Here is a 60,484-nt window from a genome sequence, read left to right as displayed (position 1 = left end):
ATACACCGAGGAAACCAGAATTGAAAGAGACACGTGTACCCCAATGTTCATGGTAGCACTGTTTACAATAGCCAGGACATGGAAGCAATCTAGATGTCCATCGGCAGACAAGTGGATAGGAAACCTGTGGTACATATACACAATGGAATATTACTCAGCCATTAAAAAGAATGCATTTGAATCAGTTCTAATGAGATGGATGAAACTGGAGCCTATTATACAGAGTGGAGTAAGTCAGCCCTAGGAAATTTCAAAAGACATGAAAAATAAAGGAAGTCTTAGATTAGTCCATTAGAGAGCCACTAGGTAGGTGAAAAAAAAAAACAGTTATGATTTTTTTTAGCATAAGGTTCATATGGCTCCTTCTGGTACTAGTAACCTGTGTGAAGAAAGTGGGGTGTTGTTTAATAGGTCTCTTTTGGGAAGGAAAGTAACAAATGGTACCTGCTTAAATTAAAACATCATGAAGCTTTATAACAAAATTCAGCTCTATCTTTTTACTCTTCATTAAGAATTCCACATGTTGGAAAAATAGAGTTTGGATACCAAGATCCCAGCATGTTTCTTTTAAATTTATATTAAAAGCTATTAAAAAATAGATACTTTATTTGATCTGATTATTTGATTTGATTTAATCAACAACTTGACAATATGTATTTGCTTCTTGTGTTTGAGGACAGAAATTTCTAAATATATTCTGAAATGGATTTGTAGATTCACAAAAGCCTGCATTAATTCACTTCTAAACCATGTAACTTATTTTGAGTTTATAATTATCATCAGTGTTCTCACATTTTAAATTGTTTGCAGATTTCACAGGAATAGTTATATCTAAAAATAGTTCATTTTCCAGGGTCTGTAGAATATCAGGGAGACCTCATTTCTCTTTGTTACAACAATCATTTCAATGAACATTTGGATAACGGTATATACACAACTATAGATGAAAGCGTTGGATTCTGTTATGGTAATTATGTCGATACTTTGTGACATTAAGTACACTCCTAGGAAATGTTTAGATTTTTACAGTTTTATGGTTTTCATGTTTTGTTAAGTCTCCTCTGGATATTTCACTATATTACACTCTAAACTAGGACAATTTTTCCAGCATGCATTCTAATACAAATAATTAGTAAGTAGAGACACTCCCCCATGGTGAAAGTCCCTCAGTCGTGTCTGACTCTTGCAACCCCATGGGCTATACAGTCCATGGAATTCTCCAGGCCAGAATGTTGAAGTGGGTAGCCATTCTCTTCTCCAGGGAATCTTCCCAATCCAGAGATCAAACCCAGGTCTCCCACATTGCAGGCAGATTCTTTACCATCTGAGCCACAAGGGAAGCCCTAAAACATGGACTTTATCTAATTGTGTGGCATGCGTATCTCTGGTTGAGTTAGTGTAACTGACCCTGATAGAGGTCAAATAATTAGTAGCTTCCACCAAACTAGAAAATGTGCGCACCTGAAATATTTCCATCAAACACTCCATTTCATATTTTGGTAAAAGAAGCAGAAGCAAATCATGAGAAAAAGAAACGTGAAATGAGACAGCTGGAAGGGACAAAGATTTGGCAGAGGTCCTCAAACAGAAGACTAGAAACAGGATTGACATTCTCCCCTCAAATCAGCAACTCTCCAGTAGAAGGGCAGCTGCCAACAGAATTAGTGTTGAAAAAATTCCAGACATAACTAATAAGGAAACAAGGTGCACAAGTTCGAACTACATCTTCCACTTCTGAGGACATGGGCATGTTGATAAACATTGCAGATCCATTAGAAACTCTATGAACCAGCAAAACATGAACAGAAAACAGACTGCTTGATGCAAACCCATTGTTAAGCTCTGCTACAGAAACTCAACTAGAGACATTCATGCCACAGTTAAAGTCCATGTTTTAGGGCAGAATTTATCATTTTCCCCAGAGAAACTAATGATATAGATAAAAATGAAGGGCTTTACTGTCTTCTGACATAGTATCTACTTTTTTTCTTTTGCTTCCAGAATATTGGGCTGAATACCTCACTCTTGGTGTGGGTGAATTAATATTTGATGGGACTCATTTTTTTAGGGTGGAAAATCCAGGTCACTTCGGGTCTCTCCATGGAGGCACATTTCAGCAATACCTTTGTCAGCAGTCAACATTCAGGCTTAGCCACTTTCTCTAAGAGTGGCCTCAGGCCAGGGGACCAGTGTTTCAAAGGGATTATGTGCCTCAGTCTAAGGGTTCTAGCAGCAGGAGGGGCTAGGATTCAGCAGTCTCACTAATTTTAAGACCTCCAGGAACAGAGCTTGCAAATCCTGCTGGTGAATAGAGAAGGAAAGATGCATAATTCTCTCCTCTCTTGAAAGGAGTGAAGAGGGAAAATTTTTCAGATAATAGAAGGACATAGAAGGATAGAATATTCAGAATTCTTTGGTCTACATCTCTGCCACTTCTGTGCACATCTCAGATCGTTTTCAAGGAGATGAAACACACATATATGCAAATGCAAACAAGAACTTACTCATAAGGTATTATCAGTTGCTTTGGCCTTCTCAGGAAGGAGATCTGGAATACACCTGCTTGTAGTTTTAATGTATGGATGGGGGGGGAACCCACCACCACATCTCCATCTTTATACACTCTGTGCTTCAGGCAATCTGCCTAAACTTCAAACTGTATCCCACATACAGTGTGGAAAGACTGCAGGAGCAAGAAAAGATAAATCGGAGAGAATGACGTTGCAGGAGATGCCCAACCGAGAGACCAAGCCCGGTATCTAGGCTCAGCTCATGAGAAGAGGGATAGGCATCTGATCCCTGCTCTGCTCTCAAAAAGGAAAATGCCCCTCACGTCAGCCCAGCCTATGCCCACAACCCCTCTGTCTCTCAGCTTGTGGAAAACTTGCAGGGCGTGTGCCAGACTGGTGTGCCAGACCAGGGCACACTTAGAATCAGAGAGCAGGTGAGGAGAGACCTCACCGGTGTCCCCGTGACGCGAGCAGCCTGCCTTCCCCTTCTTTTTACTGCTTCATGTTAGTTCCATGGAGGAGCTCTGGGGAGGCTCCTGTCCTGGGGCTCTGCACCTGCCTGCCTCAGTCCTGGTGAAAAGCAATGACCATGAACATGTTTTTCCCCTTCCCTCTGTGATTGCATCATAGTCTGTGACTCTCAAACTTCAGGGCTTGGGAGCAGAGAGGGAGGTGTGGGGGAGACAAGTCCATCCTGACACTGAGGGCTCTGCCCTCCTATGTCTATGATTGATGTCCCTGCACAGAACTCATGGTGGCTGTGTCAGACATACCAAAGGGAAACTTTTCTGCACTCTTGGTGAGAACGTCAATCGGTGCAGCTATTAAAAAAAAAAAAACAGTACGGAGGTTCATCAAAAAATTAAAATTAGAACTGCTGTAGGAAGGCAATGGCATCCCACTCCAGTACTCTTGCCTGGAAAATCCCATGGATGGAGGAGCCTGGTAGGCTGCAGTCCATGGGGTCGCTGAGGGTCGGACACGACTGAGGGACTTCACTTTCACTTTCTTGCATTGGAGAAGGAAATGGCAACCCACTCCAGTGTTCTTGCCTAGAGAATCCCAGGGACAGGGGAGCCTGGTGGGCTGCCGTCTGTGGGGTCACACAGAGTCAGACATGACTGAAGTGACTTAGTAGCAGCAGCAGCAGCAGGAACCAGCAATTCCACTTCTGGGTATGTATCAGGAAAAAAATGAAGCCAGTATCCTAAATAATCATCTACCTTCACATGATCATTGCAGGATCATTTCCAATAGTCCAGACATGGGAAAATGACCTAAATATCAAAAGATGAGTATATTTAAAAAGAGTGATTTTATATTTTATGCATAGGTATGTACAAACCACTACCATTTCAGCTTTTAAATTATTTTATTAAATCTTCAATGTACAATAGCTTCTTTACACATGACCTAAATTTTTTTAGAAGACTGATGTTAGTTCTTATTACATGGTGATTCTAGCTAGCAGTTTTAAAAATGTTGGGAAAAATCTTGAAAAAGGATTTTCACATGTCACTCAAAATTTTAAAATTTAACATTATCAAAGAAAGAGATGCTTCTACACTCTTGAACAGTGGCCACTGGAAAGACATTTCAAAAAGAAAGAATTACGTCTCAAAATCATTTTTTATATGATTTTTTCCTCCAAGGACGGTAATTTTTTTTACATAATTAAATCAACTCACAAAATGGCTTTCTGCACATGCTCTCATGCCTTGGACCATATCACCAAATATTTATGCATGACTGAAATGAGAGTTTCCTTGACATCATTATTTCCATAGCCTGAAGCTGTTCTGTTACCTCGGGGCTCTCATTCTCCCTGATTTATACAGTCAAGCCCCTGCCAAATAACAAGCTCAACATTGCTGTCTCTCCATAACCTCCACTTCCTCCATGGCCTCCTGGACAATAGTTTGCTCCACCATATGGTCTTCCCATATTCCTCCTACCACTCAGTTTCCCACTCTTCAGTAACTCGTACTTTGAAGGTTTCTGCTTATAATTTCCCAAATTATTGCAATTCTGATTTCCATCGTTCCTTCCTCCGTAGTTGATATAACCAGCTCTGCAACCCCTATCCTGGTAGCCATGTCCAGGTCCTTCTCCATCACAACCTCCTCGTCCTTCTCCATAACCAGGACTAACCCTCAAACTACCACCTCCTGGTCCTCCTCCATACCCATGGTCACCATCCCCAGATTCACCACTGCTTCCACTTCCATCAGATGCTTCTCTAAAGTCCCTTCCTCGTCCAGCTCCAAAATTTCCACCACCACCATGCAAGTATAGGAAATCAGCCTTACCTCCTCCCCTTCCTATTCTAGAATGCTGGAGTTTCTGCATTTCTGGTCTAGACAGGGCCTTTCTTACTTCTGCATGATGACCATTGATGGTATGGTATTTCTGCAATACAAGCTTATCCACGGGATCGTGGTCATCAAAAGTCACAAACCCAAAGCCTCTTTTCCTTCCAGACTCCCTATCACTAATGATCTCAATGGCATTGATTTTTCCATATTTCCCAAAGTAATCTCTAAGATGATGCTTCTCCGTATCTTCTCCAATTTTACAAACAAACAGCTTCTTCACAGTGACAAGAGCCCCTGGTATTCCATAGTCCTCTCTTGGGACAGCGCGTTTGGGGGCAACCCTTTTCCCATCGATGGAATGAGGTCTGGCCGCCATGGCAGCATCCACCTCAGCCATGGAGGAAAACGTGACAAAAGCAAATCTTCTTGATGTCTGGCTGGCGGGGTCTCTTATGACCACACAGTCTGTAAGATATCCCCACTGCCGGTAGTAGTTCCATAGAGTTTCTTCTGTGGTTTCAGAGCTCAAGCCACCAACAAAGAGTTTGCGGAATTTTTCATTATCTCTCTTATTCCTCTCCGACGGATCAGATGTTGACGTTTCCTTCTCCGCGCGCTTGGTCGCTTGAGCCATTTTTCTGAAGCTGAGGAGGATGAGGGAGATCTCAGCGACTAACAGGAACCTGACCGGTCCCAGCTCCCGCTGCTCCGGAAACAGAGCCTCCAGGAGAACCTCCACGTCCTGGCCTCGGGGATGCTATTACTGCCTCTGGAGCCTCTGCCGCCCTTTTATCAGTCTTGAGCAACTTTCAATTTTTCTGCAAAACATTATTTAACAGAGTGACCTTTCCTGATGCATATTATCTTCTCTATGTTGATTTCTTCCCATTTTTAATTCTATCTGCATTATTATCTATTAATTTTACAGTTTTTCTCACAAATGGTATATTCAGTGAATAGATGACTAATATGGACTTTAAGGTTTTATGCTGAGCTATTTACCTTTTGCTTTGCCCTTACAGGGGCTTGCCTGGTGGCTTCAATGGTAAAGAATATGCCTGCAGTGCGGGAGACCCACATTCCATCCCTGGGTGGGAAGATACCCTTGAGAAGGGAATGGTTACCCACTCCAGTATTCAGAGGAGCCTGGCAGACTGTAGTCCATGGGGTCACAAAGAGTTAAACACAACTGAGTGACTAACATACACACACATGGGGAAAGTGAAGCCGGAAAGGATAAAGGGAGGAAGAAATTAAAATTACTGACGATGAAAAGATTGGTGGTGTGGTGGTTTAGTCACTAAGTTGTGTCCAACTCTTTTCAACCCTGTAGATGGGCCATAGCCCGCCAGGCTCCTCTGTCCATGGAGTTCTCCAGGCAAGAATACTGGAGTGGGTTGCCATTTCCTACTCCAGGGGAAAGCCTAACTGAAGACATACTTGAGCAGAAAACTTAATTGCAAAAAAAAAAAAGAGAGAGAGAGAAAGAAAGAAAGAAAGGGACTCAACCACAGCGTGGGTAAAGAATTTTCCACAGAGGACAACAATTTAAACAAAGCAGAGCCAAGTATTGCTTCCATTTCTTGGTGATGTCGATTTTTTTTTTTTTATCTGTCCTGTTATTCCAAGAAAGTTTCAAATGCAAAACTATACAAAACTTTGAATATTTGGTAACATTAACACTTAGGATATACCTTTCAATAACATATCTTTTTCTTGTAAGAGCTAACTCTAGGAAATTTCACCAAGAAAAGATGCAAGTGGACACTGTTCCCATCAATACGGATGCCCCACTTACCAGAACAGGCTGATCTGTGAAAGGGGCTGATGCTGGTTCCCCCTGATTCGAGAGCTGTCCTGTGACCCGATCCTGAGATGCAGACCGCCTATAGCTTGCCAGAGAAAGCAGTGACTTTCTGCCTCAGATTCCCCTTTTATGGAGGGAGTGGGTAACCCAATCAGTGGATTTTTCAAAGACACACCCTATCTCAGATCAAAGGGATTTAAGAGATTCTTCAGTCTTTATACACAAATGCAAAAATAGGAGGCTGTTAACACTGTCAGAAACTACCCTAGGTGAAAAAAAATGGGATTTCGTTGTTGGCACCATGGATGAGAATCTGCCTGCTAAAGCAAGGGACACAGATTCGATCCCCAGTCTGGGAAGATTCCGCATGCTGTGAAGCAACTAAGCCAGTGTGCCAGCTCAACTACTGAGCCCACACTCTAGAGCCTGTGGTCTGCAACAATAGAAGCCCCTGCTGCTGCTGCTGCTAAGTCGCTTCAGTCATGTCCGACTCTGTGCGACCCCATAGACGGCGGCCCACCAGGCTCCCCCGTCCCTGGGATTCTCCAGGCAAGAACACTGGAGTGGGTTGCCATTTCTTCTCCAATGCATGAAAGTGAAAAGTGAAAGTGAAGTCGCTCAGCCATGTCCGACTCTTCGCGACCCCATGGTCTTCAGCCTACCAGGCTCCTCCGTCCATGGGATTTTCCAGGCAAGAGTACTGGAGTGGGGTGCCATTGCCTTCTCCAATAGAAGCCCCAGTTCACTGCAATTAGAGAAAGCCCACATAGAGCAGGGAAAACCCAGCACAGCCAAAAAAGAAAAAAATGTTTAAAAAATGTAATACATCTATGTATGGAGTGGTATTTGCAGTTCCTATCAACAAGTTCATCTTTCGTTTTTCTCCCACTATGGATACAGTCAACAAAAATAGGAATAGAAATTTCTATCTATATACAAAGATTTCTAGAAACTGATGTTATAATAGCAAAAAGGAAAAATAGAGACCTTTTGAATGTTTATCATTAATTGTTGAGGTTGTTTATTCTCTAAGTCCTGTCTGTGACTCTTTGTGAACCCCTGGACTATAGCCTGCCAAACTCCCCTGTTCATGGGATTTTCCAGACGAGAATACTAGAGTGAACTGCCATGTCTTTCCCATGGGATCTTCTCAACCCAGGGATCGAACCGAGGTATTTTGCTCCAAAATGTTAGTTGACAGGTCTGTAATGTCTATATCACACAGCCATTCTTTTAAAACGTTAGTATTTTGTACTTTTACCCTTCAACTAATTCCTGGTTAATGTTTGATGATTTCAATCACCTTACTCTTTTCTGATCCTTTGGCGTAATTAGTCTCTCTACTCCCTTTACCTCCCTAGACTAGGGTTTAACACGTTTATTAATCCACTTTTTGTCTGGAAACTTGTCAGTCACAATCATACACACATCAGTGTCTAGTTACACTAGTGATTACACTATAAATCCTTCACTTAATAGTCTAATACAGATAATTTTTTTTAGCACCTTTTCCAAATGCTAATAATATCTTAGAACACTTTCAATTCCATTTTAACTTCCTTGACTCTTCTATTACTGTTGTCATTGTTTTAATGCTACAGATATTTTAATGTCCCTGAGATAAACCTGGGGGCAGAAAGAGAAGGGGACGACAGAGGATGAGATGGCTGGATGGCATCGCTGACTTGATGGATGTGAGTCTCAGTGAACTCCGGGAGTTGGTGATGGACAGGGAGGCCTGACATGCTGGGATTCATGGGGTCGCAAAGAGTCAGACACGACTGAGTGACTGATCTGATCTGAGATAAACCTAGAAGTGCTTTATGAAGAAAATTTATTCATAATTATTTTGAAATTATCCTTTCTTTTCATATTCATGCTTTTTGCATTCCTGGTTTTTAATATAGAATTATTTTACTTTGGACTTAACAACTCACTCTAGTATTTTGTCTAATTCAATGTAGTTCATAACGAAGTGTTTCACTTAAGTTTTGGCAGACATCTTTACTTGGGGCAATGTTGATTCTGGGTATAAAACTCTAGTTGGATTTGATTCTTCTTAGCTTATTAAAATGGAGAAGGCGATGGCACCCCACTCCAGTACTCTTGCCTGGAAAATCCTATGGACAGAGGAGCCTGGTAGGCTGCAGTCCATGGGGTCGCAAAGAGTCGGACATGACTGAGCAACTTCACTTTCATTTTTCAGTTTCATGCATTGGAGAAGGAAATGGCAACCCACTCCAGTGTTCTTGCCTGGAGAATCCCAGGGACGGGGGAGCCTGGTGGGCTGCCATCTGTGGCGTCACACAGAGTCAGACACGACTGAAGTGACTTAGCAGCAGCAGCAGCTTATTAAAAATGGTGCTCAAGGGATTTCCCTGGTGATCCATTGGTTAAGACTCTGAACTCCCAACTCAGGGGGCACGGGTTCAAGTCCTGGTTGGGAAACCAAGATCCTGCATGCCTCTTGGCCCTATCCCACCCCCCACCCCGGCAAAAAAGTATAAAAATACTACTCTCTTGTTATCCATCTTATTTTATTTTTCCTTAGACATCACCAGTTAGCCTTTTTCTTGCTTGTTTGGTCTCTGTATTCTCTAAAAGTGCATTACATTAACTTTGGCTTCTAGACCATATTTTAGCTCATTATTTTATCCTGTGTATATACAATATTTGACTCAGGATATTAAGTTATTGCAACCATTGGGTGATGTATTTTTAAACCATGCTTGTGTATTTTCACTTCTAATTTCAATTTCTCCCCACTTTCTCTCTACTCTCCTTTTCATCACATCTCACTTCTCTTCTAACTGTGTTCTGAGTTTTCCAAGATAATTCCCCTTGGATTCTATTGGGATATTTGCTCTTGAATTGTCTTGCTGTTTAGTAATCTGGTCTGTGCTGGGATCAATATATTCTTAGCTACTTAAGTTCTTCATTTCAGCTCTAACATAAACAATATGCAACTTTAAGCTTTGAAAGAAAATAGTTGCTCAATGATGAGAAAATGGATTCCATTTAGTACAATAAATCTCAAGTAGATAAGGGAAATTTGTAACTTAGATCATATTAAAATATTTTAGGCATCTGTAGTCATCAAAATTCATCTGAAAACTTGAGCAGAGGAAGAAATTTGCATTACACATCTTAGTCAAGTACATAAAACTGAATACTGTAAATATAATAATTCTGTCTGATGAAGCAAAATACTGAAAAAACACTGGAAAATGGGTCAAACTGTAGAACAGACATGCCATAAGAAAGGATAAGTTAATACTTGGTGTGAGTCTTCTCTTAGAACTGTCAGTCTTGTGAAATCTCAATGTAGGTCAAGAATAATGGATCAGATTTCAAATTTAACTTTTGACTTAACAAGGCTTGTAATCATAAGACACCAATTTTCAAGGCTCAGAATGAAGAAAAGGATATAATGTTTTCTGATGTGGATGACATTTTGAAATATTTCTTTTTGTTTCTTTAAGGACAAATATTATCAAAACCAGTGTTCTCTTTCAATTTACTTTCTTTAGAATGCTTTCTACAAAATTTAAAATTACATAGGTCATATTGTCATTTTGTATTTGTGTTGGCTGGATAGAGCTATGTTTGGTGGTCACTTTTTGTGTATCCACTTGATCGGGCTAACAGATACCAGTATAGCTGGTTAAGCTTTATTCCTGGGTGTGTTCTTGAGAGTATTTCTGGAAGAGATTAGCATTTGATTCTAAGGCTGAGTAAAATACTGAGTAAAAGACACCCAACCTCATCAGTGTGGGTGTTATCTAATCTCCTGAGGACCAAAAGAAATGGAACAAAAAGATGAAGGAAGGGTGATTCATACCCCCTCTTCCTGAGCTGCAACGCCCATCTTTTCCTGCCCTTGGACATCAGAGCTCCTGGTTCCCAGGCTTTCACACTTGGACTCAATTATGCCACCAGCTTTTCTGCTTCTTCAGCTTGGAGATGATCATTCATGGGACTTCTCCATCTCAAACCTATAAAACAATTCCTATAATAAATTTCCAGATACATATGAAAAATTAAGGTTGACTCAGGTTTTTAAAATATTTATTTGGCTGCTCCAGGTCTTAGTTGTGTCATGTGGGCTCTTCAATTGTGACACGTGTGATCTGGTTCCCTGACTGGGGATGGAACCCAGGCCCCTTGCATTGTAAACAGAGTCTTAGTCACTGGGAAGTAAATCCCTAACCCAGGTTTGTATTTCAGCTAGATAATTGTGTCTAGATCTCATGACTAGATAACAGGGAGAAAGGATTTGGAATCTTAAGCTATAGTGGCTAAGTTATTGCATGAATTATTGGTTAAACGAATCAGGTTATCTTTCAAACTTCACTATAATTGAGGTTTTGATCATTGACACTGCAAGGGATCATTTACCTTCACCCTCTGCATCTAACATTCCAAAAGAGTCATAGTTGGGCTTAGAGGTACATGTTTTCTTTGGGGTTTAGGGCAAGAAACACTCATATGTGGTATTGTAGCCGTTCACCAGAAGACAATACAATGTCTTCACTGCAGTTTTAAAATTTAACTATTATCTGACAATTGCACAAATCTACTCATTTCTTGAGAAGGAAATGGCAACCCACTTGAGCATTCTTGCCTGGAGAATCCCATGGACAGAGGAGCCTGGTAGGCTACAGTCCACGGGGTCGCAAAGAGTTGGACACAACTGAGCAACTTCACTTTCATTCATTCCTTACTGTCTATGCATAGAGGCATTCAAAATATATTATACTATCTTCATTTTTAAAATTAATTTACTTATTTTAATTGGAGGCTAATTACTTTACAATATTGTAGTGGTTTTTGTCATACACTGACATGAATCACCCATGGGTGTACATATATCCCCCATCTTGAATCCCCCTCCCACCTCCCTCCCCATCACATCCCTCAGGGTCATCTCAGTGCACCAGCCCTAAGCACCCTGTCTGATGCATTGAAGCTGGACTGGTCATCTATTTCACATATGATAATATACATGTTTCAATGCTATTCTCTCATCATCCCACCCTCGCCTTCTCCCACAGAGTCCAAAAGTCTGTTCTTTACATCTATGTCTCTTCTGTCCCACATATAGGGTCATCATTACCATCTTTCTGAATTCCATATATATGCATTAATATGCTGTATTGATGTTTTTCTTTCTGACTTGCTTCACTCTGTATAAAAGGCTCCAGTTTCATCCACCTCATTAGAACTGATTCAAATGCATTCTTTTTCATAGCTGAGTAATATTCCATTGTGTATATGTACCACAGCTTTCCTATCCATTCCTCTGCCGATGGACATCTAAGTTGCTACCGTGTCCTGGCTATTGTAAACAATGCTGCAATGAACATTAGGGTACATATATCTCTTTCAATTCTGGTTTCCTCGGTGTGTTTGCCCAGCAGTGGGTTTGCTGTGTCATATGGCAGTTCTATTTCCAGTTTTTTAAGGAATCTCCACACTGTTCTCCATAATGGCTGTACTAGTTTGCATTCCCACCAACAGTGTAAGAGGGTTCCCTTTTCTATTTTCTGGTTTGTGTATTTTATTTATCTTCTCAAAAAAACAGCTTTTAGTTTTCTTGGTTTTTGCTATACTCTCCTTTGTTTCTTTTTCATTTATTTCTGCCCTAATTTTTTATGATTTCTGTCCTTCTACTAACCCTGGGGTTCTTCATTTCTTCTTTTGCTAGTTGCTTTAGGTGTAAAGTTAGGTTATTTATTTGATTTTTCTCTTGTTTCTTGAGGTAAACATGTATTGCTATGAACCTTCCCCTTTAGCACTGCTTTTATTGAATCCCATAGGTTTTGGGTTGTCGTGTTTTCATTTTCATTCGTTTCTATGCATGTTTTTATTTCTTTTTTTTTAAATTTCTTCTGTGATTTGTTGGCTATTCAGAAGTGTGTTGTTTAGCCTCCATATGTTTGCATTTTTAATAGTTTTTTTTCCTGTAGTTGACATCTAATCTTACCACATTGTGATTAGAAAAGGTGCTTGAAATGATTTCAATTTTTGTGAATTTACCAAGACTAGATTTATGACCCAGGATGTGATCTTTCCTACAGAAGGTTCCATGTGCACTTGAGAAAAAGGTGAAATTCATTGTTTTGGGGTCAAATGTCCTATAGATATCAATTAGGTCTAATTGGTCTATTGTATCATTTAAAGTTTGTGTTTCCTTGCTAATTTTCTGTTTAGTTGATCTATCCATAGGTGTGAGTGGGATATTAAAGTCTCCCACTGTTATCATGTTACTGGGTTAATTTCCCTGTCTATACTTGTTAGCATTTGGCTTACATTTTGTGGTGCCCCTATGTTGGGTGCATATATATTTGTAATTGTTATATCTTCTTCTTGAATTGATCCTTTGATTATTATGTAGCGTCCTTCTTTGTCTCTTTTCACAGTCTTTATTTCAAAGTCTATTTTTTCTGATATGAGTATAGATACTCCTGCTTTCTTTTGGTCTCCATTTGGGTGAAATATCATTTTCCAGCCCTTCACTCTCAGTCTGTATGTGTCCCTTGGTTTGCAGTGGGTCTTTTGTAGATAGCATATATAGGGGTCTTGTTTTTGTATCCATTCAGCCAATCTTTGTCTTTTGGTTGGGAGCATTCAGTCCATTTACATTTAAGGTAATTGTTGATAAGCATGATCCCATTGCCATTTACTTTGTTGTTTTGGGTTCGAGTTTATACACCTTTTCTGTGTTTCCTGTCTAGAGAAGATCCTATAGCATTTGTTGAAGAGCTGGTTTGGTGGTGCTGAATTCTCTCAGCTTTTGCTTGTCTGTAAAGCTTTTGATTTCTCTTTCATATTTGAATGAGATCCTTGCTGGGGTATAATAATCTGGGTTGTAGGTTTTTCTCTTTCATCACTTTAAGTATGTCCTGCCATTCCCTTCTGGCCTGAAGAGTTTGTACTGAAAGATCAGCTGTTATCCTTATGGGGATCCCCTTGTGTGTTATTTGTTGCCTTTCCCTTGCTGCTTTTAATATTTGCTCTTTTGTGTTTGATCTTCGTTAATTTGATTAATATGTCTTCGAGTGTTTCACCTTGGGTTTATCCTGTTTTGGACTCTCTAGATTTCTTGGACTTGAGTGGCTATTTCCTTCCCCATTTTAGGGAAGTTTTCAACTATTATCTCCTCAAGTATTTTCTCATGGCCTTTCTTTTTGTCTTCTTCTTCTGGGACTCCTATGATTCAAATGTTGGGGCGTTTGACATTGTCCCAGAGGTCTCTGAGGTTGTCCTCATTTCTTTTATTTCTTTTTCTTTTTTGCTCTTTGCTTCATTTATTTCCACCATTCTGTCTTCCACCTCACTGAATCTATCTTCTGCCTTAGTTATTCTACTGTTTGATCTCAGTTATTGCATTATTCATTATCGATTGACCCTTTTAAAATTCTTCTAGGTCCTTGTTTAACATTTCTTGCATCTTCTCAATCCTTGTCTCTAATCTATTTATCTGTAACTCCATTTTGTTTTCTGATTTTGGATCATCTTTACTATCATTATTCTGAATTCTTTTTCAGGTAGACTCCCTATCTCCTCCTCTTTTGTTTGGTTTGGTGGGCATTTATCATGTTCCTTTACCTGCTGAATATTTCTCTGCCTTTTCATCTTGTTTAGATTGCTCTGTTTGGGGTGGCCTTTCTGTATGCTGGAAGTCTGTGGTTCCTCTTTATTGTGGAGGTTGCTCTCTGTGGGTGGGGTTGGACTAGTGGCTTGTCAAGGTTTCCTGGTTAGGGAAGTTTGCATCAGTGTTCCGGTGGGTGGAGCTGGATCTCTTCTCTCTGGAGTGCAATGAAGTGTCCAGTAGTGAGTTTTGAGGTGTCTGTGGGTTTGGTGTGACTTTGGGCAGCCTGTATTTTAATGCTCAGGGCTATGTTCCTGTGTTGCTGGAGAATTAGCTTGGTATGTCTTGCTCTGCAGCTTGTTAGCTCTTGGGTGGGGTTTGGTTTCAGTGTAGGTATGGAGGCTTTGGATGAGCTCTTGTTGATTAATGTTCCCTGGAGTCAGGAGTTTTCTGGTATTCTCAAGTTTTGGATTTAAGTCTCCTGCCTCTGGCTTTCAGTCTTATTCTTACAGTAGCCTCAAGGCTTCTCCATCCATACAGCACCGATGATAAAACATCTAGGTTAATGGTGAAAAGATTCTCCACAGTGAGGGACACCCAGAGAGGTTCACAGAGTTACATGGAGAACAGAAGAGGGAGGAGGGTGATAGAGGTGACCAAGAGGAGAAAGGGGGAAATCAAAGGGAGAGACCAGCGTGGCTAGTAATCAATTCCCTATGTGCTCTCCACAGTCTGGAACACCCAGAGAGGTTCACAGAGTTATATAGAGAAGAGAAGAGGGAGGAAGGAGATAGAGGTGACCAGGAGGAGAAGAGGGGCAGTCAAAAGGGGAGAGACCAATCTAGCCAATAAGAAGTTCCCTAAGTAACAGACTGGTTCCAAATAGGAAAAGGAGTTCGTCAAGGCTGTATATTGTCACCCTGTTTATTTAACTTACATGCAGAGTACATCATGAGAAACTCTGGACTGGAAGAAACACAAACTGGAATCAAGATTGCCAGGAGAAATATCAATAACCTCAGATATGCAGATGACACCACCCTTATGGCAGAAAGTGAAGAGGAACTCAAAAGCCTCTTGATGAAAGTGAAAGTGGAGAGTGAAAAAGTTGGCTTAAAGCTCAACATTCAGAAAACGAAGATCATGGCATCCGGTCCCACCACTTCATGGGAAATAGATGGGGAAACAGTGGAAACAGTGTCAGACTTTATTTTCTGGGCTCCAAAATCACTGCAGATGGTGACTGCAGCCATGAAATTAAAAGACCCTTACTCCTTGGAAGGAAAGTTATGACCAACCTAGATAGCATGTTCAAAAGCAGAGACATTACTTTGCCAACAAAGGTTCATCTAGTCAAGGCTATAGTTTTTCCTGTGGTCATGTATGGATGTGAGAGTTGGACTGTGAAGAAGGCTGAGTGCTGAAGAATTGATGCTTTTGAACTGTGGTGTTGGAGAAGATTCTTGAGAGTCCCTTGGACTGCAAGGAGATCCAACCAGTCCATTCTGAAGGAGATCAGCCCTGGGATTTCTTTGGAAGGAATGATGCTAAAGCTGAAACTCCAGTATTTTGGCCACCTCATGCGAAGAGTTGACTCTGGAAAAGACTCTGATGCTGGGAGGGATTGGGGGCAGGAGGAGAAGGGGACAACAGAGGATGAGATGGCTGGATGGCACCACTGACTCGATGGACGTGAGTCTGAGTGGACTCCGGGAGTTGGTGATGGACAGGGAGGCCTGGAGTGCTGCGATTCATGGGGTCGCAACGAGTCAGACACGACTGAGCGACTGATCTGATCTGAAGTGTTCTCCACAGCCCGGCACACCCAGAGAGATTCACAAAGTTAAGTAGAGAAGAGAAGGGGGAGGGAGGAGACAGAGGTGACCTGGGGGAGAAAAGGGAGAGTCAAAAGGTGAAATAGCAATCAAGGCAGTAATCACACCCCTAAGTAAAAATGGGTACTGAAGGTTAGATTCTTAAAGGTACAAAATTGACAACAAATATCAAAAAGCAAAGATTAAAAATCTAGAGTAGAGGTTGCTAACGCTAAGTCACTTCAGTCTTGTCTGACTCTGTGCGACCCCATAGACGGCAGCCCACCAGGCTCGGTCGTCCCTGGGATTCTCCAGGCAAGAATGCTGAAGTGGGTTGCCATTTCCTTCTCCAATGCATGAAAGTGAAAAGTGAAAGTGAAGTCGCTCAGTCATGACCGACTCTTAGCGACCCCTTGGACCGTAGCCCACCAGGCTCCTCCGTCCGTGGGATTTTCCAGGCAAAAGTACTGGAGTGGGGTGCCATTGCCTTCTCCAGCCTTTCCTAGCACTGGCAATAAATCCCTGAATTTCCAGATCTTTCCTCACATTCCCAAATGCCATCTTCCCCTCTGCAGTTCATAGTATCATTTTAACGTATTTTTCTTCTTGGTACATTTCAAAATGATGTGGTATTTTAATTATTTATTATTTATCCACAGAGCCATGGATGGCTCTTTTCAAAGATTTGTTTTTATGGCTGTTTACTTGAGAGGAAAAGAAAAAAAAAAACCACCTGGAATACGCTATGAAATATTTGAAATTGAAATCTTTGTGCCTCTCCTCTCAAAATCTGTCTTGCTCACAGACATGAGGACTTTTGGCTCAAGGATCCTTTTGAATAACTTTCCTAGATGATCTGCCTTTTCAGCACTGCCTCTGTTCCTGAGTTTCTCACTTTGAAAAGAGGTATTCACTTATTTGAGACTCAGTTTTTCAATAAATCTGAATTTTATTTACTCAATAGACCTGGGGAGACAGTGTAAAGCTTTTCCAAAGAGGCAAAAAAGGTGAATCTCAGAAAAAAGAATCTCATTATTACATTCTACATGTCAAATTTTTGTTTAATATTTTTTAAACTCTGAGTGGATGTCGTTACAGTCTGAGGCCTTTTGGGTGATTTCAAATGGCATATCAGGACTTAGACTTGCAGTATCTAAAAGCGATCCCCGTGATCATTTACAGTTCGGTTTCTTTTTTTGGAAATAAGTGACCTCTTCATTTTCTGATAGGAATAGATATTTTGGAGTTTGCCTGTTTAACAAATAAAATTGTGTCACAATTTTCTACCTTCCTTATGCATAAACACTGGGTTGAGTGCTTTTGCTGGATTTCTTGTGAAGTTTGGAGAAGGAAATGGCAGCCCACTCCAGTATTCTTGCCTGGAGAATCCCAGGGACGGCAGAGCCTGGTGGGCTGCTGTCTATGGGGTCACACAGAGTTGGACATGACTGAAGCGACTTAGCATCATTTTGTCAATTCAATGGTAATTCAAAGTATTGTGGCTGTAGAGCAGAGCCTGAGGACAGTGACTCCAAACTAAAGCTCCCCGCTCTTTGAAGCAGAGCAGACAGTGGGGTTTTCTTTGGCATAGATGTCTTTACATGTTATGTTTGAGTTCTGCGTCTATGATGTAAGTGCACTCAGAGTGTATTTTGTGTATTGAAAAAGTCTGTGGTCAGGAGTTCTGTCTCCTGGACAAAGAGCCTATGAATTGGGGAGTTATTTTGAGTTTGATGTTAAACTGAATCTTCCTTGAGAGTCTCCTTATTTGTGAGGAGGTGAGGAGAGTTCACTCCAGTGATGGCTCAGGTGTCCCTATCTTCCTTCACCAGGGACTGATCCACCTTAGGGATTATATCTCAACCTGGGGCAGGGCTTCCCAGATGGCAGAGTGGTAAAGAATCCTCCTGCTGATGAAGGAGATACAAAGACACAGGTTCAATCCCTGGGTCAGGAAGATCCCTGGAGAAGGAAATGGCAACCCACTCTATTATTCTTGCCTGGGAAATCCCATGGACAGAGGAGCCTGGCAGGCTACAGTCCATGGAGTTGCAAAGGGTCAGACACAACTTTAGCAAGTAAACAACAACAAGCAAATGTCCAGTGATATCTATTTTTATTTTTTATTAATTTGTATTGGAGTGTAGTTGCTTTACAATGTTCTTAGTTTCTGCTGTATAGCAAAGTGAGTCAGTTATGCATGTATGCATATATTCCCTCTTTTTCAGATTCTCTTCCCATTTAGGTCACCACAGAGCACTGAGTAGAGTTCCCTGTGCTGTACAGTAGGTTCTCATCAGTTATCTATTTTATACATCATATCAATAGTGTATATGTCAATCCCAGCCCATCCCATCCTGCCAGCCTGCTTGGTATCCATACGTTTTCTCTCTACATCTGTGTCTCTATTCTGCTTTGTAAATGACATTTGATATTTGTTTTATTTGCAATCTCCTAATGACATTTGATGTTGAGTGTCTATTCGTGTCCTTATTTAACATCTGTATATCTTTTTTGGTGATGTGTGTTCAAATCTTTGGCCCATTTTTTTAGCCATGTTTGGGACTTTATTTTTTCCCCCAAGGATTCTTGCTTTATTTTCAATTTTGCCATTTTTAACTGGATTGTTTATCATCTTACTGTTGTATTTTAAAAGTTCTTTGGACATTTTGGATACCAGTCCCTTGTCAGATATGCAGTAGGAAATGGCAACCCACTATAGTATTCTTGCATGGAAAATTCCATTCACAGAGGAGCCTGGGGGGCTACAGTCCATGGGGTTACAAAAGTCGGACATAACTGAGCAAAAAAAAAAAATGTTCTGCAAAGATTTTTTTCGCAATCTGTGACTGTCTTTATATTCTCTTACCATTGTCTTTTATAGAACAAGGGATATTAATGAAATGAAGCTTATTTTTTTCTTTCTTGGATCTTGCTTTTGGTGTTGTATCTTAAAATTCATCAATTAACACAAGATCCCCTGGATTTTTTTCCTGTTATCTTTTAGAATTTTTTTACTTTTGCATTTTACATTTAGAACTATGGTCTACTTTAAGTTTTCTGTAAGTTCTGTGCGTAGATTCACTTACTTGTTTTTGCATGTGAATATCTACTATTTATGGCACTATTTGTTGAAAAGTCTTTCTTTTCTCCATTGAATTGCCTTTTAGTCCTTTATCAAAGGTCTGCTGCTGCTGCTAAGTTGCTCCAGTCATGTCTGACTCTGTGCGACCCCATAGACGGCAGCCCACCAGGCTCCCCCGTCCCTGGGATTCTCCAGGCAAGAACACTGGAGTGGGTTGCCATTTCCTTCTCCAATGCGTGAAAGTGAAAAGTGAAAGTGAAGTCGCTCAGTCTTGTCTAGCAACCCCTTGGACTGCAGCCTACCAGGCTCCTCCATCCATGGGATTTTCCAGGCAAGAGTACTGGAGTGGGGTGCCATTGCCTTCTCCTGTCAAAGGTCAGATAACTGTATTTCTCTGGATCTATAAGAAAACAGTTGACTTCTGTATCCTCAGTCTTTCCATACTCTCTTATTAATTGCGGGAGTGATTTCTGGTGTTATGGATCCTTTCAGATATTTTACATAGAAAATCATGGCATACACAACAGAGTCAGTTTCATTTCTCCCTTCCTAATCTGTATACATTTTATTTCCATGTCTTATTGCATGACCTGGGCCTTCCAGTATAGTGTGGAACAAGAGTGGTGAGAGGACACTTTACCTAGTGTCTTAGTATCTTAACAACAACAAAAAAAGCCTCTTGTTTCTCACCAGTAAGTGTGATGTTGCCTACAGGTTTCATGCAAATGTTCTATCTTAAGAGGCAGAACTCCCCTCTATTCCTAGTGCATTATCATAAGTGGATGTTAGGTTTTATCAAATGTTCTTGTCTTACATTCCTTTCATCCCTGATTTTAATAATATCTGTCTTCCCTCTCTTCTCATTTAGCCTGCCTAGACCTTTATCAATTTTACTGATTATTTCAAATCACCAGCTTTTGATTTTTTTGATAGTCTATATTCCTGCAATTTTTATGTCTTCCCTAGTTTGCGGGGGGGGTCCATTTTATTTTAGTGTTATTGTGATATAACTGACATATAACATTTTTAAATATACAACATGATTTGATATTTGTATAGATTATGAAGTATTACAATAAGTCTAGTTAATTAACTAGACTAATATTATCATACATGGTTACAGTTTTTCTTATGATGAAAAATTTTAAATTTCCTCTTTTAGCAACTTTCCAATATGCAATAAAATATTATTAACTATAGTCACACTGCTACATATTATATCCCCTGACTTATTTTATAACTGAAAGTTTATAACTTTTGATCTGCCTTCACCTATTTCACCCACCCCTTGACAACCCTCTCTTCACTTACCCCCTCTGGCAACTACCAATCTGTTCTCCATGTCTGTGAACTTGGGGTTTTCTTTTTTCTTTTGCATTCTTTGAAGGAAAGCCCTGTGAATCCTCTGTGTTATTATATAATCATGGACAGATTCACCAGCAGACCTCTGTGGACTTGAGTGAACTCCTGTGCAATATGGAGCTCTTAACATGTTCCTCAAGGTTAGCAAGGGCTTTGACTGAAAAGAGATCTTTCAGTACTTTATCATTTCATTCTGTGTGCTAAAAACTGGTGAGAAGCAGTCCTGAGGCTCATTGTATATAGAATTTGTGAAGGTCTAAGTTGTTAATGTCTTTTTAGCATGTAATATCATGGCAAGTTTTCTGAACCCTAAGTTCTAAATAACTTCTTAGCTCCACGAATGGGAGAGAGAAAGAATGGAGAAACAGTCTGCAATAAATGTTACACAAACTGCAAGTATGAGAATATTTTAATCTGGCCAGGTGCACCTGGCTAATTCAGGCCAATATGACTGAGAGAGTCATTTCCTAGGCAGGTTGATAAGAAGTCTAGGGGTCCCCAAGGAGAAGAGGGGTCTGGAATTCTCAAGGAGGAAGAAAGGACAAACTTTTTTTCCCTCTACATTCCTTAGGATTATATAACAATAATGTATCCTGCCTGGGGACAGTCTTTGGATTAAACCTTCTGGCTAATCCTGTTATCTTAAAATGTAAATTATGGGAGTAGGTCTGGTCTTTACAAGGATTATATAATAATAATGTATCCTGCCTGAGGACAGTCTCTGTATTAAACCTTCTGGCTAATCCTGTTACCTTAAAATGTAAATTATGGGAGTAGATCTGGTGAGGTCTTTACAACCTCCAGACATTCTTTTGATTCATTGGAGAGTATATAACTCCATTGCTAACACTAGCAAGCGGGGACTCTTTCTACCCTCTTCTGATGTCTGTCAGAAGCTTTCTCTATCTTCTTTATACTTTAATAAAACTTTATTGCACAAAAGCTCTGAGCGATCAAGCCTTGTCTCTGGCCCTGGATTGAATTCTTCTCCTCCAGAGGCCAAGGATCCCGGCGTCTTTGTGTGGTTCAATAACAACCTTTCATGGCTAAATGGTCCTCATTACAAGTTGTATTTCCACAGGCCTCCTGGACTCTCATGTTTGGTGATGGAAAGAGAAGGGAAAGTTCCCATTTCTTCACTGTTTTATTCATTAAAAACTACTGCAGATTTGACCTCATACATCATGGCTTTTTGCTTTGCATGTGCACTTAATCATGTCCAGCTCTTTGTGACCTCATGGATTGTAACCCATAAGTCACCTCCGTCCATGGGATTTCTCATGCAAGAATACTGGGGTGGCAAAATGGATTAAAGATCTAAATGTAAGGCCAGAAAGTATAAAACTCCTAGAGAAAAACATAGGCAAAACACTCTCTGATGTAAATATAGCAGGATTGTCTATGACCCACTTCCCAGAGCAATGGAAATGAAAGCAAAAATAAACAAATGGGATCTAATTAAACTTGAAAGTTTTGCACAGCAAAGGAAACTATAAGCAAGGTGAAAAGACAGCTGTCAGAGTGGGAGAAAATAATAGCAAGTGAAGCAACTGACAAAGAATCAATCTCAAAAATATACAAGCAACTCCTGCAGCTCAATTCCAGAAAAATAAGCGACCCAATCAAAAAATGGGCCAAAGAACTAAACAGACATTTCTCCAAAGAAGACATACAGAGGGCTAACAAACACATGAAAAGATGCTCAACATCACTCATTATCAGAGAAATGCAAATTAAAACCACAATGAGGTACCATCTCATGCTGGTCAGAATGGTTGCTATCAAAATGTCTACAAACGATGAATGCTGGAGAGCGTGCAAAGAAAAGGGAACCCTCTTACACTGTTTGTAGGAATGTAAACCAGTATAGCCACTATGGAGAACAGTGTGAAGATTCCTTAAAAAACTGGAAATAGAACTGCCATATGACACAGCAACCCCACTGCTGGGCAAACACACTGAGGAAACCAGAATTGAAAGAGATACGTGTACCCTAATGTTCATTGCAGTATTGTTTACAATAGCCAGGACATGGAAGCAACCTAGATGTCCATCGGCAGAGGAATGGATAGGAAAGCTGTGGTACATATACACAATGGAGTATTACTCAGCTATGAAAAATAATGCATTTGAATCACTTCTAATGAAGTGGATGAAACTGGAGCCTTTTACAGAGTGAAGCAAGTCAGAAAGAAAAACAGCAATACAGCATATTAATGCATGTATATGGAATTTAGAAAGATGGTAATGATGACCCTATACGCAAGACAGCATAAGAGACACAGATGTAAAGAACAGACTTTTGGACTCTGTGGGAGAAGGAGAGGGTGGGATGATTTGAGAGAATAGCATTGAAACATGTATATTATCATATGTGAAATAGATCACCAGTCCAAGTTTGATGCATGAGACAAGGTGCTCAGGGCTGGTGCACTGGGATGACCCTGAGGGATGGGATGGGATGGGATGGGGAGGGAGGTGGGAGGGAAGTTCAGGGTGGGGAACACATGTACACCCATGGCTGATTCATGTGAATGTATGGCAAAAACCACCACAATATTATAAAGTAATTAGCCCCCAATTAAAATTTAAAAAATAAAAAGAATACTGGAGTGGGTTGCCATTTCCTCCTCCAAGGGATCTTCCCACCCCAAGCATTGAACCTATGTCTCTTGTGTCTCCTTCATTGGCAGTTGGATTCCTTACCACTGTGCCACCTGGGAAGCCCCCATATATCACGGAGGGCTGAGTTAAATGCTGTGTGATAACAAAGGAAATGAGTTTTTTTCCAAAAGAGATAGACATGTTTAAAATGATATTTGATCCATTTGGGTAGCATTTTTCTCATTTCTCCAAGGCGCTCTAGACCTTGACATTAGAGAGCAGTAACATTTCAAGTGGTCACAGTAAAAATGCATAAATAGTTTGCATGTTTGTTATGCTGTTAAATTCATGATGAAGTAAGTATGGACAGAAAGTAAGTTCTGATGACCAAGACATAAAATAAGTGTTTGAAGGTGATAGAATCATATATAATCTTCCTATAAATTGAGCATAAATCCCAGAGTTCTGTCAGACTCACACATCTTACTGGAAACATATTTGTGATGTTTTAGGACAGTGACTTTTGAGGATGTGGCTGTGAACTTCACTCTAGAGGAGTGGGCTTTACTGAATTCTTTGCAGAAGAAACTTTACAGAGATGTGATGCAAATAATTCTGGGGAACCTGGTCTCAATAGGTAAGAATAACATTTCTTCACTTCTTCGAGAACAAGTATTCCTTGCCAAACACCATTGTTCCAAGATGTGGAATGTGGAAAAGGAATACAGTAGTCCCCCTTATCTGCATGGAATACATTCCAAGATGACCAGTGGATGCCTGAAACCACAAATAGTACTGAATCCTATACACACATCAGTACAGTTCAGTTCAGTCGCTCAGTCGTATCCGACTCTTTGTGACCCCATGAAACACAGCACGCCAGGCCTCCCTGTCCATCACCAACCCCAGAGCCCAACCAAACCCATGTCCATCGAGTCGATGATGCCATCCAACCATCTCATCCTCTGTCGTCCCCTTCTCCTCCTGCCCTCAATCTTTCCCATACATACCCATGATACATTCAGAATTTGGTGCACAGTAAGAGATTGATTAAAAGCAAAAAAGCAAAACGGCTGTCTGAGGAGGCCTTACAAATAGCTGTGAAAAGAAGAGAAATGAAAAGCAAAGGAGAAAAGGAAAGATATAAGCATCTGAATGCAGAGTTCCAAAGAATAGCAAGAAGAGATAAGAAAGCCTTCCTCAGCGATCAATGCAAAGAAATAGAGGAAAACAACAGAATGGGAAAGACTAGAGATCTCTTCAAGAAAATCAGAGATTCCAAAGGAACATTTCATGCAAAGATGGGCTCGATAAAGGATAGAAATGGTATGGACCTAACAGAAGCAGAAGATATTAAGAAGAGGTGGCAGGAAGACATAGAAGAACTGTACAAAAAAGATCTTCACAACCCAGATAATCATGATGGTGTGATCACTCACCTAGAGCCAGACATCCTGGAATGTGAAGTCAAGTGGGCCTTAGAAAGCATCACTATGAATAGAGCTAGTGGAGGTGATGGGATTCCAGTTGAGCTATTTCAAATCCTGAAAGATGATGCTGTGAAAGTGCTGCACTCAATATGCCAGCAAATTTGGAAAACTCAGCAGTGGCCACAGGACTGGAAAAGGTCCATTTTCATTCCAATCCCAAAGAAAGGCAATGCCAAAGAATGCTCAAACTACTGCACAATTGCACTCATCTCACCCGCTAGCAAAGTAACGCTCAAAATTCTCCAAGCCAGGCTTCAGCAATATGTGAACTGTGAACTTCCAGATGTTCAAGCTGGTTTTAGAAAAGGCAGAGGAACCAGAGATCAAATTGCCAACATCTGCTGGATCATCAAAAAAGCAAGAGAGTTCCAGAAAAACATATATTTCTGCTTTACTGACTATGCCAAAGCCTTTGACTGTGTGGATCACAATAAACTGTGGAAAATTCTGAAAGAGATGGCAATACCAGACCACCTGACCTGCCTCTTGAGAAACCTATATGCAGGTCAGGAAGCAACAGTTAGAACTGGACATGGAACAACAGACTGGTTCCAAATAGGAAAAGGAGTACATCAAGGCTGTATATTGTCACCCTGCTTATTTAACTTATATACAGAGTACAGCATGAGAAATGCTGGACTGGAAGAAGCACAAGCTGGAAACAAGACTGCCGGGAGAAATATCAATAACCTCAGATATGCAGATGACATCACCCTTATGGCAGAAAGTGAAGAGGAACTAAAAAGCCTCTTGATGAAAGTGAAAGAGGAGAGTGGAAAAAGTTGGCTTAAAGCTCAACATTCAGAAAACGAAGATCATGGCATCTGGTCCCATCACTTCATGGCAAATAGATGGGGAAACAGTGGAAACAGTGTCAGACTTTATTTTTCTGGGCTCCAAAATCACTGCAGATGGTGACTGCAGCCATGAAATTAAAAAACGCTTACTCCTTAGAAGAAAAGTTATGACCAACCTAGATAGCATATTGAAAAGCAGACATTACTTTGCCAACAAAAGTCTGTCTAGTCAAGGCTACGGTTTTTCCTGTGGTCATGTATGGATGTGAGAGTTGGAATGTGAAGAAAGCTGAGCGCCGAAGAATTGATGCTTTTGAACTGTGGTGTTGGAGAAGACTCTTGAGAGTCCCTTGGACTGCAAGGAGATCCAACCAGTCCATTCTGAAGGAGATCAGCCCTGGGATTTCTTTGGAAGGAATGATGCTGAAGCTGAAACTCCAGTACTTTGGCCACTTCATGCAAAGAGTTGACTCATTGGAAAAGACTGATGCTGAGAGGGATTGGGGGCAGGAGGAGAAGGGGACAACAGAGGATGAGATGGCTGGATGGCATCACTGACTCGATGGATGTGAGTCTGAGTGAACTCCGGGAGTTGGTGATGGACAGGGAGGCCTGGGGTGCTTCGATTCATAGGGTCACAAAGAGTCAGACATGATTGAGCAACTGAACTGAACTGAACTGATTGAATAGATTGATATGGAGAATGAAATGGCAGTCCACCCCAGTATTATTGCCTGGAAAATCCCATGGACAGAGGAGCCTGGCAAGCTCTGTAGGGTCACAAAAGAGTTGAACATGACTTAGCAACTAACTAACAATAGCCAAGAGACTGATATCAATAACTAAGAATAGAACAAGTATAATACATATGCACTTAACACATGTAAGTGTTAAGTGTGCATAACTTTGCAGTTCAAGGTGAGAAAGCATAATAAGATCAATTTCTTTTTCTTTCACAATTTAATAACAGAAGATTAATTTCTCCTATAGGTCTTAGCAACATCAGTATATAGCTTTTCTTAAGTTGGAATTTTCATCTTTTCATTTAAAAAGGACTTTACGGTTTCTGTTTGGCATACCTTAATTCTTGCATCACTATTCTTGCATTTTGGGGCCATCATTAAGAAAAATGAAGGGACTTACCCTGATGGTCCAGTGGCTAAGACTCCACACTCCCACTGCAGGGGGGCCAGGTTCAATCTCTGTTCCGAGAACTAGATCTCACATGCAGCAACCAAGACCCAGTGTAGCCAAATAAATAAATATTAAAAAAAAAAATTTAAGGCATCATATCAGAGTCTTCTAAAGTTTGTTTAAAAAAAGAAATAAAGAAAAAGGATTACTTGAACACAAGCACAGGGATATCACCACAGTGATCTGACAACCAAGATGGCAACTAAGCGACAAATGGGCAGGTAGCAAATACAGGATGAACGCAGTGGACAAGGGGATGATTCATATCCTGGACATGACGGAGGTGGATGTTGCAAGATTTCATCATGCTACTCAGAAGGGTGCACAGTTTAAAACTATGAATTGTTTACTTCTATGATTTTCCATTTAATATTTTCAGACTGCAATTGACCATAGGTAACTGAAACCACAGAAAGCAAAACTGTGGATAAGGGAGGACTACCATACACTGGTACATAAACTAAGCATGTTACAGCTGATTGTGGACCTATAATCGAATATTGTTCTGTAATTTATAATAATTTGCATTATTTTTCTGGGTCTGTATTTTAGAGGAAATTGGGACAATCATAACATTGAAGATTGGTACAAAACCCAAGGGAGGAAACTAAGGTGAGTTATACACACAGTAGACAATGTTCCACGTGAGAGTCCTGGTATGTCATAAACTTTTAAAAAATTTTTTATTTTTTATGTATTTGTTTCTGGCTGTCCTAGGTCTTTGTTGCTGCACAAGCTTTTTCTCTAGTTGTGAAGAGTAAGGGCTACTTTCTGGTTGCAGTGCATGGGTTTCTCACTGCAGGGGCTTCTCTTGTGGAGCACACCCCCTAGGGCATTCAAGCTTCAGTACTTGCAGCATGCAGGCTCAATAGTTGTGACACATGGGCTTCGTTGCTCTGCGGAGTATGGGATTTTCCCAGATCAGGGCCCCAACCCATGTCTCCTGCATTGGCAGGTGGGCTCTTTACCCGTGAGCCACCAGGGAAGCCCCTACCATAGCTTTTTAAAATAAGCAAATAAAACAAATTAATCCCAGCTTCAAATTTATTTATCCTTAATTCTTTTTCCACTGAAAGTATTTATTTAAATGTGACATGGGTGTTCATCGTTTGTAAGTTTATCCACTTTGGGAAACAATATTAAGAAACTCCATATATTAATATCACTGTTTTCATAATAGTCCGTTACAGAGCTTTCAAACAGTTTAGAAAGGGCAAAAAACGTTCACTTTTGCTATAAAATATAAAAATGTAGTTCTAATACCCTACTAATATATGTGAAATTATTAAAGAAATCATGTGGTAGAAAAACTCTGAAAGCCAAGAAGGTAGTCAACATAGAGAAACTGTCAGCCAGATTCTAAATCTTAATCTGAACCAGAAAACTCCTTCTGGAGTAAAGCCATGTGAATGTCATGTGTGTGGAAAAGTCTTCTTGCATCATTCATTTCTTAATAGGCACGTCTGATCTCACACTGTACACAAACCATATGAGTATCATGAATATGAAGAGAAACCATATAAATGCAAGGAATGTGGGAAAACCTTCAGTTACCACAAATCTGTTCACAGACATTAAAGGAGTCACACTGGAGAAAAACTCTATGAATGTAAGGAATGCAGAAAAGCCTTCACATGGCTCACAACCTTTTGAAGACACTGGAGAAGGACCCTATAAATGTAAGGAATGTGGGAAAGACTTTAGTTGTTCCACTTCATTTTGAGCCCATGAAAGAACTCACACTGGAGAGAAGCTCTTCATATGTAAACAGTGTGGTAAATCCCTCAGGTGTCCTCTAGGCTTGCAAATCGATGAAAGAAACCACATTGGAGAAAAACCCTATGAGTGTAAGCAGTGTGGTAAAGCCCTCAGCTGTCCTAGTTCCTTTCAAAGACATGAAAGGATCCACACAGCAGAGAAACAATATGAATATAAACAAAAACTTTCAGTTCTCCTCTAGGTCTGCAAATCCATGAAAGAACTCACACAGGCGAGAAACCCTATGAATGTAAACAGTGTGGCAGAGCCTTCAGTTGTTACACATCCTTTCGAACACATGAAAAAACTCACACTGGAGAAAACCCTTATGAATGTACAGAATGCAGGAAAGCCTTCATTTATCACACTACCCTTAGAGGACACGTGAGAATGCACACTGGCGAGAAACTGTACAAATGTAGAGAATGTGGGAAAGCCTTCAGTCATCCCAATTCCTTTCGAAGGCATGAAAGATCTCATACTTTGTAGAGGCCCAATGCCAAGCAGTGTCTGCTTACCTTTCTTGTGTAAATTCTTTTAGTTGTATACATTGGATTGCCAATTGATCAAACTGTTTCAGTTGGGTTTTTTTTCTTTTTTCTTTTGCTTCCTCCCTCCCTTCCTCCTTGACTGTGTTTTCATCACTGGATATACCTCAGGGGAAGAGGTGTCCTCTCTACCCTGGTGTTTGTCATTGTTTTCCTCCAGAGAGCCTCACATCACTGCCATTAATGTTAGGGATCTCTCCCCATGATAGCTGGTTGCTTTATAGGATTTAAGGACCAACAGCTTAGTTCAGGTTTGAACTAATAATACCTTTGCTGACCACAGGGGTGCCGTGGTGTTTTCCCGTAAAACCTCAAGGGTAGGATCTTTGTTGCGGTACAGGTAGGGGCTACAGCACCAGAGGTACCCAAGAGTCTGGTGGTGGTGTTCCATCATTAAGTCATGTCCAACTCTGCAACCCCATGGACTGGAGCACACCAGGCTCCTCTGTCCTCTGATTTCTCATGGAGTTTGCTCAAATTCATGTCCATTGAGTCACAGATGGCTACAGTCCATAGGGTCGCAAAGAGTCGAAAATGACGGAAGCAACCTGGCATGCACACTAGTGTTTCTGTGGTTAAGACTCTGAGCTTCCACTGCAAGGGGCACAGATTTGATCCCTGGTCAGGGAACTAAGAGCCCTCATGCCACATGCTGCAGCCAAAAAAATTTTTCTAGTTTTTTAATAAAAAGGTTACTCCCACAGGAAATAAAATTGCAAACTGCTAAGGAAAATCAGTTACAGGGCCTTAATAATCAACAGAATCACAAATACTCAAATCAGCTGAGATAAGCAGCCCATGGTTCAGAAGGAAAAGCTACATTCTGAAGGCTTCCCAAGTGGCTCAGTGCTAAGGAATCAGCCTGCCAATGCAGGAGATGTGGGTTCAGTCACTGAGTTGGGAAGATTGACTGGAAGAGGAAATGATAACCCAATTCAGTTTTCTTACCTAGAAAGTCCCATGGACAGAGGAGCCTGGTAAAATACAGTCCATGGGGCCGCAAAGAGTCAGACATGACTGAGCAACTAAGCATGCACAAAGATGAAACACCGTCAAGCTTTGGTCTCCAGACTCCTGGTTGAAATTGAACTACTGGCCCAGATCAGTCCCTGGAGAAGCAAGGTAGGTCCATCAGAGCAGCCACAGGAGTAAACAACTCTGGGAGCTCTGCCCACCCTCCTCTGGGGCTTCCATTCTCACAATGAGGAAACCCTCACCCAGATTCACCTAAAAGTTCTGACCCAAAGGACTCTCAAATTCAATACCTTCTGCCAGAAGACAGAACACATGACCTTCACAGATTTTTTTTTCCCCCAACGGGCAGAAATTACTCGGAGTGCACCTACATTGTGAATGTAAAACTGTAAACCACATCTTTTCTTTTTTATTGGCTGTGCCAGGTCTTAGTTTTGGTGTGTGGGATCTTCAACTGTGGCATGCAGAATCTAGTTCCCCAACCAGGGATTGAACCTGGGCTCTCTGCATTGGGAGTATGGAGTTTCAACCACTGGACCACCAAGGGAAATCCCTCCAACCTACATCTAGAAATAGGTACAAAGGAACCATAGTTACAACCTTGAGAAGGGCCTTACCGGGCCACCCCAACACCGGTGCATCCCCAGATTTCCAAGGTTATAGCTTCTCTCAGTAGCAAGAGCTCTTTCTCAGGTGGGTGTGAGCAGGAACACACCTACAAGGGAGGTTATCAGGAAGAACCATTTGGCCTTTAAGTTCTCCCCTTTGCAGCCTCAAGGCAGGGGCTTAGCTTGAAGACACTGACCTCAGGCTCTGCTCCCATTCAGGTTGCTCTGGACCAGCATTGAGATTTTAAAAGTGACAAACCCATTGTTTGAAGAATCCAGTGCATGCATGCCAAGTCGCTTCACTCATGTCCAGCTCTTTTCGACCCTAGAGACTGTAGCCCACCAGACTCCACTGTCCATAGGGTTTTTCCAAGGAAGAATACTGGAGTGGGCTGCAGTACCCTCCACCAGGGAATCTTCCTGACCCAGGGATTGAACCCATGTCTCTTATGTCTCTTGCATTAGCAGGCAGTTTCTTTACCACTAGTGCCAACAGGGAAGCCCCAGTAGAATCACTCAAACCCAGTGTTTATATGTAAAAAAGGGAAGAAAATTGTAAGGCATTTTTTTTAGTTCAGCTAGAAAATTCACAACTATATAATATCTATTCCTTTCAGAAAATGAATATGGCAGTTGTTATTTGCACAGAAATAAACCACTTGAAAAACAATCACATTAGAACCCGTCTTAAGTGTTGCAAGTCTAAGCCTGATGGTCCATTTGAAACAACCCACAAGAAAATGACAGTGTAGCAGGGGTCATCCCTGAATAGCAAGCTCCCCACCCAACCCCACCTGCAACCCCGCTGCCACACATAGCCATGTCCTCCACCTGCCTCTCGTCTGTGGAAAAACCTTAGCCTCCCAGGCCTTCCCCAAGTTCTAAAGAGTAAATTTAATCAGAGGAGTGAGAAAATGCAGAAAGAAAGGTCAACAATTGAGCAAAACAAAATAATAATACTTCAGCCAGTAAAGTCAAGGACTTTCATTCCTCCTCAAGTGCGTGCTAAGTTGCTTCAATAGTGTCTGACTCTTTGCAACTTCATGGACTGCAGTCCACCAGGCTCCTCTGTCCATGGGATTCTCCAGGCAAGGATACTGGAGTGGATGGCCAGGTCTTCCAGGGGATTGTCCCAACTCAGGGATTGAAACCTTGTCTCAGGCATCTCCTGCATTGCTAGTCGGGTTCTTTACCACTAGCACTATCTGGGAAGCCCTGCTCCTCAAGGACTATAGATAATACTCTGAGCCATATCCTCTGAGCTGTTTTGCAGATACTGAAGCCCCCACCAAGTGGAAGAAGTTAACTGTATGCAGCCCACAAGCAAATAGACCTCAGACTGGTTGGAACCAGAAAGTTGATGATGTTGACTCCCAAAAACATCAGAAGAATGTCCGTCAGCTGATCATGCACCCCACAAACCCCTCTCCCTCATCCTATCTTTAAAAATCTTTCCTGAAAGCCTTCAGGAGTTCAGGACTTTTAAGCACTAGCTTCCTGGACTCCTTACTTGATGCCCTGCAATAAATGCCACACTTTCCTTCACCACAGCCCAGTGTCAGTAGGTTGACTTTTCTCTGCAGGGGTGAGTGAACCCAAGTTTGGTTCCTAACAAGACCTCAGAATAGTTATGCACACTCCCAGGGAAATTTTTAGAAAGGAAGAATTCTTTGCAAATGGAATGTAATAACACTGAAGTCATTATTTCATTTTTCTGAAACATTCCTTTCTTGCTCGTTTGAAATATTTTATTCTTATTAATGATATTTTACAAATAGAAACATGAGATTCAAGTGAATAAATTTTTCAAGGTGACAAACAGCGAGGGGCAGTGCTGACAGGTGAGTTTCCAAAGAACCTCCACCCAAATGTCTTTCCCAAGGATGTCTGTGACCAGGAAAGATCTCAGAGGGTTTTATACAACACAGTTACAGGTGGTTATTCTCTGCTTAGCTCTCATGTAAAATAGCCACAAACAAAAAAATGAATCTTTTTAAAGTGAGCCAAGCATTGACTGTGGGGAAATGACAATTAAAATATTGGGTCTGTTTGAAATGATCATGGAGAACGAATAGCTGATGACGCTGTGAATTAGAGAGGACAAGTTGGCTATGAGAAGGCGGGAGGGATCTGAAAGTTTAGGGATTTATTGCCAGCCCTAGGAAGCGTTGGAGAAGGCAATGGCACCCCACTCCAGTACTCTTACCTGAAAAATCCCATGGACGGAGGAGCCTGGTGCACTGCAGTCCATGGGGTGGCTAAGAGTCCGAAAGGACTGAGCAACTTCACTTTCACTTTTCACTTTCATACATTGGAGGAAGACATGGCAACCCACTCCAGTGTTCTTGCCTGGAGAATCCCAGGGACGGGGGAGCCTGATGGGCTGCAGTCTATGGGGTCGCACAGAGTTGGACACGACTGAAGCGACTTAGCAGCAGCAGCAGCAGGAAGCATTAGGCAGGAGGGACAGGTCATGAACTTGAGGTCCTACTCCTAAATTTTTGAATAATTCAAAAGACGATGAATGCCACTGGGAAGGGAAAAGGGACTGGGGACCCCACAGACCACAGCTGCTCCCACTCGCCAACCCCTGAAACTGAGTCACAACTGTCCCTGGCTGATCCTTCCTGTGGTCACCGTACAATCTGGAGGAGACAAGGGACTGCTGGGTCAGGGCTTCCCAGAGAGGATCCAGAGCCAAAGTCGAGGAGCACAGTGAAGGGACAGGACCACCTTCCCCGACCCGGGTCCTTGCTTTCAGTCCCGCCCCCACTAGCGAGCCCAAGGGGACTGAGGTCCCAGAGGCGCCCTCGGCCCACCTGGGTCCGCAGACTCCAGAGCTGACTGCAAAGGGCCCCGTGTCCCACCACGGCCAGGACCCACTCAGTGTCCCCTCCCCGCACACTTCCCGAGTTCTGGGGTCCTCCCAGCCTCCCCACTTCCACTCCCGAATCCGACACAGGTTTAGGCGCAAACAAAAGCTCCACCTGCGGCGGGGAAGCACAAGTGAGACGCGATCCCCAGCGCATCCACGTGGAGGAACAATGTCCACGCCAGGCAGAGAGTGGCCCCACGCACCTGCCCTTGATGCACTCCCTAGAGCACCCTTCGAAAGGACGCTCCCTCCCCACCACCATCACCCTGCCCCCATGGGTAACAGCAGGTGGAGGTCACGTGGCCAAACAGACCTGGCTTCTGCCCTGACCCTCCAAGGATCATTGCGTTTAAGCCGAGCTAGCTCAGACCTGAGGGGGACACAAATGTGTAAGCAGAGAACTCAAGGCTGTTTTTAGTGGAATGGACCCCTTGAGGAGCAGGCCCAGAGCACATGGATTGCCTGCCTCAGGACAGCCTGGAACAGGATGATCTCCTCCCACCAATCACAAACTATGAGAAGTCTTCATTAAATTCTTAGGTATCCGCTTTACTCTGGCAGGAGATTGACTTCACATTAGTTTCTGAGTGTGTTCTTAAAGCACTTTGAGATGTGAACAGCTATAATATTCCCACAACAAATTTCCTATTTTCTCTGATAAAAGAAAATAAAGGGTTATGTAAATGTGGGATATACCCAGAAACGACTAATACACTTAAGAGAGTCGATTGATGTTGTTATTGTTCAGTCACTAAGTCTTGTCCCACTCTTTAGGACCCTATGGACTGCAGCACACCAGGCTCCTCTGTCCTCCACTATCTCCTGGAGTTTGCTCAAACTCAAGTCCATTGAGTCAGTGATGCCATCCTACCATCTCATCCTCTGTCTTCCCCTTTTCCTCCTGCCTTCAATCTTTCCCAGCATCAGGGTCTTTTCCAATGAGTCAGTTCTTCACATCATGTGACCAAAGTATTGGAGCTGCAACTTCAGCAACAATCCTTCCAATGAATATTCACGGTTGACTGGCTTGATCTCCTTGCAGTCTGAGGGACTCAAAGAGTTTTCTCCAGCGCCACAATTTGAAAGCATCAATTTTCAGGCACTCAGCCTTCTTTATGGCACAAAATTCTTAATGCACTTATCCATTTATTTGAAGGGCTTTGTTGAGATGCAATATACATACTACATACAACATAAGGCCACTTTTAAATGGACAATGCAGTGGTTTTCAGTATATTCACAGACATGCAGTCATCACTATGGTCCATCTTAGAACATTTATATCATTTCAAAAAGAAACCCCTGTACCCTCTAGCCATCAGTGTCTTCCCATCTTCCTCTTCCAGGCCCTAGGCAATCACTAATCTGCTTTCTGTCTCTCTAGGTTTCTATATTCACTGACTTCATATGAATGGAATTCTATAAAATGTGGACTTTGTGGTTAACTTCATTTACTTAGCATAATTTTTCAAGGGATTTCCAGGTATTGATACTTCTTTCTTTTTATGGCAGAGAAATATGCCATGAAATTAAAAGATGTTTTCTCCTTGGAAGCAAAGCTATGATAAATCTAGACAGCATATTAAAAAGCAGAGACATCACTTTGCTGACAAAGGTAGGTATAGTCAAAGCTATGGTTTTTCCAGTAGCCATGTACAGATGTGAAAGTTGGACCATAAAGAAAGCTGAGCACCAAAGAACTGATGCCTTTGAACTGTGGTGCTGGAGGACTCTTGAGAGTTCCATGGATGGCAAGATCAAACCATTCAATACTAATACCTGAATATTCATTGGAAGGACTAATGCTGAACGTGAAGCTCCAATACTTTGGTCTCCTGACATGAAAAACTGACTCATTAGAAGAGACCCTGATGCTGAAAAAGATGGAAGGCAGGAGGAGAAGGGGACAACAGAGGATGAGACGGTTGGATGGCATCACTGACTCGATGAACGTGAGTTTGAGCAAACTCAGGGGGATGGTGAAGGACAGGAAAGCCTAGTGTGCTGCAGTCCATAGGTTTGCAAAGAGTTGTACACAACTTAGCGACTGAACAACAATAATAAAATATTCTGTTGTGTGGCTATAGCACATTTCTGTATCCATCTGTTAAAGGACATAGGATTATTACTACTTTTGACTATTATGGAAACTGTTGCTATAAGCATTTGTAAAAAAAAAAAACAGAAACCTCAATTAGAGTCAGGGGACCACAAGGCGGAGCTCTCATATCCTACAATGATAGCAGAGCCAAAGAGGAAGAAGGAGGCTTCTTTCCCTGCAAGGACTCAGCCAATGAAAAACCATAGATTTTTTTTTTACTATCACCCTCATAATGTCCTTTTCCCTCTGTAAACGCATCCTCCTTCCTTTGCTCTGGGGTGACTGGCTCACAACTCACCATGACTTCAGGTCCTGAAGTGTAATTCTCTGCCGATCCCAAGTAAACCCATGTTTGCTGGAGAAATATCTGACAGTTCATTTCAAGTCAATGCATTCATGCACAAGTTTTTGTGTGGACGTGTGTTTTTATTTCACTTTGATACATGCCTGGGAGTGGAATCAATGGGTCACGTGGTAATTCTAGCTTTAATCTTTGAGGAACTGCCAGACTGTTCCAAAGTGACTGCATCGTTTTCTATTTTCCACCAGCAGTGTATGAAGGTTTCATTCTCACCATATCCTCAAGTATACCTGTTATTCTCTTACTTTTGATTCTAGCCATTCTAGTGGATATGGAGTTGTTTCTCACTGTGGTTTTTTAATTGAGTTATAATTAGCATATCACATTATATTGAGTTGGCTAGTGCTACCTTAGGGAAAGACTTGAATAAACTTTTTGGTCAACCCAGTATTAGTTTCAACTGTACAACATAATAATTCTGTATTTGTATGTATTGCAATATGACTACCACAATAAGTCTAGTTAACCTCTCTCACCACACATATCTACCAAAAAAAATTTTTTTCTTGCAATGAGCACTTTTAAGCTCTACTCTCTTGTGTTCATTTGCTCAGTTGTGTCCAACTCTTTGGACCCTTTGGTCTGTAAGCCACCAGGGTCCTCTGTCCATGGAATTTTTCAGGCAAAAATACTGGAGTGGGTTGCATTTCCTCCTCCAGGGGATCTTCCTGGACCAGGGATTGAACCCAGATCTCCTGCATCTCCCACATTGGCGAGCAACTTCTTTACCACTGAGCCACCAAAGGAAGCCAGTAAATGTTGTTTAGTCACTAAGTCATGTCTGATTCTTTTGCAGCCCCATGGACTATAGCCTGCCAGGCTCCTCGGTCCACTTTCAAATATGCAATACAGTATTATTGACTATATTGCTATACTGCACATTACATTCCTGTGACTTATTTTATAAACGGGAATTTGCACTATTTGAATTCCTTCACCAATTTTGCCCACCACCCCCACCCTCATTGTAGTTTTGACTTGTATTTCCTTCATGTGTAATCATGTCCAGAAATCCTAGTATATCTTCCTTGGAAAAATTTCTATTCCAGTGTTTTGCCACCTTTAAATTGGATTATTTGGCTTTTTATTATTGATTAGGAGTTCTTTATACTTTATCCAAGTCTCTGACCAGTATATAATTTTCAATTTTTTTTTGCCTTCTGTGGGCTGTTTTCACTCTTACTTTAAGAGTTTTTACTTTTGATTGTGATCACATACACATACTATAAAAATGTACATCTTAACTATTTTAAGTGTACAGATCAGCAGTGTGAAGTACATTGACTATGGCAAACCAATCTCCAGAGCTTGGTTTTCATCATGCAAGACTGAAACTCTGTACTCATTAAACAACTCCCCATTCATACCTTCCTCCAGCCCCTGAAACCACTGTTCTACTTTCTGTCTCTATAAATTCCACTGCTACGGGAACCTCACATAAGTGGGATCATGCAGTGGTTGTCCTGCTCGGATAGGCTTATTTTACTTCACATGATGTCCCCACGGTCTATCTGTGTTTTAACATGTGTCAGAACTTCCTTTCGCATTGAGTGTGCACTCACTTGCTCAGTTGTGTGGGGCCCCCAGTTATGTGGGCCCCGTGGACTGTGACCCGCCAGGCTCCTCTGTCCATGGGATTTCCCAGGCAAGAATATTGGAGTGGGTTGCCATTTCCTCCTCCAGGGGATCTTCCCAACTCAGGGATTGAAGCTGCATCTCCTGCGTCTCCTGCATCGCAGACAGATTCTTTACCACTGACTGAGCCACCAGGGAAGCCCCCTTTCTCATTAAATCTGAATAATATTCTATTACATGTATGCTCCATCTTATTGATCCAGTCATCCTTGATGGACTCTTGGGTTGCTTCCACATTATTGCTGTTGTGAATAATGGCCCTATGAACAAGTGTACAAGTATCTGTTCATATTTTAGATTCTTTTGAGTGTACACCCAGTAGAGGAATCGCTGAGGAACCGTCATATTGTTTTCCATACCAGAAGAATAATTTTATATTCCCACCAATAGTGCACAAGGATTCTAATGATGTGTTCCCTTTCTTGATGGTGCCCTTTAATGCACAAAATTTATTACTTTGGTGAAATCCAAAATATCTTTTTTTCCCTCTATTTGCTTTCGGGGTCATATCTAAGAATACTTTGCCAAATCCAAGGTCATAAATATTTCCTTCTGATTGAAAGGCGATAGGATCACTCTTTATCTGGCTTTTCTGGGTTTGACATCTGAAAGAGAGGTTCTAACGGAGTAAAGACGCTGAAACTAAGTGATGGGGCAAGTGACTGCTCAAGGGGCAGCAGAGCCAGATCCAGAGTCAGCTTCTAGCCCTCATTTAGGTTGAACTTAGGTTCAGCCAAGTGTTTAAGGTAGCGCCTTGCACAAATTTCAGATCAAATTGCTGGAATAGGCAGATCCTGTGCTCACCTCCTCTCAGGGACACACCAAAACTATAACCACATATAGAACCGCTGCCTCTGAGAATTGACCTGAAGACTAGCACGACAGATTTTCTACACCTAAGGGTGTAAAGAAAAGGTTACATTGAGAAAGGTAGGAGGCACAGAGTCCTGGTCTAGTGAGAACCAACCGCCCCCACACTCCTGTGTGGCAACCCACAAACAGGAGAGATATCACAACCGCAGAGGTACCCCCTGATGAGCAGGGGTCCAGGTCCCATATCAGGCTCCCCAGCCTGGGGAGCCTGCACTGGGAAGCTGAGCGCCCAAAACAGCTGACTCTGAAAACCAGCAGGGCTCACATCTGGGGGAGCCCAGAAGCCATAGGAAAGGGAAGAGACTCCACTCTTAAAGGACTCATGCAGAGACTCATTCATTCCAAAGTCCATTACAAAGGCAGCAGCTTGAAAAGCACCTGGGCCATACAAAAAGGAGAGTCATCGGCTAATTTCAGGGTGTGCACCAGAGGGGCAGGGGTCCAGTGGAACTTTAGGGACAGAAGTGCTGGCAGACGTCATTTGTTTTTACTTTCTTTCCATGTAGCTGGCCTGGTGCTGGTGAGCACCATTTCTATCGGTCTCCATCAGCCTACCTAACACCACCTGCCCTGCCCCTGCTTTCTCTTAAGAACGCAAGAGGCCAGCCATACGCACCAGCACCCCCTCCCACAGCAGTTTCAGCCAGGGCCTGTAGACATTTGGACCAGGGACCAGCTCGACCTACTAAGGCCATCTGCAGCAGTCACAGACAGGTCTGCCTGGGGACCAACCTCACCCACCAGAATACCTGCAATAACTGCTGTCTACCCATCACAGGAGGGCACATGTAGAGGATACCCCCGGGACACCTGGCTTTGTTGACCAGGGGAGATGGCCCCACTGGATCCATAGGACACCTCCTACATAAGGCCACTCTTTCAAGGCTGGGTGACATAACTGAATCTTTCAAAGAATATCTTTCAAACATGAGGATCTCTCAGAGAAACAACTAAGCAAAGAGGAGATAAGAAACTTATCAGATAATGAATTAAGAGTAACACTTGTAAAGATGTTCATCAGACTCAGTAGAAAACTGGATGAATTTGATGAGAGTCACCAAAAGCCTAGGCGAGTTGCAAGCCTCCTTCAGCAAAGGGCTAGAAACTATAAAAAAGGAAGATTTAAAACTTTTGAATTCATTTACTAAAACCAAAAATACACTCGTGGAAACCAGCAGGAGGTCAGAGAAGGCAAGAAAACAGACTGGTGATATGATAAGGGTAGTAAAAGTCACTCAATCAGAAGAGCAAAAAGGAAAGAGAACAAAACAGAAAAACAAGGAAAGGGCCCATGAGGGGGCCCAACTTCTCCGGCAGGGGAAGGAGCAGCCATGGCCAAGCAGACCAGCTTCCAGAGTCCTCTCCTCACTCCCAGCACGTGCCCACCCTGCTGCCAGGGTGCCCCCGAGGACGGTCAGCTCCTCATCGGGGGTGGAGAAGGAGGAGCCCAAGAGGAGACCTGGGAGGCTGTCAACTAAACCTACTCCTGCCAAAGTGGAAACAAAGCCAAAGAAGGCAACAGGAAAGGATGAATTTTACATAGAAAAGTGCAAGCAAAAGGGGAAAGGGGAGCAAAGGGAAAACGGGGGAAATGGCCACCCAAGAGACTAAAGATTTACCTGCATCAAATGGAGAGGCTGAAAACAAGGCGAGCCCAGCCTCTGATGGAGCAGGAAAGAAAGAAGTTACGTGTGGTTAAGATCACACACCCGAGCCTATCAGTGGTTCCTGTCTACCTTCTTGTACAATACAAAGGAATATTTGTATCAATTATTTTGTAAATGCAAAGTTTTTTAGCAGCTCTAGTAGTATTTTTAAGAAGATAGAAATCCTACCTCATCCATTTTTAAGGTGCAAACGCTTTCTTTTTAAATTTGAGCATAGCTGATTTACACTGTTGTGTTAGTTTCGGGGACACAGCAAAGTGAATTAGGTATACATATATCCACTCTTTTTTTTAGATTCTTTTCCTAAACCAGAGTATTGAGTGCAGTTCCCTGTGCTATACAATAGGTCTTTTTAATCTATTTGATATATAGTATGTGCCTTTGTCAACCCTCCCTCCCCCCTTCCCCGTAAGCATAAGGTTGTCTCCCACATCTGTGACTCTATTTCTGTTTTGTAAGTTAATTTGTACCATTTTTTAAGATACCACATATAAGTGATATCACATGATATTTGTCTTTCTTTGTCTGACATTACTCAGTTTGACAGTCTCTAGGTCCATCCATGTTGCTGCTATAAATACTTTTTATTTAAGAGTTGAAATGATTTCCTGGTTGGTTGAGTTTTGGGGGGTTTTTTTGGTACAACCAGAAAATACTAGTATATTGAATGTGGGAAATTTCGATTGTGTTTGGTGTCATCTTAATGTTCCATAGATGGGTTAGCTTTTATATCCTATGATACAAAGCATATTAAATGGCAGTTTTGAGTCAATAGTGCATTTAATGTCTTAATTTTTTTTTTTTTTGGCCGTGACACGCAGCATGAAGGATCTTAGTTCCCTGACCGAGGATCGAACCCATGCCCCCTGCATTGGGAGCATGGAGTCTTAGCCACTGGACTGCCAGGAAAGTCTCATTGAACACTTTAAATTTCTTCTCTCCCCCTCTTGTTTTTGGGTAGAATTGTTTCCCAAAGCAAACCACTCCTTGATCTTGGCTCTCTGGTCAGAATTTTGTGCACTCTGTAACACCTTGGGTCATGGTAGTCCAGTTTTCCTAGTAACTTTGCTAATATGCTGTGAACACATGAAAAACTTGAAAAACTTCAGTATTATTGTATGTGATACTAAGTTGTGAATTAGTGGAACTTATGATGTAACAACATATCCACATTTGACTCAATTACAAGCACTGAAATTGAAGCTGTGATCAAAAATCTCCCAAAAAACAAAAGCCCAGGACCAAATGGCTTCATAGGAGAATTCTACCAAAGAATTAGAGAAGATCTAATGGCTATCCTTCTAAAACTCTTTCAAAAAATTGCAAGGAACACTTCAAATTCATTCTATGAGGCCACCATCACCCTGATACCAAAACCAAAGACAACACAAAAAAAGAAAACTGCAGGCCAATATCACTGATGTAAAAATCCTCAACAAAATTTTAGCAAACAGAATTCAGCAACACATCAAAAAGCTCATACACCATGACATGTGTATGAGCCAGGGACACAAGGATTCTTCAATGTACACAAATGAATCAATGTGATATGCTATATTAACAAATTGAAAGATATAAACCATATGATAATCTCAATAGATTCAGGAAAAGCCTTTGACAAAATTCAGCACCCATTTATGATTAAAACTTTTCAAAAATGGGCATAGAAGGAACCTACCTCAACATAGTAAAGGCCATATATGATAAGCCTACAGCAAACATTATTCTCAATGGTGAAAAACTGAAAGCATTCCCCCTAAGATCAGAAACAAGACAAGGGTGTCCACTTTCACCACTATTATTCAACATAGTTCTAGATGTCCTAGCTACTGCAATCAGAGAAGAAAAAGAAATAAAGGGAATCCAGATTGGTAAAGAAGAAGTAAAGCTCTCAGTTTGCAGATGACATGATACTGTACATAGAAAACCCTAAAGATAGTATAGAAAATTACTAGAGCTAATCAGTGAATTTAGCAAAGTTGCAGGATACAAAATCAATACACACAAATCACTTCCATTTCTATATACTAACAATACAAAATCAGAAAGAGAGATTAAGGAATCAATCCCATTCACCACTGCAACAAAAAGAATTAAATATCTAGGAATAAACTTGCCTAAGGAGATGAAAGAACTGTACACAGAAAATTATAAGACACTAACAAAAGAAATCAAAGATGACATAAACAGATGGAGAGATATTCCATGTTCCTGGGTAAGAAGAATTAATATTGTGAAAATGACTATACTACCAAACACAATCTACAGATTCAATGCAATCCCTATCAAATTACCAATGGCATTTTTCCCAGAACTAGAACAAAAAATTTCACAATTCATATGGAAACACAAAAGACCCCAAATAGCCAAAGCAGTCCTGAGAAATAGAATGGAGCTGAAGGAATTAACCTTCCTGAATTCAGATTATACTACAAAGCTACAGTCATCAAGACAATATGGTACTGGCACAAAAACAGAAATATAGACCAATGGGACAAGATAGAAAGCCCAGAAACAAACCCATGCACCTATGGGTACCTTATTTTTTACAAAGGAGGCAAGAATATACAATGGAGCAAAGACAACGTCAATAAATGGGGCTGGGAAAACTGGACAGCTACATGTAAAAGAATGAAATTAGAACACTTCCTAACACCATACACAAAGATAAACTCAAAATGGATTAAAGACCTAAATGTAAGACCAGAAGCTATAAAACTCTTAGAGGCAAACATAGGCAGAACACTCGATGACATAAATCAAAGCAAGATCCTATATGACCCACCTCCTAGAGTAATGGAAATAGAAACAAAAGTAAACAAGTGGGACCTGATTAAGTTTAAAAGCTTTTGCACAGCAAAGGAAACTATAAGCAAGGTGAAAAGACAACCCTCAGAATGGGAGAAAGAAGGAAAGAAAGTAGTGCCCAACTCTTTGCAACACCATGGACAGTAGCCTGCACCAAGCTCCTCCGTCCATGGGATTTTCTAGGCAAGAGTACTGGAGTGGGTTGCCATTTTCTTCTCCAGGGAATCTTTCCAAACCAGGGATCGAACCCAGGTCTCCCGCATTGTAGACAGATGCTTTACCGTCTGAGCCACCAGGGAAGTCATACAAATGAAACAACTGACAAAGGATTAAGTTCCAAAATATACAAGCAGATCATACAACTGAATGCCAGAAAAACAACCCAATCAGAGTGGGAAAAAGACCTAAACAGACATTTCCCCAAAGAAGACATACAGATGGCTAACAAACACATTAAAGGATGCTCAACATTGTTCATTACTAGAGAAATGCAAATCAAAACCACAATGAGATGTCACCTGACACTGGTCAGAATGGCCATCATCAAAACGTTTACAAACAATAAATGCTGGAGAGGGTGTGGAGAAAAGGGAACGCTCCTGCACTGTTGGTGGGGGTGTAAACTGATACAGCCACTATGGAAGACGGTATGGAGATTCCTTCAAAAACTAGGAATAAAACCACCATATGACCCAGCAATCCCACTCCTAGGCATATACCCTGAGGAAACCAAAATTGAAAAAGACATATGTATTCCACTGTTCATTGCAGCACTATTTACAATAGCTAGAACATGGAAGCAACTTAGATGTCCATCGACAGATGAATGGATAAAGTTGTGGTACATATACACAATGGAATATTACTCAGCCATAAAAAGGAACACATTTCAGTCACTTCTGATGAGGTGGATGAACCTAGAACCTATTATACAGAGTGAAGTGAGTCAGAAAGAGAAAGATAAATATCGTATTCTAACGCACATATATGGAATCTAGAAAGATTCTGAAGAATCTGAAGGTACTGAAGAATTTATTTACAGGGAGGCAATGGAGAAACAGACAGAGAGAACAGACTTATGGAGATGGGGAGAGGGGAAGAGAGGGTGAGATGTATGGAAAGAGTAACATGGAAACATATTACCATATGTAAAATAGATAGCCAACAGGAATTTGCTGTGTGGCTCAGAGGTTCTGTATCAACCTAGAGGGGTGGGATGGGGAGGGAGATAGGAGGAAGGTTCAAAACGGAGGGGATATATGTATACCTATGGCTGATAAGAGTCAGACACGACTGAGCGACTTCTCTTTCACTTTTCACTTTCATGCACTGGAGAAGGAAATGGCAACTCACTCCAGTGTTCTTGCCTGGAGAATCCCAGGGATGGGGGAGCCTAACGGGCTGTTGTCTATGGGGTCGCACAGAGTCGGACACGACTGAAGCGACTTAGCAGCAGCAGCATGGCTGATTCATGCTGAGGTTTGACAGAAAACAACAAAATTCTGTAAAGCAATTTTCCTTCAATAAAAAAATAAACTAAAAAAATTTCCCCCTGCGTTTTCTGAGCGTTATAGCTTTTTGTCTGTTTGTTTGTTCACTGCACTGGGTCTTCAATGCTGTGCCCAGGCTTTCTTTAGTTGTGCTGAGCAGGGGCTACTCTGTAGTTGCAGTTTGTTGCGGAACACAGGCTCCAGGCAGGCAGGCTCAGTAGTTGAGGTTTTTGTACTCTAGAGGACAGGTTCAGGAGGGGAGTGTAGGCTTAGATGCTCCACAGCATGTGGGATCTTCCCAGACCAGGGGTCAAACCCATGACCTCTGCATGGCAGGTGGATTCTTAATGACTGGACCACCAGGGAGGTCTCTACTTGTGGACTGTTCGTGCTAATGATATGTTGGGGCAGTCAGAACTGGGTTTTCCATGGCTTCAAGCACCAGGCTGAAGGGCCTGGACTTGCTCTACAGAGCATTGGGAAGCAGGGGCAAACCAGAGAATCTTAGGAGACCTGGGTGGATGACTAGGAATTGAAGGCTGGGACAGGTTATATAATTAAAGCTATGGTTTTTCCAGTAGCCATATATGGATGTAAGAGTTGGACCATAAAGAAGGCTGAGTACCAAAGAATTTATGTCTTCGAACTGTAGTGCTGGAGGACTCTTGACTGTCCCATGGACTGCAAGGAGATCAAACCAGTCAATCCTAAAGGAAATCAACCCCGAATATTCACTGGAAGGACTGAAGCTGAAGCTTCAATGCTTTGGGCCACCTAATTCGAAGAACTGACTCACTGGAAAAGACCCTGATGTTGGGAAAGATTGAAGGCAGGAGGAGAAGGGTTCAACAGAGGATGAGATGGTTGGATGACATCACTGATTCAATGGAATGAGTTTGAGCAAACTCTGGGAGATGGTGAAGGACAGGGAAACCTGGTGGGCTACAGTCCATGGGATCGCAAAGAGTCGACTACGACTGAGCAACTCAACAACCGCAACAGACACTGCCCAAAGACCCGTCCTCTGAGAATCTCTGGTTTGCAATTTTCTGAGAAGCCAGCTGCTCATCAGACTGTCCTGCAAACATCTTAATCCCCGCGTAGCTCACTCATCCCTCCCTGGGGAGATACTCGGGGGCAGACCTTGACTGGCTCCATCGCAGGACTCCTCCGCGCCTCGCACAAGGGGACCCTTTGCGCACCCAAAAGGGAACGCGGTCTGCAGAACGTTGCTGCAGTTCAGGCTGTGGCCACGCGGGAGCAGTAGTGTCAAGGTCAAAAGTCTGAGAAAGGCGCCCGGCTTTCTGGCGGCTGCAGGGGATCACGCGAGCTTCCGAGGTCAAGACTTCAGGCTTTTTGTAAATGAGTTTGGGGGAAACCACCACGATCCGGTTTTTTCCCACCTGCCATATCCACCAAGTAGCTGTGTCTCGCAGCCCAGCAGCTGGTGGAAGTTAGGCAAAACCTATTAGTTTCACCTCTGCTCCGAATTCTCCTTGGCGCCCACCTCAATGGGGGAATCTCTCTTCCCTGCAGCCCCCAAACCCCACCACACCGCATCTTCCTTTCCTCCCACTTTTCCCCTTGTTCCATCTGCTCCAGCCACACTGGCTTTTGGGTTCCTCAAATCAAACTCATAACAGTGTTTGATTTGGGGCAGCTTTGATCCCTAGAAAAACCCATCTTTGTGGTCACTTTGTAAACATATAATTTAAATCATACCTTTAGAAACAAGAGTTTCCGTTAAGTGTTCGGTTCCAAGGATAGCTATCATGTTACTTATACACCTGTCAAAGCGGACTATCATTTTCAAAGAGGTCAGTGAGTGCATCTTTGAGTCCATTCAGAAGTGCAGTGAATTGAAATCTCTTAAATATTGTAGATAACATTTATACAACGTAGTATATTTTAATTCTTTCATCTTAAATGCCTCCACCAAGCAAATGCGTCTGAAATCCTTAGCAGCTGTTACAAATCTAAAAATTAAACATATACAGGGGTTTAAAATGTCCTTTTAAACATTCTGATAATTCTTCTAAAGTCAGTCAGATTATCATATCACTTTTTTAATGTTTATTTATTTATTGTTGGCTGCGCTGGGTCTTCGATGCTGCGTGGGCTTTTCTCTAGGTGCTTCAAGCAGGGCTCTCTAGTTGTAATGTGCTGGCTTCTCATTGCAGTGGCTTCTCTTGTTTCGGAGCATGGGCTCTAGGGCATGAGGGCTTCAGTAGCTGCAGCACATGGGCTCAGTGCTTGTGGCTCCCAGGCTCTAAGAGCACAGGCTCAACAGTTTTGTGGCACAGAGGCTTAGTTGCTCCGTGGCATGTGGGATCTTCCTGGATCGGGGATCCAACTTGTGTCTCCTGCGTTGGCAAGTGGACTCTTTACTGAGCCACCAGGAAAGCCCTCATATCACTTTGTTATCACAATGCTTCTCTCCCTCTAGTCATTCACAAGTGCATAGAGCCCCCACCTGCTGATTTCCTGTGGTGGTGGGTCAGGATTGGGCTTCCCTGGTGGCTCACACAGTAAAGAATCTGCCTGTAATGCAGGAGACCTGGGTTCGAAACCTGGATTGGGAAAATCAGTTGGAGAAGGACATAGCAACCCACTCCAGTATTCTTGCCCTAGAGAATTCCATGGACAGAAGAGCCCGGCAGGCAGTCCATGAGGTCACAAAGATTTAGCTCAAAACCTCCGTTTCCTTGGGCTTCCTTGGTGGTTCAGACAGTAAAGAATCCTCCCACATTACAGGAGACCAGGGTTCCATCCCTGGGTTGGGAAGACCCCTGTAGAAGGGAATGGCAACCCACTTCAATATTCTTGCCTGGAGAATTCCATGGACAGACGTGGGCTACAGCCCATGGGGCCTCAAAGAACCTGAAGGGACTTAGCATCCACACAGTCCCTTTCCTTCCACCTGCCTTCCACACCAGGGTAAATTCGATGCTTAGGTTCCTCTGTTGGCCATCTTTGACATTTTCCTGCAATATACTTACCTCTTTATTTCTTTTTCCACCAACTGTAATTGCTTTCGCTGTTCCAACTGGGTAATATCATAAGTGTTTTTCAAGGCACTTCTTACATGCCAGGCACTCCACAGTATCTCTATACAGATTCACCCATTCAGTACCCACAACAACCACAATCAAATCTCAGATAGGTACCCTTACTCTCCCCATTTTGAAGAGGAGAAACTGGGGCCCAGAAAGGTTAAGACACTCTCTCCAGGTCACAGAGCTTTGCAAGCAGCAGAACCTGAGCTGCCTCCATTTACTTTTATTTTTTGTTTTGAATCTCATGGGAGATGAGTAAGTTATTTCCCCTGTGGTTGTAGCTGAGGTTTATCAGAACTCACCCAGTGTACACTTCAGACTTGTACATATCATTGTATGCAAATTTCACATCAAAGAGAAGAACTGTAAGCCAGTATCGAGCTTGAGTTAATGGTATAAGCACTGAAACCATGGCAGGGAAGTGTGCAGAAGTCTCCAACATATTAAAATAGGTAAAAAGTAAGATGGATGAGTGAGTGGATGGTGAGATAGATATTAAAGTGTACTAAGTAGCTTCAGTTGTGTCTGACTCTTTGCGACCCCATGGACTATAGCCCACCAGGCTCCTCTGTCTGTGGAATTTCCCAGGCAAGAATACTAGAGTGAGTTGCCATTTCATTCTCCATGGGGGTGTTCCCGACCCAGGGATCAAAACCATGTCTCTTACATCTCCTGCATTGGCAGCCAGGTTCTTTACCGCCAGTGCCACCTGGGAAGCTCCCAGATATTACAGCAAATATATTCAAATGTTAATTGCAATTTCTAGGAGCAGGTGTGTGGGCGTTTGCTGGACAATTCTTTCAACTTTGCTGTGTGTTTGAAATATTTCAGAATACAATGCTGGGACCTCTGTCCTGTGTTCCTCACAGGAAAACCTGTCTTCTCCCACCCAGACAAGCAAAAAGACACTCACACTCAATGTATCCACACTTGGGTTTGTCCAGTTCCCCCATAATGGTTCCTCTCCCTAAGTTTCTTCCTTGGCATTGAGTTCCCAAAAGTTAGGGGTTGTCAGAGATTCCCCCATCTCACCACTGGAATCCAAGATCTCCCTTAGGGTGACCAACTGTACTTCTGGCTTACCCAAGACTGAGGGAGTTCCTGGGATGTAGGACTTCATGTGTTAAATCAGAAAAGCCTCAGGCAAATGGGCATGAGTTGGTCCCCTAACCTCTCATTCCTGCCTCTTAAACATGGTGAGTGAAAGTGAAAGAAAGTCAAGTTGCTCAGTCGTGTCCAACTCTTTGGGACCCCATGGGCTGTAGCCTACCAGGCTTCTCTGTCCATGGGATTTTCCAGGCAACAGTCCTGGAGTGGATTGCCATTTCCTTCTCCAGGGGATCTTCCCAACCCAGGGATTGAACCTGGGTCTCCCACATTGTAGACAGATGCTTTACCGTCTGAGCCACCAGGGAAGTCCCTTAAACATGGTAGGTTTATACAAATTGCCACTGCCCTTTGTGCTTAGTCGCTTCAGTTGTGTCCGACTTTGCAACTCTATGGACTAGAGCCCGCCAGGCTTCTCTGTCCATGGGATTCTCCAGGCAAGAATACTGGAGTGGGTTGCCATGCCCTCCACCAGGGGATTTTCCCGACCCAGGGATCAAACCTGGGTCTCATGTCTCCTGCTTTGGCAAGCAGGTTCTTTACCGATAGGGCCACCTGGAAGCCACTGCTGTAGTCAATAATACACACAATAGTGACGAGGATAATAACAAACAGTGGCAGCCGGCTTATCGCAAGAGCTGGCTATGGACAAGTTCCTCTTCTGCACGTTCCATGTGGCAGGACTTGCGATGCACACGACACTCAGTGTTGAACATCGCCTGTGTGAAAGATGAAAAAGCCAGGCACAGAGAGGTAAAGCCCCAGCCCACCATCACACTGCTGACTAACAACAGGGCAGCTGGAGTCTGAACTCAGGCAGACGGCTCAGCCACCTCCAAACAGCTATCCTGGAGAGCTGACTCGAACATACCAGCTGCCTGAGGTTGGGGGTGAGGGTCCCCCTCACTGTAGACTCACCTTCCATCAACAATTGTCTGTGTTTTATCAGAATGGTTATTTAGGTAAATGCTGCTTTCCTGAATAAACAAAATCTTTATTAGCTTATCATTTTTAAAGATTAATTCAATAAAGAAATTAATAAGGTAGAAGTTAATAATTCCCCAAGGCACCCATCTCCAGAAGATTCCGTTCTTAAACTGGTTCCTGTGGGCACCAGAATTATTTCTTCTTGGTGAGCAGCAACCAAGCGCTTGCAGTTTTCTATCAAGATACAGTGTGACAGGGACTTCCCTGGTGGTCCAGTGGCTAAGAGTCCACACTCCCAATACAGGGGGCCTGGGTTCGAGCCCTGGTCAGGGAACTAGATCCTACATGCTGCAACTAAGACCTGGCACAATGAAATAAATAAAGAAAAAAGTATATATAAAGGTGTGAAAGTGTTAGTCACTCAGTCATGTCCAACTCTTTGTGACCCCATGGACTGAAGCCACCAGGCTCCTCTGTACATGGAATTCTCCAGGCAAGAATACTGGAGTGGGTTGGCATTTCCTTCTCCAGGTGATCTTCCCAAGCAAGGGATCGAACACAGCTTTCCTGCACTGCAGGCAGACTCTTTACCCACTGAGCCACCAGGGAAGCCCTTATTAAAGATATAGCGTGATAAATAATAGATAGGTAGGTAGATAGATGGGCTTCCCTGGTGGCTCAGTGGTGAAGAATCTGCCTGCCATGCAGGAGACATCTCTGTTCTGGGAAGATCCCCAGGAGAAGGAAATGGCAACCCAATCCAGTATTCCTGTCTGAGAATCCCACAGACAGAGGAACCTGGCAGGCTACAGTCCATGGGATTGCAAGAGAGTCAAACACAACGGAGTGACTGAGAATGCACACATTCACAGATAAAACTCTTGACATCCCATGGACTGTAGCCCGCCAGGTTCCTCTGTCCATGGGATTTCCCAGGCGAAAATACTGGAGTGGGTTGCCATTTCCTTCTCCAGAAATAGATAGATAGCAGTAGTTAAATGGATACAGATAGATAAAAACAGATACAGAGAAACAGATGATACAGATCTGTCTGTGACTTGCTTTTTCCTAGATTGATCTTATAAAAACACTTTTGGACCCTATCCTCCAAACCTATTGCCTTCCAAATCAAGTCCACACTCCATGGCTCCATGCCCTTGTCCCTGGGACCCTTTTAGCCCCTGATCCCCACCTCCTGAAACCTCCCACCTCAGGCTCTCCTCACCACACATATCAGTCTGGTGCACTCCTCCCTCCACTGACTCGTTCTTGTCAGAAGTAATGTTAACCCCATTCTCCCTTCTCCCCCAACAGGCGTAGATTTCTTGTCCACCCAGATCTGCTTTCGAGGGAATTCCTGGACTGAGGGTGGGAGGATACTTGACAGATTAGAGACTTGGGAGTAGGTGATGGGGGTGTATGTTGAGTCCAGATGTCCGGGAGGCTTGAGGAAGTGGTATGGCATTGAAGTCAGGCACTCAAGGACAAGGAGGTGGGCAGAGAGTGCGCCAGAGGAAGGCACAGCAGGTGCAAAGGCCCTGAGGTAGAAATTTGTTTTGCTGTTTGTCACTAAGTCATGTCCAACTCTTTGCATCTCCACTGACTGCAGCACGCCAGGCTTCCCTGGCCTTCACTGTCTCCCAGAATTTGCTCAGATTCATATCCATTGAGTCAGTGACACCATCCAACCATCTCATCCTCTGTCATCCCCTTCTCCTGCCTTCTATCTTTCCCAGCATCAGGGTCTTTCCAGTGAGTCAGCTCTTCACATCAGGTGGCCAAAGGATTGGAGTTTCAAGTTCAGCATCAGTCCTTCCAATGAATATTCAGGGTTGATTTCCTTTAGGATGGACTGGTTTGATCCAGGACTCTGGATCAAATCCACAGGACTCTCAGGAGTCTTCTCCAATACACTGTCTTTGGTGTGACTTGTGCCCTGTGGCCCAGACAGGAAGGAGATGCAAACAGTGACGTATTTCCAGGAGTCCTGCATTATGAAAAACGGCAACAACATTTGGGAATTCCCTCGTGGTCCAGTTGGTTAAGACTCCATGTGCTTCCAACGCTGGGAGTGCGAGTTTGATCCTTGATCGGGAACTAAGATCCCACATACTGTGCACCTTGGCCAAAAAATAAATGTTTAGATGAAGCAAGCTGTAAAGGGGTGGTTGTGCTGTGCTGTGTCGCTCAGTCGTGTCCAACGCTTTGCCACCCCATGAACTGCAGCCCTCCAGGTTCCTCTGTCCATGGAGATTCTCCAGGCAAGAGTACTGGAGGGGGTTGCCATGCCCTCCTCCAGGGGATCTTCCCAATCCAGGGATCAAACCCAGGTCTTCCGCATTGCAGGGAGATTCTTTACCATCTGAGCCACCAGGGAAGCCCTGGTAGTTAGTGGGGTGGTTACTGGTAGGTGAAACCAGGAAGGTTTGGGCAGACTGCACATTCAGACTGGAGGTAAAAATATGCTGTGCAAGGGCGTCCCCTTCTTCCCCTTTTCCACTGACAATTCCTGAGCAGTTGCCATGTGGGCCCCAGATTCTAGATGCCAGAGAAATAGAAGCAAACACGACAGACTGAGACAGTTCTTATCGCCCCAGACCTCATTCGTCTGGGGAGACAGACTGAAAACAAGATAAGCAGAGTGTGGTTCAACAGGCAGTGATAAGGGCTATGGATAAAACTACAGCAGGAGAAGAGGGATTCGGGATGGGGGTTGGAGGGGTGCTTTTCAGAAGAGTTAAAGGAACTTCAATACAGTAGAGAGGCAGCCACAGGGGTAGCTGGAGAAGGAAGGATCTTCTACGGAAATGGAACAGCAAGCGCCAAGGCCCTGAGGTCAGAGCGAGGGCTCCTGTTCCAGGAAGGGAGGGTGAGAAAGCCAGAAGAGTGGTCAGAGCTGCGGCAGAGCAGGCAGGGGAGGGCAGGGAGGAACTCAGCCATGGGATTGACGTTGCTGTTGGGAAGCAAGGCAGGAGTGGAGGGGGAAGGAGGCTCAGGGCCAAAGCCTGATCCACCTCCACAGACAATCAGAACCAGGTCTGGGTTCCCTGGAGTGAACAGAGAGGAGTTTGCTTAGAACCCCAGAGGTGACCATAAAGACCTAACTGAGGAGTCGCAAGTTTCATTACACACTCCACACAAAGCCTGACTTATTTTCACATGCGTGTGCTTTTGTGCTTTTTTTATTTAAAAGGTACAAAAAAATGTTTAGGTACATGTTAACTTTTAAGAAACCTTTAAGAAAAGGTTATTTTAAAACCTTTAAAAAAACAAAAAAATTAAAAGATACAGAAAATGTTAACATTTGACAAGGTCAAAAAATGGTATCAATAGAACTTCCCTGGTGGTCCAGGAAGGGCTCCGAGCTTCCACTGCAGGGGGCACAGGTTCGATCCCTGGTCCAGGAACTAAGATCCCCACATGTCACACAGCAAAGCCTCTCAAAAAAATGCTATCAATTGCATCCCATTCTTCAGAAGAAAAATGTAGGCAGACAAAATTAATAATAAAAAAAAACTACTGAATAGTGACTCTCTAGGCAGACTGGTGTAATCATCTCCCTTGTGCTTTTCAGTATTTTCCGACGTTTCTCCAAAGACCATGTAATACGATAGGATAACAAATATTATAGTTTTGTGTGATCTCAAAAAATACAGAAAGAATAGAAGATAATCCTTCCAACAACCCAGACCTGCTACATGAAGAAGCAAATTTAACAATGGATTCTAATTGCTTCCGATCATTTTGTTTTCCTTTTTCGTGAAAGGAAACAGTAGAGATAAATGTGAAGCCCCTTTTCTGGACACCCCTCCTTATCCCTGAGCCCCAATTCCATTCCCTTCCCTGTCTCCCCAGAAAAACAACCACTTCCCTGAATCTGGAGTGAGGTCTTTGTTTTCTGTTTACACTCAGACTGCAGATATGTTAGGAGGAAGTCTGCATTTATTCTACTGGCAAAATAACTAAGCACTTTTCAAGCAAAAATCCAAACAGTACAGAAAGTATGGGTTTCCCAGGTGGCGCAGTGGTAAGGAATCCAGCTGCTAGTGCAGGAGATGCAGGAGACATGGGTTCGATCCCTGGGTTGGGAAGATCCCCTGGAATAAGAAATGGCAACCCATTCCAGTATTCTTGCCCAGGAAATCCCATGGACAGAGGAGCCTGGCAGGCTACAGTCCCCGGTGTCCCAAAGAGTTGAACATGCCTGAGTGACTGAGCACAGCACACACCACAGAAAGTATAAAATGGAAAGAGAATGTCCCACCCCATCCCCAAAGAATGGAAAGTAATTAACAGCTAGAATATAAATTTCACCAGCACTTGGGGCCCAGCAGAGCAGGTTTTTCCTGATCTGTCTTGTTCCCTGCTGTGTCTATGAGGGGGGGGTGGGTACACCTCCTGGGCATACAGCAGGTGTTCAATGCACGTTGAATCAATGTTTAAGTTTCTTGGATCATGCCTATTTTCAAAGTCAACTTTTTTATGTTGGCCTAACTTTAGATTTACAGGAAAATTGCACCAAAAAAATTTAAAAAACAGTGCAAAGAGTTGCAACATACGTCTCACTGTTGCCTCAATGACTAGCGTCCAGTACATGTCACACCTGTAACCACTCCAGGATTGTGAGTTGTGTTACTATTCACAAAACTCTGAATGTCACCAGATTTTCCATGAGTGCCCCTTTTCTGGTCCAAGATCCCCATGTTCAGTTTGTCCTCCCGTTTCTTGGGGCTCCTCCAGTCTGTGGTTCGTGTTAGTCACTCAGTCGTGCCCAACTCTTAGAGACCCCATGGACTGTAATCTGCCAGGCTCCTCCGTCCAAGGAATTCTCCAGGCAAAAGTACTGGAGTGGGTAGCCATTCTCTTCTCCAGGGGATCTTCCTGACCCAGGATCCAACCCAGGTTTTCTGCACTGCAGGCAGATTCGTTATGGTCTGAGCCAGCACCGGGGAAGCCCACAGTCCCTCAAAGCTTGCTTTTTCATGACTGGGCCGTTTTTAAACCTGCAGAGTTCTAGGCAGGTTTTCTGTACAGTGGGTTTCCCAGGTGGTGCTGTTGGTTAAGAATCCACTTGCCAATGCAGGTGAGGAAAGAGCCTTGGGTTCCATCTCTCCATCAAGAAGATCCTCTGGAGAAGGGAATGACTACCCACTTCAGTCTTCTTGCCTGAAAAATTCCCTGGACAGAGGAGCCTGCAGGCTGTAGTCCCTAAGGTTGCAAAGAGTGGGACTTAGTGACAGAACAACCACCACCAGCTTCAAAAGGAGGCAGGAAGGGTCGTGTCCTAGCTCCTGGAGAGTGTTTCAACATAAATTATTTGCACCTCTAAGGAAGGTTGAACTCTCTGCCCTCACGCACAATTTAAAGACCAGGAAACTGAGGTTGAAGACGACAGACTTCCTCCCTCAAGGGTGGCCGCAGTCCAGGACTGACGCCCCACCCAGCGCTGCGATAGGAGGGCCCTGGGCACCCCAAGTGTGTAGGTCCCAAGGGTGGAGATTCTGCCTGCGTGGGGTGGGGGGCAGGGAAGGAAACCGGGACCCCGAGTCACTCTCCCGAGCTGCAGTGCAGCTCGGCCAGGTTTGGGCTGTCCTCCGGGGTGCAGTGCGTCACCCCCAGTTACAGAAGCGCTACCTGCGCCCCGGAGGCGTGGTGACGCGGGGTGACCCAGCAGGATCCCCGGGTGCGGCCGGCAGGTCCAGGAGGTCCAGGCTCCAGCGCTTCCGGCCGCCGGGGATCACCTGGGCCGCCCCCGGCCGCCGCGTCCTTTAAGCCCGGGCAGCCCCGACGGCGAGCGCCCAGCATTCCCGCAGCTCGGCTCGCTCAGCCGCGCCTGGCCTTGACCCCGGGCCCCGCCGAATGCAGGTGAGACCGCCCAGCGGGTGTAGACCGGAGGCCTCCACCCGGGGGAGTGGTCTCCGCCTAACCTCGTGACCCACTTCCTGTTTATCTGGGCTATGGGGTCGGGAGTTGCGGGGGGGGGCAAGCAGTCAGCCTGTGTCCTCAAGCCTGGGGATGGGAGCCCCCATCCACCGTCGCAAGGGCCTGTAGCGAGCCATCGTGAGTGCCTATGGGTCCATGGGGCCAGGGAGAAGGGAGGCAGGGAGGGGAGGGGCAGGTCAGACAGGCCTCAGGAGCAGCCGCCGAGGGCGTGAGGGTCAAAAGCCTGTGGTCACACGGCTGGTCACCAGCTCCCTCCTGCCTGGGTTCCTCCTGCAGGAAGCGGGGCGTGAGGTGGAAGGGAAGATGCGGCCAGGACTTCCTGGAAACGGAGGCCCCTGCTGTTTAGGGGAGGGGGGTGACCCTGGGATTGGGGCTCACACCGGATGTGTCACACACACCTCACACACCGGACCCACAACTCAGCCGAGACACACAACACACACACACAGCTGGACGGGGGCGCAAGGCAGGGACACACCGGTCCTCGTCCCCCACACTCAGTTCCACTTGAGGACTCAGGCACGCCTCCCTGACACGCCACACAGGGCCCTGCTGGCGGCTCAGTGTCCACTGCCATGGGGACATAGGACAAGCACACAGCAGGCATGTGACCGAGGTAGGCACGCTTGGCTACACGCAGATATCAGTGCAGACACACCCAGACATGGGCAGACAAACACGTCCACTGAGGACGCAGACACAGGGTGGGTAACTGCTGGGAGGGGTGCACCGATAGAGCTCGGTGCACGCTCGAGGGCCCATGACACAGACGCGCTCCCCTGGGCAAACGCGGGGGCTGTGCGTGCAGCCCAGGCTGCCCTGGAGTGCCAGACCCCACCTCGATCCCGTGGCCAGCGCTGAGGAACTAACTCCCAGGCTCACATGACCCAAGGGGAGGGCTCCTGGAACCGAGGGGAGGTTTCCTGGAGAAACTGCCTCATCCTCTCTAATGATCCATTTCCGCCCCCCAGGAAATAAAGGCTCGGTGCCCAGCCGCTCTGCCCTGGAGCTCACCTGCCTCTCTGAGCCCCTAGGCAACTGGCTTGTGCCTCCTCCAGGGTGAGTGCTGGGCCCCTGCAAACCCAGCCCTCCTCACCCTGCCAGCTGGATCCTGCTTGCCCGCCCACTGACCCTCCCAGCCAGCTCTTGCCCTGAAGCCCTGGGAACTCAGGCATCAAGCCAGCCCTACGGGGGAGCCCGTCTCTTCCCCTCCCAGAACAGGGCGAGTGGGGGGGGGGGTCTCAGGGTGGCCTGCTGCCCAAGCCCCAGATGCCTGTCTCTCCCCTTCCAGATGGACATGTGGACGGTGCTGCTCATCCTGCAAGCCTCGCTGGTGCTCCCCCGGGCTGCTGCCGCTGCTGCCGCCACCACCCCCGCCCCCATGTTGCGCTTCGTCGCTGTGGGTGACTGGGGAGGGGTCCCCAACGCCCCATTCTACACAGCCCGGGAAATGGCCAATGCCAAAGAGATTGCCAGGACAGTGCAGATCCTGGGCGCAGACTTCGTTCTGTCCCTGGGAGACAATTTCTACTTCAGTGGTGTGCAGGATGTCAACGACAAGAGGTTTCAGGTGTGTGCCACTGGAGTGGTGGGGGTGGGGGGAGGCAATGCTTGGAGAAGCCTCTAGACCTTTTACTAGAGAGGGCAGAGCAACACTGATGGTTGTACACACTGAGCATGCACAGCTTCTCCCTTGTTCCTGGCCCCCGAGTTGGTGGGAGCAGCCAGAGGCTGCTTGAACCTGGGGTGGGTGCTGCCCTTCTCTCTGTCTGCTGCAGGAGACCTTCGAGGATGTGTTCTCTGCCTCGCCGCTCCGCTCCGTGCCCTGGTACGTGCTGGCTGGCAACCATGACCATCTGGGGAACGTCTCAGCCCAGATCGCCTACTCCAGGGTCTCCAAGCGCTGGTGAGCCTGCCCACTCCTGCCTCTCCTTCCCACCCCGCACCAGCCACCTCCCTCAGTGGGGCAAAGAGGCCGACTGGCCAGAGCTGAGCCCCAGGCGTCTCCACCGTACCATCCGCAGGAAGTTCCCCAGCCCTTACTACCGCCTGCGCTTCAAGATCCCCCGGTCCAACGTGTCCGTGGCCATCTTCATGCTGGACACTGTGACCCTGTGCGGCAACTCTGACGACTTTGCCAGCCAGCAGCCCGAGAGGCCCCGCAACTTGGCGATGGCCCGCACGCAGCTGGCCTGGCTCAAGAAGCAGCTGGCAGCAGCCAAGGAGGACTACGTGCTGGTGGCCGGCCACTACCCTGTGTGGTCTATCGCCGAGCATGGGCCCACCCACTGCCTGGTCAAGCAGCTGCTGCCACTGCTGACCGCGCACAAGGTCACCGCCTACCTGTGTGGCCACGACCACAACCTGCAGGTGAGGGTCCCCAGGGTGGCCTGGGATCCTGGTAGGGGAGGATGTCCCCAGCCTGGCCAGCGTGCCACATGGGGTGGCATTGGGGCTCCTCCTGTTTGTGTGTATGTGCTCAGTTGTATCCGACTCTTTGCAACTCCATGGACTGTAGCCCTCGATGCTCGTCTGTCCATGGGATTCTCCGGGCAAGAATGCTGGAGTGGGTTGCCATGCCTTCCTCCAGGGGATCTTCCCAACCCAGGGATCAAACCCCATCTCCTGTGTCTCCTGCGTTGGCAGGCAGCTTCTTTACGACTGAGCCACCTGGGAGTTCCCCTCCTGTTTGGGGGCCTCTCAATTATCACTATCCCTCAAACTCTATGCTTGCTAACCAGAAAACAGCCTGAAGTGCCCTAAAAGCCCTCCCAGGGGTCCCTGTTGCCAGTTGCTTACCCAGATCAATATGCTCCCAGAGGTGAAGAAACTGGAGGCTTGGCGGGAGTGGCAAGGGGTAGGGGGCCAGGATTATGTTCCTAGTTCAAGGTGACTCTGCAGTGAAGGACAGACCTGACCCTGCACCCAAGACAGGTGGGCACCAAGTCCACAATCCACCTAACTGAGGGGCTGAGGGCTCCACTGACCCTGTGTCCTCTGTCCACAGTACCTTCAGGATGAGAATGGCTTGGGCTTCGTGTTGAGCGGGGCTGGGAACTTCATGGACCCCTCGAAGAAACACATGCGCAAGGTCCCCAACGGCTACCTGCGCTTCCACTACGGGGCCGAGAACTCACTGGGTGGCTTCGCCTACGTAGAGATCAGCCCCAAGGAGATGAGCGTCACTTACATTGAAGCCTCGGGCAAGTCCCTCTTCAAGACCAGGTTGCCGAGGCGAGCCAGGTCCGAGCATCAGCACCGCCGCGGGCTCCACGCTGGGGCCTGAGTGAGAAGGCGCCTCCCTTCCGGTGGGTGGGTGGGTCCCACTGGGACACACACACACCCCCTCCCTACTCCCCCTGCCCATGGGCAGGCTTTCTCAGGAGCCCGTGGTGTGATGCCAGAGCAGGAAAGAGAAGGGCAGATGAGGAACTTGTGACATAGATGCCGTGCCTGAAAGAAACATGGACACATGTACGGGCCAGAGTGCTAGGCCCGTGACCGGGCTCGCCCAGCCTGAGTTCCGGGCATTGAGGGGCAAGGAGGGAGGGAGGCAGAGCTCTCCCCTGGATCAGGCATCCTTCTGTCACTGCTGAATAGACAATAAAAGAAAAACTTGCAAAGACTGAACATGTGTGTTGTGAGCATCTCTTTCCTTACCTCCCTGGCGAGATGCAATACTTGGGGTTGGAAAGGTTGGGGCTCCCCCACCATCCCTGCTGTGCACCTTCATCTCTCAGTCTCATCTGTAACCAACTGGCCTCATCCATGAGTATGATTTTAAGGCCAAACAGGAACTTAAATTCCTGGTGGTCCAGTGGTTAAGAATCTGCCTTCCTAACTCAGATGAGGAGAAATACTATATGACATCCCTTATTGTGTAAAAAAAAAAAAAAAAACACATGAACTTACAAAACAGAGATTCACAGACTTAGAAAAAGAACTTATGGTTGCCGTGAGTGAAGGGATAGTTAGGGAGTTTGGGATGGACATGTGCCCACTACTATATTTAAAGTGGATAACCACAAAGACCTACTGTGGAACTCGGATCAATATTATATGTCAGCCTGCAAGGGAGAGGAGTTTAAGGGAAAATGGATACATGTATATGTATGGCCGAGTTCCTTCATTGTTCATCTAAAACTATCACAACATTGTTAACCGGCTATACCCCGATTCAAAATAAAAAGTTAAAAAAAGAAGAATCTGCTTTCCAGTGCAGGGGACATGGGTTCGATCTCTGCTGGGGAAACAGACCACCCCGCCATGCGGTGGAGCAACTAAGTCTGCATGCACAACTACCCAGCAAGATCCTGAGTGCCTCAATAAGACCCTATGCAGCCAAATAAAGTAATTTTTTAAAAAAGACCAAATAGAATGGTACAATGAAGCAAGCTTCCTCCTCCAGTGTGCTTTCCTTGCATAATAAAAAAAAAACTTCCCTTTGTCACCAAGAGCATCTCCACATACATGCAGCTCTGCATGCATTCTATCTAGCCACAAGTCAAATGTTCGTATCAGAACATTCCTTTTTGCTCATTTCAATATGGGATCAGTGCTATTCATACAGTTCTAAAATTTAAACTTTGTAGAAAGGAAAACTATCTCACCCACCTCATGTTTGTTCCTCCACCTTTCCAGAAAAGAAATAGTATTTTTATAAATGTCTTGGGCTTCCTTTGGGGATTTCTGTGTGCATATAAAGGCAAACCTGAATGTTTTTTTCTCCCCTTTCCCATTTATCTGCACCTTGCTTTTTTAGTTTTTGTCTGTTTGATTTTTTTGGCTGTTCCCCAAGGCATGCGGGGTCTTTCTTGACAAAGAGCTATGCTTAGCTGTGTCCTCTGTCCATGGGGATTCTCCAGGCAAGAATACTGGAGTGGGTTGCTATGCCCTCCTCCAGGGGATCTTCCCAACCCAGGGATTGAACCAGTTCTCCCGCATTGCAGGTGGATTCTTTACCGTCTGAGCCATCAGGGAAGCCCATGAATGCTGGAGTGGGTAGCCTATCCCTTCTCCAGGGGAAGTTCCCGACCCAGGAATCGAACAATGCAGAGGTCATCTGCATTGCAGGTGGATTCTTTACCAGCTGATCTACCAGGGGATCAAACCCGTGCCTCTGCAGTGGGGCTATGCAGACTTCACCACTGGACCACCAGGGAAGTCCTTGAACCTTGCTC

General features: G+C 44.1%; 2 protein-coding genes and 1 pseudogene across 3 annotated transcripts; 2 read left to right on the top strand and 1 right to left on the bottom strand.

The window, feature by feature from the left end:
• Nucleotides 1-3,929: 3,929 nt before the first annotated feature.
• Nucleotides 3,930-26,761, bottom strand: LOC102276625 (heterogeneous nuclear ribonucleoproteins A2/B1). Its single transcript, XM_070374826.1, has 3 exons — nucleotides 26,522-26,761; nucleotides 10,474-10,627; nucleotides 3,930-5,643 (listed from the first exon to the last, which is right to left on the bottom strand). The coding sequence occupies exon 3, from the start codon at nucleotides 5,457-5,459 to the stop codon at nucleotides 4,341-4,343; it is 1,119 nt and encodes a 372-aa protein (XP_070230927.1). The 5' UTR covers nucleotides 5,460-5,643; nucleotides 10,474-10,627; nucleotides 26,522-26,761; the 3' UTR covers nucleotides 3,930-4,340.
• Nucleotides 26,762-28,070: 1,309 nt separating this feature from the next.
• Nucleotides 28,071-28,819, top strand: LOC138988588 (zinc finger protein 709-like; annotated as a pseudogene).
• A 26,178-nt stretch (nucleotides 28,820-54,997) lies between these two features.
• ACP5 (acid phosphatase 5, tartrate resistant) lies at nucleotides 54,998-58,934 on the top strand. Of its 2 annotated transcripts, none has more exons than XM_070374825.1 (6): nucleotides 54,998-55,226; nucleotides 56,276-56,363; nucleotides 56,596-56,874; nucleotides 57,083-57,210; nucleotides 57,329-57,674; nucleotides 58,312-58,934. In XM_070374825.1, exons 3-6 carry the CDS (start codon nucleotides 56,596-56,598, stop codon nucleotides 58,588-58,590), a joined length of 1,032 nt encoding a protein of 343 aa, XP_070230926.1. In that variant the 5' UTR covers nucleotides 54,998-55,226; nucleotides 56,276-56,363; the 3' UTR covers nucleotides 58,591-58,934. The 2 variants fall into 2 exon arrangements, with proteins under 2 accessions (XP_070230926.1, XP_005890823.1); XM_005890761.3 differs by lacking the exon at nucleotides 54,998-55,226 and adding an exon at nucleotides 55,292-55,421.
• The last annotated feature ends 1,550 nt before the right edge of the window (nucleotides 58,935-60,484 follow it).

Source organism: Bos mutus, chromosome 7, assembly GCF_027580195.1.
Source record: "Bos mutus isolate GX-2022 chromosome 7, NWIPB_WYAK_1.1, whole genome shotgun sequence".
NCBI classification, from domain to species: Eukaryota; Metazoa; Chordata; class Mammalia; order Artiodactyla; family Bovidae; genus Bos; species Bos mutus.
Note: the sequence above shows the minus strand (reverse complement) of the source record. Positions and strands in the feature narration are given on the sequence as shown.

Bases quoted from the DNA above. Each gene is read 5' to 3' on its own strand.
- LOC102276625 (XM_070374826.1), bottom strand. From the start codon at position 5,459: ATGGCTCAAGCGACCAAGCGCGCGGAGAAGGAAACGTCAACATCTGAT.
- ACP5 (XM_070374825.1), top strand. From the start codon at position 56,596: ATGGACATGTGGACGGTGCTGCTCATCCTGCAAGCCTCGCTGGTGCTC. The intron at 57,211-57,328 runs GTGAGCCTGCCC...TACCATCCGCAG, and splicing joins TCCAGGGTCTCCAAGCGCTG to GAAGTTCCCCAGCCCTTACT. The intron at 57,675-58,311 runs GTGAGGGTCCCC...CTCTGTCCACAG, and splicing joins GCCACGACCACAACCTGCAG to TACCTTCAGGATGAGAATGG.